A 72,089-nucleotide genomic window follows, 5' to 3' on the forward strand; every position below is an offset into this window, starting at 1 on the left:
ATTTTCTGTATAAAATTAATATGTAATACTATTATTAAAATGGAGTAGGCACCAGAGAGTGACACGTGTACAAAAAGATTTTCATTTATTAGTATAGGAAGATACGAATAAAATGAACAGTAACAAACTATAATATAATAAAATGAACAATAAACAAACTATAATATAATAAAATATTGTATATAGTTTTTTTATAGTAACTAGGATTTTCACCCGCCGCGCATTGCGGCGGCACGCGACGTAACGCAACACGCGGCATAGATACAATTTGGTTTATTATACAAAGTCTCTAACCCATACACTTATTGTAGGTTCGACTGGTTGTGAAACATCTAAGCATTGATGCTGGTAGATGCGGACTTAGTGAAAGGATTGCGCATTATATTGTAGGATGTTTGAAATTGAAAATAATACTTTTGGTTTCAAGAGTTTTCTTTAGAAAAACTCATAAATGTTGTATAATATCCATAAAAATTTAGAGTCCAACCCAGCTTTCATGCCTAACGGGTTATACAACACAAAAATCACTTTAATCCTCTTTCATAAGTCACTACAGTTGAATGAAAACAAATTCTACCTCCTGCTTAAACAGCCAAAAGTTGTCCTCGAAGCCCATTTGTCTGAGCAAAGAAATTGTTTCAATCCTTTAATCACCTAAAATCATATGACAATTAAATACCACTTTGATGAAATGGTTCGTTAAGTACATGGTGTTCCTGTATTATTCATGCTGCTATCAACCCACATAGCCACTATCAATCTCCATACCCACTATGAGGTATGAACCCCCAAAATTACTAATGAATAACACGGTTGGTTGGAATACATTACCTTTTGTCCTTTTGCTTTGAGTTCCAGATTTTGATAAGCTCTTGATGTAGGATTTCCATGCTTTTAGTTTCTGTTAAAACATATAATAAATCAATATCAAAGTGAACTGATTTCAAGATTCCAAAAAGTCAAAATAAGTGAATCAATGTATGAGGTTATTGTATATCTGCGTTAGAATGTCTTTTTCTTGCTGCATTTTATTGTATCCCTCCATTAGCTTTGCATACTCATCTCTTCACCATGTCTCTTCCTTTGTTGTAACTTAACATATTCTTCAATTATCTGCTTCACTATTGTGTCACGAATCAGCATATCTGCATATCTAGTGTAAGATGTGAACTAAAATCGTTAAGAAAGCAAATGTAATAATCAATGAGTAAATGTTGGGCGAATTAGATGCCTGAGTCCAGAACCTTCAAATCTTGGGCGAATTGGATGCCCGACTGAACCCAGAACCTTCAAAAGTCTCCCTTTCTGTGTGATATCATCTTTTTTTGAACGGCAAGTATTACCTAATCCCTAGTCCTAAATTACACAAATTTTACCCCATGCCAGGACTTGAACCCTGATCTCTCTCCAAGAGGCACAAAGCCTCTATCACCCCTCTAAAGTGGTGATGGCTGTGTGATATCCATCTATGTCTAACAAACACCAAATCTCCCTAAACAACTTTTATTAAATGTCTTCATCAACAACAAATAAACACCACAAATGTCTTCATCAACAACAAATAAACACCACATAAGACTGTGGGGTGTGAGGCGTGGGTTGGGACGGTGGTTAGTCTTTAACGCTGGCTAGATCACACCATGCTAGCGTTGGCCATGGTGTTGCCCTACTGGTGTGGGGATTCTGCCTGGCGTGGGGCGGGGATGACATGGCTGGCTTTGGTTGGGTGGTTCAATATAGCCGTTGGGGGGTAGCCGTTGCCAAACGGCTAGTTTAATTAATAAAAATTATAGGCTGGCCACGCCAAGCTAAGCCACGCCACACCACGCCCCTACTTTTTGAGTATTACCTTGTGGATCTCACCCTCGTCACTTGTCGAGCAATGCCCCCAACCCAAGCTCCTCCACACCCCATAGTCTAAACATCACTTTCTGCAAAAAAAAAAAAAAAAAAAAAAAAAAAAAAAAAAAAAAAAAACTTACTGTTCATAAATAAATGGCCACTTGTTTTAAAGACTACTAATAAGCATAATCACCCTCATCATATCTTTACCGTTTAATCCCTTCAAACAACAAACTAAAATAAAACCAAAACCAGGAATCAACATTACACCTATCAATAATCAACAAAATCTATACCTTCAATATCAATAATCAACAAAACTTATTCCTTGAAATGTGGTCTAATTCACACCAATTTATGAAGAATTGCACAATCAATTAATAGAATAAAAGAAAAGAGTGAATTTCAAGTTTTGTCCTTTATCTTTAGGCCACTTTGCAAGTTTTGTCCTTTATGTTTAAATTTGACGAGTTTTGTCCTTTATGTTTAAAAATCAAGCACGTTTTACCCTTTATGTTTAAAAATCAAACACGTTTTGTCCTTTATGTTTAAAAAATCAAGCATGTTTTGTCCTTAAAAATCAAGCATAAAGGACAAAACGTGCTTGATTTTTAAACATAAAGGACAAAACTCGTCAAATTTAAACATAAAGGACAAAACTTGCAAAGTGGCCTAAAGATAAAAGACAAAACTTGAAATTCACTCTAAAAGAAATAGATTAGTGAAAAATAAAGCAAACATATGTCTAGTTGAGATGATTTAAAATTCCGATTAAAAACTCTAGATACCTTCACTCATCGCTGTTAAGAATTAGGGCAACCTTTTGCATAGCTGTTGGCGTACCTCCTGGCAGTTCCGATTCACGGAGATTACAAACAATGGGTAATGCCGCCGTGACAGTGGGGATTTGCGGGGGGTCGTTGTTCTTCTTCCTCCGGGAGACGGTTGTGAGGTTGGGTGATCTGTGGGGGACTATGGGTATAAATCAAGTCTTTTTTTTTTGGGAAACTCCCAAAGCACAAGGTACAAGTGGTAGTGCACAAAAAAGTTGCTTATTTATAGGTTAATAATAATAATTGTTATCTCCTTTACTTTTTAAGTCTGATAAACTTGGTGTTAACCAGTACTTGTATCGAAAATACCGGTTCGTTATCGTAGATGAAGGTAAAAACCAGCACGAGCCTGTTACATAAAACGTCAAAAGTCGGTACCGGATTGAGTTTGATAATCTTTTAGTTCGAGAAATTTGGTACTGCTACCCAGTACCATTTGCTCATCCCTGATCACGGGTACCGTACGAACACCAATGGTATGTACAACTTTTTTTTAGTTTCAAGGGTAGAGATGAGCTCGGTGCCAAAGAATACCGAATCGGTATTGGTACCGAAAATACCGGTTACGGTATCGGTATATGAAGGTAAAAACCGGTAGTGAACCGGTACTAGGAACGTCAAACGTCAGGAAATTCAGTACCGGTACCCATTATTATTTGTTCATCTCTGACTACGTGCTTCTACCGAACAACATCATTACCATACAACTTTTTAAGTTGATTTTCTTTCGGTTATTTTTTAGTGTTTTTTTCTGTATTTTCTTTTTTTTTTCTTGTCAGCAATTCCATGTGCAACGCGCTCGTAGTGATTTCAAACATATAAACACAGACTAAATAACAAAAGAAGTTCGCCGCGTTGTGGCGACGGTTTTTATAACTAGTACAGTTAACTATTGCAGATGATCCAGTGTTGATGCATACCTCCTTTAAATTATAGCTATAAAAAACTTTGCTAAGAAGTCAAACTAAAAAGGAATAAATCCTATAAAATATTTCAACTGATACAAATAATAATAGCAATGTGCTTTGCAATGACTCAACGTGATATATTGTTAATTTTTATATTGAATCGGCTGGGTTAACACGAGGCCCGGGCCAAACCCGAGAAATGCAAAGGGGTATGTATTATTCAATTCGGTTTAGTTTTTTCTTCTGGTTCACTCGAAATTTGCTAAGCCGTATTGATCGATAAATAGATAGAAACGCCAGCTTTCCGTTCGGTTTTCAATACATTGCAAAATGAAACTAGTTACACAACAAAAGGTATATGGAAAATGAAACTTGTTACACCCATACAGTAGGGGGCGTGCACAAAACGAGACGATTCGGTTTGGTAGAGAACCCTCAACAAAACACAAATTTTCGGTTTCTGAAGAATGTTGACTGATTGGTTTCTGTTATTCAGTTTTGGTATAATGTGTTCCGATTGGTTAGCCACTTAGCCCTCACCAAAACAAAATTCTCGGTTTTTGACGAATGTTAGGGGAGGCGGGATGGGGAACAAAATTCCCGTGATCCTTTCTTCCACACGTGGAAAACAAACAAATGCCAACCGCCACCTTAAAGTTTCACGAGTGATAAAATGTGTGCGTGATAAACTTCACGCGTTATGGCACATTCCGTGATAAATGGATGTGAGGGGGTGGGAAGGTTTATTGTTGAGTGTTGTGAGTGATGACCATTGCCACTAAAAAAGGTTGTGAGTGATGGAAAAATAGTTGATGACATGTCGGAACTTGATTGGTTGTTGTGAGTGATGAGTGATGACCACCCCAACCAATTGTTTTTCAGATATTCGGTTTTGGCATAGGTTCAATTTGGTTACAGGTCGGGTCGGGTAACTGATGGAAAGTTTGCTGCTCCTGGTCTAAAAATACAAAACTAATGATCTACTGCTGCTGCAACTTATTATCTACACAGAATTGGATATCCATTTCACTGGAATGTAGCCCAGTAGAAGTCACGCGATCAGATACCAATTCAAAACATGCTGTGACAAACACTTACCTATACACTTTCATCACGTGACAAACATATAACCTATACTTGAACTTAAACTCGTACTAATGCAACCAAAACTTCATAGTCGCCTCAAATATAGATAGATTTACTACCACAGACCATCAGTTCTTAAAGCCCTTTCTTAATCTATGCATCTTCTTATAAAATGTCAACACAAATCACGCACCAAATTCAATCAATGCACATCGATCTCAACACAAACACAAACACATAAACATCAAACTTCAAACACAAACAATTGTAAACACATTCAAGTTCTCGACTAATCCATTTATAACCTAAACCGTCCATACAATCAAACCATAAAACTTAAAACACCAAAACATACCAAAACCCATCTTCATCAATTATTCTTCAACTTCTCGACCCTGCTGTTCAACTGATCAATCTTAACAACCAATTGAGTAACCGAAAACAACAGCCAATAGAACACCAACGCGGTTACAATCAACAGCATGTTCCGCTGGCTCTTCATGATCGACTTCTGGTGGCGCAGATGCTCTGTTGGGGTACACGACTCAGCCGTATCACACGTGGGCCGGGTCTCATACTTCCAGTAAATATCCATGAACAAAAACAAACAAAACGGAACAATAGATAAAAACGGTTTGAGGAGGTTACGGATAACGGCGACTAAACCTTTGCGGAGTGGGCCGAGGCCCGGGATGGTGAGGAGGAGGACCATAACGGCCTCTGCCGCTGCGGCGTAACCGAGAACGACCCATTCTAGTGCCATTTTTGGTAGTGTTGAGTGATTGGATTGAGAGAGAATGGAAGTGAAACCCTAGATCTGGAATGGGGATTGGGGTGGAAGGAAGAAATGGAAACCGAGTTTTTTTGACTATGGTGGTCGGTGATCGGACACGTGGGGACACGTGGAATCTTAGTAGAGAAGTAAGGAGAAGCAAGCGAAAATACTCGTAACTATATTTTTTTTATGGGGGTTGGGTTGGATCATAACAGTTGGGCCAAACCCATTGTGAATTATATGTATTTTGAGGCTGCATACCATAAATTCATAATAGTGACCAGCCCGGTTGGTTCATCCTTCATGTTTGAATGAATCAATTAGAGGTGCACATATAGACATATAGTGGTGTTGACATGAGTAAAGATCATGTAGATATAAAGTTATAGTGCAAAACGTACGAATGATATGAAAAAGTATAAAAAGGCGGTTGCATTTTCATAACTATTCTATTAGTAGAGTAATTATCAAAATTACTCAACATGTTCATCAAACAACGTACAATTCAAAACTATTCTACAAGTACATCATAATTACTCTACAATTCATCGTTAATAAACTACTACAATATATCATTCAAAATTACTCTACAAGTGTATCAAACAACATAAATTTCAAAATTACTCTACAAGTGCATTAAACAACTAAATAATAATAATTTTTATCATTGTGTATCTTTTAAATATAATTTTTATTTAAAATAAATTTCTAAGACCTCAATTCTATTTACAAAATTCATTATTTAAGTTGTTATTTTTCTCTTTATTTGTAAAAGGCCAATTTTTTTTGGTATGACATCAATTAGATTTTTTTTTTCTTACTAATAATTATTACGCGAATTTAATTAATAAATAGTATTTGTAAAGTTATGATATAAGTTAAATGTTTATATATGATGAATAAATCTTTTCATTATTAAAGGTTAATTGACTATGTCACAAATGGGTATAAAATGAAATTAATATATTTCTTAGCTCTATTAAATTGAAAACACATCATAAATCAATATAACTACAAATCTTAATATTATCTCATCTATAAAACTTCAAAATGTTAACTTCTCTCTATCTACTATTTTAAAACCGAGTTCAATAAAATTTTAGTCTTGTTACGAGATAGTCCTCTGGTTAGTTACTCTTTTTTTTTTAGCTTTTATTTATATGTTAGAAAAACTCATATATTCATTTTATAGATAATCTCATATATGGATAACAGTTTTTATTTTTTTTTCTTTTGTAATTTAAACTATTTTATTTTAAGTGGTACTAAAATAATAGTTTTAAATATTATAGATCACTTATGTATATTTTTTAATCATAAATTAGAAATAAATATTAATTATTATATATTATTAATGAATTATCATAAATTAGAATTAGATATTAATTATTATTATTATTATATATTATAAATGAATTAAAGATGACAATGCCATGTGGCATTAATTAGAAGAATGTTAGAGGAGAAAATGTCATGTGGCATTATAAGTATTCTTTTATTAGTATTAGATTAAGATTACTCTACAAGTGAATCATAATTACTCTACTTTTGATAATTACTCCACTAATAGAATAACAATTACGAAAATGCCACCACCATTTTTTACTTGTCCATGCCATTCGTATATTTTGTACGATAACCATATTTGTATTTGATTTTTTGTCTTTGACATAAACCAAGTTTGGGGTTGAAACTGGATCGGGTTAGGTCAAAGAAAGTCAAACCTGACTTTTGGTGAAACTGGTTTAGGCTCTAACCCGATAGTTTACAAGTGGGAAATGATTGGGTTTGACCGGTTATAACTGGTTTTTGATCGTGTTCAAACGAGTTTCAAGGTATAGGGTTAGAACTTAGAACCCTGTGGTTCCAGTCGGGCCCAACCCGACTTCATAATTGGGTTTCGTTTGAATTCTAAATTGGTTTTGTTAGCGACCCATAATTTTTGTGCAGCTCTAGTTTGAATCGCATGTAAAAATAAGTGAACCGGTTGATATTTTGACGTCTGCAAGGAATATCTTGATAGTAAGGTGTACAGGGTTTTATATCATGCAAGGTGTAGATATGAATACTTTGAGATTAGGAGCCATTTTAAGAAAAGTTGATATTCAATAATAAATATATGAAAGATGTTTTGTTTGAGGCGTATTAAGCTTTGAGTTTTGAAGTTTATAATATTAAGTTACTAATACAGGGAAGTTAGTTTCAAATGTTCAAAATAATATAATTTATAAGCAAATTATTATAAAAAAAAAAGTTCTTAAACTTTTATATCAGATCGTATATTTACACGATAAAAAAAGTTCTTAAACTTTTATATCAGGTCGTATATTTACACGATAGATCAAAGATTCAAAGTGTTAGGTCAAACAAAATTGACGCTTACACTTACAAATATAAGTTTTCGGCTTTTTATTTTACATATTATTTCAATCACTTGTTGGCAGATATATTTAGACTTATTTTTTGGAAATTATAAATCAGACATAAAAGATTTGCTTGAAACATAATAATAGTATTCTTATACATATATTCCATTTGCCTAACTATGCTACTTTTCGTTTTTAATTAATTTAATAATTGTCTATCTTTACGAGGACCATGGTGTAAGCTTTAATGATTTGTGAAATAATTTTTAGTACATATACACCATGCAACTTCCATTACTAATTGTCCCACGCCCCACCTTCCCTTCCACTTTATTCCATGCATATCCATAACTTGTTCATACAAAAAATAATAGATTCAAATACCACTTTGTGCGTCATGGTTTAATTATTCTACACCATGTTTAATTATTGAAATTGTTAGCCATTGTTGGTAGATAATTGTTTGTATTACAAATAGATCCATTATTGTTATTTATGGTGTTATATATTATCAAAGCAATCAAAAGTCAATCGATGATTCTTGAAATTGTCCAATAGATTTCTAAGTTTCTTTATTTATAGTCGTCTTAGGGCTCAAACATGAGGGAATATGGACTAGAGCGGCCGCACGGGCGTGTGACTTATTTGTACGTGACTGTTAATGCTTGATTGAGGTGTGTTACATGAACAAGGTCCTATTAAGACTTTAGGATAGGCATGTAACTCCTAAACAAAACTATATCACATTGAGCCCCAACATGTTTCACATGAACACAATTAGATTATATATAGTATATACAACCATTGAGCCAGGCAATGGCGGAGCAGCTGTAAAGTGGGGGTGCAACCCCCCCCCCCCCCCCCCCCCGAATGTTTCGATTAGAAGTGTAAAATTTCTTTTTTTTTTGTTCAAAAATTTTAAATTATATAAGATTCCCCCCCCCACAAAATATATATATATATATATATATATATATATATATATATATATATATATATATATAGGAGGGTTATCTCTAGAACGCTAAATATTGCGAGAACCGTGAGAACGAATGAAAAAAGCAATCAAAACCAATTTTTTTAATACAAACCTCATTGTAATTAAGATACATCATCAAAACAAGAATTTATAACATCAAATAATTCATTTCTCCTTTCAAAATCACTCTTTTTAGATTTTTTTACACATGTGTAAATATAACAGATTTACACATGTGTAAATGGCAAACTTACACATGTGTAAATTTTCTTTATTTACGAATTCACGTAAATTTAAACGTGTAAATTGAATTTTAACATTGTATTCGAATAATAATGATAAGTGTAGAAAAAAATTTTGAATTTGAATTGTTTTTGACCAAGTTCTCATGGTTTTTTTATTTGTTCTCACGGTTCTCACAATATTTAGCGTTCTCATTTAAACCCCTATATATATATATATATATATATATATATATATATATATATATATATATATATATATATATTTCCTAAGTATTTATACAATATATAAATTGGGTCCAATGACTTTCCGCCCCCTCGGAACTTTTGGTCAAGCTCTGTCACTGGAGCCGGGGTCCTAGCCTCTCTATTCCTACGGGGTAGAGCTAAGTCTGTCTGCATCTTATCCTCCTTATACCTTACCTTAGCTTTATAATCTTGGTGAGATTTACTGATGATGATGACCGTATATACAACCATCTGATTCACGTATCATTTTCAGGAGTTAGTATTTACAATAATTGCAATGAAATCTAAAAGAGTAAACTGCCATTTTGGTCCCTGTGGTTTGGCTAGTTTTGCCATTTTAGTCCAAATCTCAAACTTTTTACATCTGGGTCCCTGTGGTTTGCATTTTGTTGCCATTTTAATCCAAAATTTAAAAACCCTATTTTTTGACTGTTGCAACCTCCTATTTTGTCTTTTAGTTCAGGGGCATTTTGGTCATTTTGTTTTTCATTTAACATTTTCTTAATTCAAAAATTAATATATATATATATATATATATATATTAATATACACACATACATCTGCAGTTCATCTTCATCATCGATGAAGAAATCTGCAGCTCTCTCTCTCTTATCTGAACTACCACCACACCACCACCACCACCCCTACTACCGCATCATCCCCACCACCACCATCCCACTGCCGCCAACACCACCATATCTCTTCTCTCTCTCTCCTCTGCACACACACACTCTCTCTTTTTCTCTCCAAACACCCATCTCTCTCGACCCAGATGCAGCACAGATTCAAGTAACTTTGAATCCGATTCAAGTAACAAAAACCAGATTCAAGTAACAAAAACCAATCAAAAAACAGAAGATAAATTACCTAATGTAACTTGAATCCGATTCGATTTCTGAACAAAATCAACAAACGACATGTCATCACCATCTCGCCAAGCACCACCGCCTGCCACCACCACCCCCCACTTGCCGCCAAGCACCACCACCTGCCACCACCCTCTCGCACCCCCTGCAACCACCGCCCCTCTCTCTCAAATCTTTAACCTCAGACTCAAATTCATCTTTTTCTTTCAACAATGATGTTAGGGTTTTGATGTAATTGGGATAGGGGGTATTTTTATTATGTGGGTTTTGTAATAAATAAATTGCTTTAATAAAAATTAAATGACCAAATTACCCCTGCAGATAAAGACAAAAAAGGGGCCTTAAAACAGTAAAAAATGAGAGATTTTGAGTTTTGGACTAAAATGGCAACAAAATGCAAACCACAGGGACCCAGATTTAAAAAGTTTGAGATTTGAACTAAAATGGCAAAACTGGCCAAACCACAGGGACCAAAATGGCAGTTTACTCAATCTAAAAACATTTACTTTTTGTAAAATTACTAGAACCAACTCACCAAGATTATAAAATTCATTACAGAACTTGTTGGGAATATTTACAAGATGACAAACAAAATTGTATTTACTTTGGGTTGAGTCTCATGAAAAATGAGAAAAAGAGAAACATAGAATTGTTTCAGAAAAGTCTGGTTGGTTCATGAACGACATGGTAGATTGGTCAAGGACCGATATTTGAGATATAGGTTATCTGGATATCGGTAATTTTAAAAAAAAAAAAAAAGTTCATGAAGAGTTGTGGTTGTGAAAAGGTGAGCATCACCTTTCGAATGGTTGGTAATGAACCATTGTAAATTTTCATAAAGATACTTATTCAAAAGATCATGCAAAGTTGAGAACACCTGTACATAAGAACAACCAAACTTCATTTGGTAGTAGAGTTAGAAAAACTTTTTTGGTAACAGAAACCATATGGTTATTAATTAGTCACATGACAATCAGAATCTGTGATTAATGAACTGATTGTAGGTTAACCATTCTATTGATACAACAATCCATCAACGACATGGTAGATTGGTCAATTCTTGTGTCAGTATTTTGGTGTATGAATATAAAGTGTTGTAGTCATATGTGGTTGATGAAATACCGATTAACACAGGGTTTATCGATGGAGTTATTTCGTCTATGGGGTTCAACCTCTTTTCTTGCTCGTAACAATGGCTGGAAATCTGCAAAACAGTAAACACCGTTAGTCTCGTTAAGAGGGGGAGAAGGGGGTCTCTCTCTTAACCAGGCTCCGGCGTGAGAATAAGTACTGTTCTGAGAGAAATAAACAGTGTGTGTATAGAGTGAGTATGGAGAGTAAAAGATCCTGAACCTGAATGATGAAGGGTCCTATTTATAGCCGGAGGGTGAAGAAGGAAGGAGCAGCTGTACCAGCTGTGAGCGCGTGCCAGCTGTCCGACCAAGGGGAATATCCTCTTGGTCTGCTCTGTCACGGCATGTGTAGTGGTACACGTGGCGTCGTTACATTTGTCCACGCTGGATACCTCGTACTGGCGTCGTCAGCCCTGCTCCCTGATTTGTCGCAGGCCTATGTGGCGTTCTGCGTGTGGTGACACGTGTTGTCCTTTATGTCGGATAGAGCATCTTTGGTGACAGCTGCGAGTCTTCCAGAAGTTTCTAGAAGCTTCTGGATTGCTTCGCTGATGTGGACGCCTTGTATGCTCAAAAGTGGTGTGGTCCCTGCCATGTAGGCAGGAAATTGGGACCATACCTCTTCAAGTCCCCCCAGTCCAGTGTGCCTTCTAGTTGAGTTGATCGTCTAGGAGGGATTCTGAACTTATGAAAGTAGTGAGCTTTTGCGGCGCGTGGAGTTTTTTGGCCTTCTATATATATAAAAATGAGCCAAGTGGACGCACGGCGTATGGGTATTGGCACTTTGTAAAAAATGAGCCGGATGGACGCGTGGCGCATGGGTCGTGGCCCTTTGTAAAATGTGAGCCAAATGGACGCATGGCGCATGGGTTTTGGCCTTTTGTAAAAAGGTGAGCCAAATGGACGCATGGCGCATGGGTCTTGGCACTTTGTAAAAAATGAGCCAGATGGGCGTGTGGCGCATGGGTTTTGGCTTTTTGTGAAAAGTGAGCCAAATGGACGCATGGCGCATGGGTTTTGGCCTTTTGTGAAAAGTTAACCAAATGGACGCATGGCGCATGGGTTTTGGCTCCTTTGTTGTTTCCTTCTGATGGAAGCTTGATGGTCATGGGGGAGTGTTTGGTGTGACTGTCTGACATCCCTGTCTTATCGGAGGTGAACAGTTGCTTTTGCAGTTACTTTCTGTCACGTCAGTCGGTTCAGTCGCCCATGCTTCCCGAAAAAAGAGCTGACGTCTTCTCTCTCTTCTGACGTGTCACTCCTTTATTGGTTACTTTTTAAAAGCTCTGACGGTCCACTACCCATCGCATTAAATGCGATGGGTATAAATAGGAGGCGGTTACTCCTTTTCCTTTACATTTTCAAATTTCAAGTGTGTTTTCCATCTATCTTCTTCCCTTATTCCCCGTTCTTCAATAATTTTCTTGAGTTCTTATCTTCTATTTCTTAGTACTTACACCATGTCTGAGAAGAATCCTACCCAACGAAAAAGAAAGTACAAGGGGAGGGCCCCTCCTGGTCCGGATCAGGCTGTTATCGGGTGGAAGGAGGAGGAGTTTCTTAATCTTGTCAGGGGTATGAACTTCCGTTCTGAGTGGGGAGCTCAGTATCCTCCCGCCGGATCTACTGCTTTAGACGCCCCTCCAGGTTATATTACTTTGTATGCGGCGTTTTTCCGGGAGGGTAGTTTCAGGTTGCCGATAACAAAGTTTACTGCTGCTGTGTTAAGGGGTTATGGGCTTCATATTTCCCAAGTTAATGCGATTGGGCTTCCATGCATTACCCATTTTGAATACGTCTGTAGGGCTTACCGTATTGAGCCTACCTTTGAGATGTTTAACGTTTTTTATAGTGTTACCTATGCCAATGGCTTCTATTCGTTTCAAGCACGAACGGGGGTTGCTCCGGTTTGTTCTGTGCCGTTAAAGAGCCTTCATGACTAGAAACAGAAATTCTTTTACATCCGCCGTGGTGTAATTCCAATAGATATGCCGTATAGGCATGTGAGTCAAGGGATTCCGAAGGTGGAGGTTATGGAAAATTATGCTGCTCAGGATTGGTATAGGAGGATAACCTACAAGGCGACTGCCATTTCCCAACTGGATGAGATGGCTTTGGTTGGTGCAGGGATGAGTTTGCTGTGGGTGCCTAAGCATCCCTTGGGTCAACCTGTGTACAGCCATCAGGGCAAATGTATGTTTCTTTTATGGCTTATTGTTGATTTATTCTCCCTTATGTGTAATATGTTTTTTGTGTGTTCCCTTATCCTCTTGCTCCTTTGCAGTTGGTTACAGCTTGATAAATGTCTTGGACCCGAAGGCAGCGGGTGCCATGGTTGAGGCTATTCAGGCGGATGGGAACCCAACCTGGTTAGACCAGATTTGTGGTCGTTTTTTGCATCCCACTGATGAAAGCTTGGGGAGATATGCTAACGAAGTTTTAGGTGAAGATGTTTGGGATGACTCTGTCGACTCGGGTCGAGAGGAAGTTATTGTTCTTTCCAGTGGAAGTTCTGACCAGATTCTTGAGGGTCTAACTTCTCGTTGCGCGCGTGCAGGTACCGCGCGGGGTGAGGTTGCTGAACCTGTGCTTGGTGTTGATGATGATGATGATGATGATGAAGAAACGGCTGTTGATCCTTCCGCCCAATTGGAGGCAAGGAAGAGGGCTAGGACGAGTAAGTCTGGGAAGAAGGAGGGAAGAACTGAGGGTAAAGCTGCTGGTTCCTCTCGTAAGCAACCTTCTACTCTTCCTTGTCTAGATTATGTTGTGGTTTCTGACACGTTCTCTGGCCTAGGGGTTGGTGAGAGGAATCGAGAGTCAGATCCTGATGATGGTGCTACATTGTCCGAGCACATGAAGAAAAATGCCCTTGCGGATCACAAACGCCAACTTGATGAGCAAGCTGCTGCTCTTCTTGCTGCTAAGAAAGCGAAGCTTCAAAAGAAGGCCCCCCCAGCACCCTCGGAGTCTGAGGTTGATTTGGGTGTGTTCAGTGGGGGTCGTGGAAATCTTTTGGAGGAGATATATGCTGCATCTGCTCCTCCCCCTGGTAATTCACTTTTCTTTTTACGTTTGTCATATCTTTCATCAAGTTGTTTTTTAATTGTTGTCTTATGACAGTGGTCAAGACTGGCAAGAAACCTCGTGTGGTGGATATTTCTCAAATTATGCCACCTGCTTCTCCCCCATCGAGGACAGTTGGTTTGACCCCTCCTCGTGATGATGTTGATGTGGGCACAAGGGGTGGGGAAGGGTTTACTGAGGGTGTGGTTGAAGGAGGTGCTGATGCTGGAGGTGATGGCGGAGGTGATGGGGGGGTTGATAAAGGTAAGGGTGTTGAAATGGAGATGGAGTCTAGTGAACCTACTCCACAACAAACCATTTATACCAAACGTCCTCCTGGTGGAGGTGGGGCTACTTCTGGCGTGGTGCGCAGCCCGCATCTTGGACATGACCCTGCTGATTCTTGGGGTAATCCAGCTTGTGATGACTTGCCTCATGCCCCGCGCTGGAACCTTACCCAGGGCTCCAGGATGAATGATGTCAACAATTGCCATGAGTTTTTTGCTATGTCCCTTCCTCCTGCTGAGAGGATGTTTCAGAAGAACCGCAATCGGTTTTGCCTTGTTGGACGATCACGTTCGTGCCGGGGTTAATTTCTTTGCTACCTCTCAAGAAATTCTTCGCGAGTGGCGGTTGATGGGGGAGGAGACCCTCGAGTTTGAGGAGTCCAAGAAGTTGTTTGTTGAGGAGAAAGAAAAATTTAATGCAGAGAAGAAGGGTTTGCAATGGAGGGTATCAGATGTTGAGCAGAAGCTTGAAGAGCAAAAACAGCTGAATGCTCAGAAGCAGAAGGATTGGGAAGCTGCGTGCGAGCGCACAAATGCTGAGATGCAATCTCAGCGCGATGCGATCGTTCGCTTGTCTGGTGAGAAGACGAAACTTGCTGAGGAAGCAAATCAAGCGTGCCTTGCTGCTGAGATTAAAGAAAAAGAATATGTTGATCGAATCGACAAACTGGAGGTTCTTGCACAGCAAAAGGCGACTGAGTGTGAAACTGCCCAGCGTCTTCTTGCTGAGAAAACGGCTGAGTGTCAAGCTTCCGAAGTTCTTGCTGAGGAGGCCTCAGCTGACAGCAAGTGGTTGCTTTCTCGTGGTGTGCCTTTGGTAGTGCTCTTTGCTTGCCTTATTATCTCTTTTTCTTTTGCTTTTGCTTCGTTTTATATTTGAGTTCTCTTTCTTATTCGATCTTCCTTTTTATGTAGCTTGCTGATCGTATTTTGCATTCGACTGAGCTTGCAACATATATGTTTGAGTTGGGTAGGGCGGCTTACAACAGTGGTCGGAAGTTTGGATATGCTGAGGGCAAAACCGCGGTCATTAATAAGGAAAAAGATTATCATTTTGATCTGTATAAGGAAGACTGTGAAGGTGCTTTTACTGCCAAGCGCAAGGAATTTTCAACCCTTGAATTCGCTGTTGTTCGAGCTGCAGAGAAGTTGGCTCGCAAAGCGGATGGGGTTGCCTTGTTAAAGAAAGCTTTGGGAGAAGACGGTGATGCAGCAGGAGGTGCTGGCACCAGTCAAACTTGATTGATGAATTCCGGCCTGTGCGCCGTGTATGGCCATGAATAGGCCTGTAATGTTGGCTGTTTAAGACAATTTTAATTTTGTTTACATGTGGGTGTATGTACATGATCTTCTGGTGAATGTTTTTATCGCTTGCTTATGTTTATGCGAATTTTGTTATCGTCATAATATGTTCATGTTTAATTACTTTGATCAGGTGTCACGAATGAATGATGGCGCTGACAGGTGGTGTTGTGTTACTACAACGTTTTATTCTGTCGTTTGAACGTGTGCGCTTATAGGTGACATACGAAGTGATCGAGTTGCAGGCTATTGTGTGAGCTCAGCTGTGATCAGCCTTGGGAGCATTACAATGTTTTAGTTACCTTGCTATCGATATTTTCGTGTTTATGTGGGCACGAAGTTATATTTTGGCGTTTTGTAGGCTTTGGTTGTGTTTCTGACCCGGCTGTTCACTTGGTTGTCACGAGCCTTGGAGGTCTACAACGTTTCCTATGGTCGAGCCATTGATGTTTTCGTGTACGCCCAAAGTAATAAATGCAGTTGTGACAAGAAATTTGCATGAAATAAAAGTAGTCAAACACTTCTTGTATTAAAGTAATGTGTTGGCAATACGCCCTTTACGATTTCATAGCTGTTTTACATGTAACACTTTCGGAGTTGTTGGGCATTCCAGGTTCGTGGAACCTCTTTGTTGTTGATGGTGCGCAATTTGTAAGCTCCCTTGCCGAGTACTGCATCGATTACGTATGGGACTTCCCATTTGGGAGCCAGTTTTCCGGGCTTTTCTGCGTTGGAGGCTTCGTTGTCCCTTAGGACGTAGTCTCCCGGGTTAAAAGTGCAGACTCGGACTCTTGAGTTGTAATATTTTTCCAGCTTCGTTTTGTATTTGGCCTCGTTGATTGCTGCCATCTCTCTTCGTTCTTCTAGGAGGTCTAAGTCGATCCTCCTTTCTTCTTCATTGTTGATTAAATTCATGGAGAGCATCCTTGGAGATGGCAGCCCGATTTCTGTTGGGATAACAGCTTCAGACCCATAGACCAAACTGAACGGCGTTTCACCGTTGCTTGTTTTTGGCATTGTTCTATGGGCCCACAGTATGCTGGGTAGTTCGTCGACCCAGCCTCTTCGTTTCTCGCCAAGCCTTGCCTTTATGCCATCGACGATGCTTTTGTTGACTGCCTCTACTTGACCATTCCCTTGTGGGTGCGCAACCGAAGAGAAGGTATGTTCGATGTGTAACTCTTTGAACCATCGTTCGAGGTCGTCTGCTGCGAAGTTAGTTCCGTTATCGGTGATGACTCGGAGAGGTGGGCCAAAGCGGCATATGATTTGTTCCCATATGAATCTCTTGACGACTGCCGAGGTGGTTGATGCGAGTGCTTTTGCCTCTACCCATTTGGTGAAATAGTCGACTGCGACTATTATGAACTTGACTGCCCCTGGTGCTTCCGGGAAAGGACCTACCATGTCTATGCCCCATTGTTGAAAAGGCCATGCAGTTGTGACTGGTACGAGTTCATTTTTGGGGCGCATGGTTTTGGGTGCATGTCTCTGGCAGCCACTGCACTTCCTTAACTCTTTCACAGCATCGAGGTGCATTCCGGGCTAGTAATACCCGGCATTCATTACTTTTGCCACCACCATTCGAGGCCCGACATGAATACCACAAATTCCTTCATGCACTTCCCGGATTAGGTAACTTGCGTCGTCGGCGTCTACACATCTCAGCAGTGGGCCGAGATACGACTTTCGGTACAGTATCCCGTCTGCCATCTGATAATGTTCTGATTTGTATTGGATCTTTCGCGCCTCGGCTTTGTTTTCGGGAAGTATCCCTGACTGTAAGTACATGATTATCGGCGTCATCCAGGACGTTGTTCCTGTCTGGATGACACTTACTTCTCTGAGTGGAACGGATGGGTTGCTCAAAACCTTTATGCGCACATCTTTTGCTAGGTGCTGGAAGCTTGTTGATGCGAGCTTGCTTAGTGCATCTGCTGGCTTGTTTTCGCTTCGGTTTATGTGGTGCACCTTGTAGGAATAGAAGGTTTGCAGCAACGTTTTCGCTTGGTTGAGATAGAGTGCCATTATATCGCCCTTGGCTTCGTATTGGCCGTTGATTTGGCCTGTTACTAACATGGAGTCCACATGCGCTTCGATGTGTCGGACCCCCATTTTGATCGCCAATCGTAAGCCAGCCAGGAAAGCTTCGTACTCTGCTTCGTTGTTTGTGCTCTTGAAATCCAGGCGTATGGCGTATGTGAATTCGTGTTTGTCAGGGCTTACCAGCCTCAGCCCAGCGCCTGCTCCATCTTCGTTAGATGCACCATCTGTGTACAACAGCCATGGTTCTTCTGTTTGTTTTTTCTCAGCTTTCTCCATCGCTTTACATTCCCTTTCTTGGTCATCTGGAACTTCTGTCATAAAATCTGCCAAGACTTGGCCTTTGATCGATGGTCGTGGTCTGAAAACCACGTTGTGACCTCCCAGCTCTATTGCCCATTTGGCTAGTCTTCCTGATATCTCTGGCCTTGCAAGGATATTTCCAATGTTGTAGTTTGTTAGCACGTGGATGGTGTGATTGGCAAAATATCTGCGCAGCCGTCTTGAAGCGTGAATCAGTGCAAGGACTAGCTTCTCCATGGTTGTATATCGAGTTTCTGGATCGGTCAAGGTTCGCGACACATAGTAAACTGGTGTTTGGACACCTTGACGATCGACGAGCAGTACAGCCCCGACTGCCCTATCGGAAGCTGAGAGATAAAGTACCAAGGGTTCTCCTTTGTTTGGTGCGGTTAGAGTTGGCAGTTTGATGAGGCAATCTTTCATCTCGCGGAACGCGTTTTCTGCTTCCGGAGTCCATTGGAACTGGCTTTTTTTCATGCAATTGCGCAAGGTCTTGATGAATGGGAAGGATTTTGCAGCGTGATTAGCTAGGAAACGATTGAGTGCGGCTAATCGTCCTGCTAATTTTTGCATGTCTTTGATGTTTGACGGTGAAGGCATCCTTTCTATGGCTTGGACCTTTTCTGGATTTACCTTAAAACCATCTTTTGTGACGATGAAGCCTAAGAACTTTCCTTCTTCCATTCCGAACGAGCACTTTGCTGGGTTCAGCTTGATACTTACGCTGCGTAGCGTGTTGAAGGTCTTTTGGATGTTGAGCAGCATCGTGCCTTCTTCTTTGCTCATAATCACCAGGTCATCCATGTAAACTTCTATGTACTTGCCAATGGCGTCACTGAATGTTCGTTCATTAACCTTTGGTATGTTGCACCCGCATTCTTCAAGCCGAAAGGCATTTTGGTGTAGCAATATAGCCCTGTTGGCGTGCGGAATGCGGTTTTATCTTCATCTTGAACGGCCATTTGAACTTGGTGGTACCCTTTGTAGCAATCCAGAAAGCACTTCCACCGAAATGTTGCCAAAGAATCGATTTTCTCGTCTATGTCTGGTAAGGCGTAGCAGTCGCGGGGACATGCCTTGTTTAGATCTTTGTAGTCGACACACATTCTCCAGCTGCCATTTGGTTTCTTTACCATTACTGGACTTGCTACCCACGTTTGGTATCTGACTTCTCTGATGATTCCTGCGTTTAGCAACTCTAACACTTGTTCTTTCATGGCGTCGTGTTTGACATCGCCTAAGTGGCGTTTGGCAAGCACCACCGGCTTTGCGTCTTCTGAGACATTCAGACGGTGTTCTGCTATGTGCCGTGGAACACCAACCATATCGGCAGGTGTCCAGGCGAACACGTCCATGTTTTCGTGCAGCAATTTTTTGAGCACCGCGTGCGTTAAGTCGGACATGGCGGGCCCCAGGGTGACTGTTTGTTCTAGGTATGCGCTGTTCAATACCCATTTTTCTGTCTCTATGCGCGGTGCTGGCTTACTTGCTTTGGCTGGTCTGATTTCATCTGTTGCTATAACTTCTTTACTTGCATATATCAGCGCAATGCCTGTTTCAGTGGGGAATCCAACAGCGGAATGTGGTGCAGAGCAGATCATACTGAAGTCTCCTTGGGATTCTCTCCCTAGGAGGATGTCGTGTCTTGAGTGTGCCGGCAGGACCATGAATGTGACTTCTTCAGTTCTTGAATTTCTTCCGTCCGAAAGTAACACCGGGAATGATATTTGCCCTAGGGGAAAGACGGCTTCGTTACAGAAACCAATCAGTGGGTAATCGACTGGTTCTAAGCGCGCCTTGTCCTCTTGATCAAATTGATTGAAGCACTGTTCGTATATGATATCCGCAGTGCTCCCCGGATCGATGAAGATGTAGTCTGTTTGGTAGTGGCCAATCACTCCTGGGATGACTATTGGTCGCTTTTCTCTCGGACCCCCTCTAACAAATGGGAAAATAACTTGCTTCTCGCGCCATGAATCATCCTGCGCGCGCTTGTTGTAGTTTTTTCTCGGTCTTCGTGGACCTCCCTGCACCATGTGGGTTTCTAGCTTTCTGAGCTTCTTGTTATCTGGCCCTTCGTCTCTTCTTTGTATTTGGCGGTAATCGCGCTTTCCGCCCTTGACTAAGTGAGTGAGCTTTCCATCCCTTAAGGCTCTTTCAATTTCTTGCTTCAGGCTGAAACAGTCATCGGTGAGGTGACCCGTATCCTTATGGAATTCACAGTAGAGATTGGGATCTTGACCCCTTTTGTTGCGCATCTGTAGGGGTGGTTTGAATTGGTGGTTTTCAGTGGCCAAGACTTCCGACGGGGTCTTGGTTAATGGCGTCCACTGTTTCTCCCTGTTTTCTCTCTTTACTTCTTTTCTGTGTGCTATCTGGTTGATTGTGTGCCGCGCATCTTCTCTTGGTGGGCTTCTTTCTCTATGGCTGGAAGGCCTCCATGACTGGTTTCTTCCCTTTTTGCCATATCGGTCATTGGAGTTATGTGCGCGTTGACGGTGGTCATCACCGGTCAACTGCTTGTCTGTCTGTGCTATTGTTTTGGCGGCCTCAATGAAAGTTTCCCAATCTTTGGGTCCTCCGTCTCTTCCTTTCACGCGCTTGATCAAGTCGTCACACTTGACTGCCCTCATGAAGTGTGCGCGCATCATTTTTTCTCCAACATCCCCAATCTCTAAGCATTCTTTGTTATATCTTGTGATAAAATCTTCCACTCTTTCGTGGTCTCGGCGCCATATGTTTAGACAATCTGCTGGGTCTCTGGCGTGCCTCCGCTGTTGAGAGAAGTGTGCCAAGAACTTCTCTCTGAAGTCAAACCATGATTTAATTTTTCCTGCTGGTAAGCTGTCGAACCATATGCGCGCTGCGCCTACGAATGTTTGTGCAAACAAGTGGCACCAAGTTGGTAGGTTCCACCCACCTGTTGCTCCTGCGCCTTTGAAGACCTGGAGGTGATCGTCTGGATTTGTCAATCCATTGTATTTGCCAACGTTGTGCGGCAGCTTGGTTTTGTCTATGGCAGCTGTGGCAATCTCTCTGATGAATTTCGAATCTTCAGCCATGTCATTTGGACGATAGCTTAAGGTATAGTCGTGCTCTGCCTTTGGGTTGTACCCTGCGCGCTTTGCAGGCTTGTATGCTTCATGTTCCGGGTGAAGTCTGCTAAACACCGTGGTTTCCCCTTTGTACGTTGGGTCGTCTTCCTCTTCATCCCATTCTGCATTCATATTACGCGCGCCTAAACGAGCCTGGATCGGTTATCTTTGCACATTGGGGTTTTGCACAAAGTTGCTTTCTGTTTCACCATAGGTATCGCGCGTGTCGTGCGCGCTTGGTCTTCTCACATTTTGAACTGGCCCTTTCTCCGGACGTAGATTCCATGCGTTAGTCTGCTGAGTTGTATGTGTACTCAGAGACCTTGGTGGTGGAGTTACAAATGCTGACTGGTTAGCTTGTGCCTGGAGTAGAGCTTGCTGTGCGCTGAGTTGCGTATAAACGAGGTTTATGGACGCCATCTGTTCGGCGTACCAGGAGGCGCGAGTTTTTCCTTCGGGTAGCCCTAAAAGTGCGGAGTAATTGAGTTGTGCTTGTTCTGATGGAGCTGAGGGGCCAGCTCCATGGCTTGGTGTCAGCATTGATGGTGGTGTTTGTTGCAACACCCCGGTCGGAGCTTGGAACGCGGCTCCATTTGTGGTTTGACTGATGATCCTTGCTGGTGGTGTTTGGAAAGTGGGTCCAGTTGTGGTCTGGTTAACAACCCTGGACACACTCCCAAAGATAGAAGGAAAATCATTGTTCAGTTGTCCCTCTTGGATGGTTTCGTTCCTTTGACCCCTTTGGACGTGTGATGTGTCCGAAACGAGTTCAAAGGAAGAAACTTCTCCGTCGACTGGGTGTGAGGGAGTTTGTTCAGCCATTTTGACGAGTGTTTTTTCAGTAGAGAAAAGAGATGAGATTGGTTTTGCAAAAAGCGGATGGCACCAATGATGAAACACCGATTAACACAGGGTTTATCGATGGAGTTATTTCGTCTATGGGGTTCAACCTCTTTTCTTGCTCGTAACAATGGCTGGAAATCTACAAAACAGTAAACACCGTTAGTCTCGTTAAGAGGGGGAGAAGGGGGGTTTCCCTCTTAACCTGGCTCCGGTGTGAGAATAAGTACTGTTCTGAGAGAAATAAACAGTGTGTGTATAGAGTGAGTATGGAGAGTAAAAGATCCTGAACCTGAATGATGAAGGGTCCTATTTATAGCCGGAGGGTGAAGAAGGAAGGAGCAGCTGTGCCAGCTGTGAGCGCGTGCCAGCTGTCCGACCAAGGGGAATATCCTTTTGGTCTGCTCTGTCACGGCAGGTGTAGTGGTACACGTGGCGTCGTTACATTTGTCCACGCTGGATACCTCGTACTGGCGTCGTCAGCCCTGCTCCCTGATTTGTCGCAGGCCTATGTGGCGTTCTGCGTGTGGTGACACGTGTTGTCCTTTATGTCGGATAGAGCATCTTTGGTGCCAGCTGCGAGTCTTCCAGAAGTTTCTAGAAGCTTCTGGATTGCTTCGCTGATGTGGACGCCTTGTATGCTCAAAAGTGGTGTGGTCCCTGCCATGTAGGCAGGGAATTGGGACCATACCTCTTCAGTGGTGGTCCTTGATATGTCACAAGTAACCCATTTAGTTGGAAATTCTTTTTTCTAATATTCTATAGTATAACAGCTTGCTAAATAGTCGTGCTATGATCCAAACACGATTCTTTAGCTACTTAAAATCTTTGAGAACTCACTACATTTAAGCAGCTTATCATCACTCATGCAGTGTTGATAAAGCATACTACACGTTGCTTCGTTGTATCTTGGGAAGTGATTCATCACAAACCAAAAGCTAGTTGTTCTATTAAAAGGCGAGGCAAAATTGCTCTCAGGATAGAGATATCGCTCGTTTTAAAGCTATTAGTTGTAGTTTTGATAGTTGGGGGGGGGGTTGCCTAAATGATTCACTACGCCCTTGCGGTTTTCTTTAGCTATTATAAATTGTTTAGAACCCGATAACTAAAGAAACTAGAGAAATAAAAACCCATGAATGAAGATGCTAAGGAAGCCTCTTTTAGAATATCTACACGTGACAAGCAAATAGATTAAACATGTTTACAGGATTAAAAATCTTCGCATTTAAAAACTTGTGTTAAGTTACAAACACGGTTAGAACTTAGAGTCGTGGAAACTCTTATGGTGGAGCGGAGGAGTAGAGGCAGATTGAAACTAACTTGGGAGGAGCGGATTAGGCAGGATTTGTTTCACTTGCATCTTTCTGAGGACATGATCAAGGATAGGAGTTTGTAAAGACGCAAAATTATTGTTAAGGACTTCTAGGGTTCGGTTAATTATTTTAGTTTTACATTAAGAGGTTAGTTTCTTATTTATTTATTTATTTTTTTGATGGCTTTGCATGTTATATGTTTTAGCAAAGGTACAATATTTGACTAGATGTATACATCCTAATTTGATTTTTACGTGTGGTTATGACTTTGGAGTTGGGGTCTCACTCTAAGGCTGGAGGGTGTGGGATGTAGTCTTTAGGGGCTTTATCAGGACATACGTCAGCGTCATCTAGGATCCACGTCAGCCAAGGGGCTTTATAACGTCCTCCTTTAACTTGCATGGTATGGTATAAAGTCCCCTACTAAACAAAATAAAAAAAAGATTGTATTGGTTGAAATGCATGTGGGCCCCACCTGAACACTTCTTCCTCCTTGTTACCATGCTGGCGCCCCACCTTGAAATCGATGGGGTGGAGTGGCGCCACCACCCAAGCGCCATAGAGGCTGAGATGGCAAGGGTGGTGCCCCCATACCCTCCGGCCTAAGTAATCATTCTATCCCTATGATAGAGAGAAGACTTATTGCCTACATCTCACTTTTCTCACACCACACCTATAGCTCCGCTATTAGACCAGACGGTATGGGGGACGGCTTAGGCCCGTCCTGGCCCGTCGCCGGTCCCCCACACCGCCCCCACTCCTCTGGCGCGTCATATTCGGCTCCCACCAGCCGATCTTCACGGGCCTCAATTTCTCTCTCCTCACTCACACAGCTATACATACATACATACATATATATATATATATATATATATATATATATATATATATAGGAAAAGGATCATGTGAGAAGTGATATGCTAGTTGAGAAACTTGAGAAGCATTCTGGACCACACATTTTTCTAAACCTTTCGTAATATACACATATGTATAGTTTAAAATTGACAATATACATATGTGTATAACTCAATATACATATATGTATATAGTCAATTTTAAACTATACATATGTGTATATTACGAAAGGCTTAGAAAAATGTGTGGTCCAGAATGCTTCTCAAGTTTCTCATATAGGGTGGACTTCTCTTAATATATATAGGGAGCCGCTAAAATAGAAACCATCTCCAGTTGTAAGAACTGCGAGAACCACTTTCAACCAATCAGAATAAAGGGTAATTTAGTCATTTACCCCAAATGTCTAATCTTTTCTCTCTCTTCATCTACAATCTCTAGATTTATAAAAACATCTCTCCTCTCTCATCTCTCATACTCTCTTTCTCATTTCCCAGACCCTTTTCTCTCATCTTCCTTTTACCTCTACACCCAATGTCTTCCACATCCATCAGACACCATATTCAACCGTTGTCCCCATCCCTAAAATATCTTCCCCGCTAGCAGACATCCAACGAGTGGCTGGAAAGGTGGGTTTCTGTGACTTGCGACGACACCGGAGAAGGCTTTTTGAAGGTAGATCATTGATGGGCGGCTAGGGTTTCGAAGACCGATCTTTGACGTCACCAGAGAAGGATTTTTACATAGATCTTTGACGGGTGGCTTGGGTTTCGAAGACCAAAGTAGGTGACCGGCGGCTAGGGTTTCGAAGACCCAGATCTTTGTTGAAGTTCCTGCTGAGGTTGTAGTTTGTACACCCCGATCGTCGCTTGTGGTATAAGATTGTAGTATAACAGAGCTTTGTGGGCTATGGCGACGCCGGTGTGTGGTTTGGAGTTCCTTGTCCTTACCGATCATCCTTCTTTCATCCGGTGTGTGCTCTTTCATCGTGTAACAGGTCTTTCACTAATCGTCGTTGTTTCATCAGGTAACGGGTCATCCTCAGCTGGTGTGTGATCTTGAGATGGATATCTATTTTTATGAATATTCAAAGAAAATTAATTGATAGAAGTAGATTTGATTTTATGAATAAAAAAAATATCAAGCAAGTGCGAGATGAAAGAAATATACAAATTTCTTTTTTTATTGGCTTGATATAAAACTCTACAACTGATTTCTCTGTCTTGTCTTATTTTTACCTTAAATGTAAAATTGATTTAAAAAATTTAATGATATTTTCTAAGATGATAAGTTAATGATGATCAGTTTGTGTGTTATGATGTTTGTAGATTGTGGGTCAAAAGCAGTCAACGGTTTTGGTTTGGGCTCGGGTTTCGGCTCGACGCGGTGCAACTCGGGTCAATTTCGGGTTTTGTTTTGGGTCGAAAGCAATCAACGGACCCGGTTCGGGTCAGCAGCAGTCAAACAAGTCAAAGATGGTCAACTGAGGACCGGTAAAGTTTAATCGTAGTGAGTTATTATTACGTTAGTTTAGATTTTATTTAGTTAACGCGCACCGAGCTCGAACCGATACTTTAGTGACTTGTTACGTTTGACAATTTGATAGAAATTTTATATATTGTGTTTATATTGTTGAAAACTGTTGAGTTTTGAAAAGATAACGAAAACTTGAGTTATCGGCTTATTCCAAAACTAGAGGAAACTTTGTCCGTTTTTCGTAAAAACGAAAAACGTAAATAGTTTAACATAAAACGTAAAACGTAAAAAATGGGGAAACGTGACGTAATTTTTTTTTTGTTTTTTTAAAAAGGTTTAAACCCGTAAAAAAGTAGGTTTTTAGTAAAAAAAAATCTAAAAAAAAATTGTTTTACGTAAAACGTAAAAAATTTAACGTAAAACGTAAAAAGTTTAAATTTTTAACGCAAAACGTAAAAAGTTTATATTTTTTTAGGCGTCGATGATGATAGCAATCTATCTGAGACACCTACCGAGTAGCGATTTTCTAGGTGCGTTCGTTTTTACGTAGAACGTTAAACGTTTTACGTAGAACGTAAAACGTAAAAAGTTTAATGTGAAACGTAAAAAGTTAAACGTAAAACGTAAAAAGTTTTACGTGAAACGTAAAACGTAAAAAGTTTACGTAAAACGTAAACCGTAAACTTTTTTATCGTAAAACGTAAACTTTTTTTGACGTAAAACGTAAAAAAACGGCGCGTTAAAACGTAAAAATTTTAACGTAAAACGTAAAAAAATGGCGCGTTAAAACGTAAAACGTAAAAAGTTTAAACTTTTACGTAAAACGTAAAAAGTTTATATTTTTTTTGAGGCGTCGATGATGATAGCAATCTATCTGAGACACCTACCAAGTAGCGATTTTCTGGGTGCGTTCGTTTTTACGTAGAACGTTAAACGTTTTACGTAGAACGAAAAACGTAAAAAGTTTACGTAAAACGTGAACCGTAAACTTTTTTATCGTAAAACTTAAACTTTTTTGACGTAAAACGTAAAAAAACGGCGCGCTAAAACGTAAAAATTTTAACGTAAAACGTAAAAAAAGGCACGTTAAAACGTAAAAAATTTAACGTAAAAAAACGGCGATTTTCTGTTTCGTTCGGTTTTGCGTAAAAACGTTTTTGTAAAAAAAAAAAATTAAACCGTAAACTTGTTAACGTAAACCGTAAACTTTTTATCGTTAAACGTAAAAACGTGAAGCGTAAAAAGTGTTACGTAAATTTTTTCGTAAGTTTTACGTAAAACGTAAAAAGTTTTTCGTAAAACGTAAAAAAACGGCGCGTTAAAACGTAAAAAAAATAACGTAAAAAAACGGCGATTTTCTGTTGCGTTCGGTTTTGCGTAAAAACGTTTTTATAAAAAAAAAAATTAAACCGTAAACTTGTTAACGTAAACCGTGAACTTTTTATCGTAAAACGTAAAAATGTGAAGCGTAAAAAGTGTTACGTAAATTTTTTCGTAAGTTTTACGTAAAACGTAAAACGTAAAAAGTTTTTCGTAAGTTTTATGTAAACTTTTTCGAAAGTTATTCGTAAATTTTTTTCGTAAGTTTTACGTAAACTTTTTCGTAAGTTTTTCGTAAAACGTAAAAAGTTAACGTAAAACGTGGAAATTTTAACGTAAAACGTAAAAACCTTTATGTAAAACGTAAAAAGTTTAAATTTTTAACGTAAAATGTAAAAAGTTTTTCGTAAAACGTAAAAAGTTTTACGTAAAACGTAAAAAGTTTTACGTAAAACGTAAAAACTTTTACGTAAAACGTAAAAAATTTAAATTTTTAACGCAAAACGTAAAAAGTGTACAACAAGGGGCGCGTTAAAAAAAGTGAAAAAAACGGCGCGTAAAAAAACGACGCATTAAAAAACGTGGAGAGACGGCGCGTTTTAAAAAAAACGACGCTTGAAAAAACGGCGCGTAAAAACGCGTAAAAAAACGGCGCGTTAAAAAACTTCGGAAAAACGGCGCGTTAAAAAACTTCAAAAAAACGGCGCATTAAAAAACTTCGGAAAAACGGCGCGTTAAAACGGCGTGTAAAAAGCGTGTAAAAAATTTGGCGCGTTAAAAAAAACGGCGCGATAAAAAAACGGCGCGTTAAAAACGGTGCGTTAAAAAACGTCGTTAAAAAACGGCGCATTAAAAAACGGCGCGTTAAAAACGGCGCGTTTGAAACGGCGTGTTAAAAAAACGCCGATTGAGAAAAACGACGCCTTAAAAAAACGGCGCGTAACAAAACGGCGCGTTAAAAAACGACGTTAAAAAACAGCGTTAAAACGGCGCGTTACGCTTGAAAAACGGCGCGTAAACAAACGGCGCGTTAAAAAACGGCGTTAAAAACGGCGCGTCAAAAAAACGTAAAAAGTTTAACATAAAACTTAAATTGTAAAAAGTATAAAAATCTTTTAAAAAATCTGAATTTAAAAATGTTTTTAATAAAGAAATTATGTTTAAAAAATAAAAGTAATAAAAGTAATTAATGAATAGGACAAAAAAGGTAATTTAAAATTAATATATATAAAAAGACAAAATAGAGTTATTTTACTTAAATACCCTTTTGTATTATAATATTAAAGACATAATAAGACAAAAAACTTTTAATATTAATATTAACTACTTTTAATCACATCTATCCATTTAGTTGATCTAAGGGCCATAAAGTGGTTCTCATGGTTTTTACAACTAGAAGTGGTTTTCATTTTAGCGATCCCCTATATATATATATATATATATATATATATATATATATATATATAAATATAAAGGGATTCATCCCCCACCCCTAGGTTCATCCCCTTCAAGCCCTTCCTACATGGCGGTGACATGACGGCCCATCCCCTTGGAATGAGCCTCTCCATACCCACTAGTCTTATGGGTCCCACCGGTTATGTAATGTTGTTGTAAAACCTTTTTCAGAAATTACGTTGGTTAAACATTATTTACATTTCTATGCAATCCAAGTGTTGGTTTTATATTTAAATAAGACTTTATTAGTTAACTAGAACCGATGCATATACACACCCTAAATAAATAAAGGTTTTGTTTTTTGATTTATTTTATTTATTTGGTAAATATATGTTTCCAAAAATAAAGTGTTAATTTACTTCACAAATAAATAATCTTCGAGATTGATTTCATAATTCTTTGTAGGGTTTACCCAATATGGTTTAGAAGAAATCCCAAAACAACGTATTATTTGGACCTATTATTGAAAACAATAAAAAAAGGTCATGCTCTTATATATAAACTTCAAAAGAGGAAGGATTGCTACTATATAATTTTATTCACCAATGGGGTGGTGGTCTATTGGTAAAGGCTAAGCCTTTAAAACGTTAAGGTTGGGAAGGGAGAGGTCTTGGGTTCAAGTTCCACAAACGACAGAGATTAAAGAAATTAGCCGTTCAAAAAATATAATTTTATTCATTTATTTATGGATTGGTCAAGCGATGAGAAATATATAATTTATTTATGGATTGGTCAAGCGATGATAATAATAAATCAATGATAATATATAGACACACTCGTCAAAGATTTTAAGGCCAAATGGTAAAATAAAATCATGATTATAAAAAAAAAGAATGTTTTGCTTTGAATTAATATTAAAAACGGACGAGGGAGTAAAGTTGATTGAGACCATAACATTGTTTATAGCAAAGGTGTGTATAGTGGGTGACGAAGAAGATTCTCCACCCTCTTAATTAATTATATTCTTTATTTTCTACTTTTTATCAATATTTTGTTAATTACGTCTTAACCATCTTTAACGAGGCGTCTGTCGCGGCCCCCGACCCACCCTGGACGGAGTCGGGGCCCGCAAGGCAGATTTCAGTGGTACCCGTGGTATTTAATTTATGCGACAGCGGAAGTCTTTTTACAACATGATCTTTTCACCGTTAAATGCTCGTTTAATATATTACACAAAGTTTAAGGGATAAATCCCATAATTTACAATAAGTTGATTTCACACAGAAATCTTTATTTTCCAAAACACGTTTTATTGGTTTATTTACACTGAGCCACTTTTCTGAGCTTGATAGTGCTTTACTGCACTTTTCCTGGATCACACAGATCACCTGAAACATGTTTGAAAAAGGTTTTGTTAGCGGGGAAATACTGAGTGAATCATTCTGTTTTCTAAAACGACCCATTAGTTATAATTTACAGTATTAAGAGCGATTACAATGTTTCTATCAACCAATTATCAAGAATGGGTATTTGTCACTCGATTCATTTCTGTGACTGTGGTCATACCACTATTGGATCCCGTTGCCCTAATAGTGACGGTGTACTCACACAGAGTAATAATAACTCACATAGAGTAATATTCACTCACATAGAGTGATAGTAATAGTAATGTGCACAATACCCCACATACCAGCTGTAATTTGGTGATTACAAAGACTTAATCCCTGTAATTATAACCTTGAAAATAATTTGAGGTATTGTAATACTTACTCACAAACTGTGAGAAAACAATTTAAAAAGAAGAATGACTCACATTGCAGATTAACGAGCAATAGATATAAGCCTACTGATTAGCCTTGATTACACCTAGTTTAACACAATGCACACACAGACAGGTTAGTAACTAATACAGCAATTACGCCAATTCACGAGATTAAACCTTCACAACGATTAATCAGTGCAATACTCGATAATTCAATCGGATTCACAACGAATAACAGAGCATAGTCCGAATTCGAACAACACTCAAATATTCAAGTCGAAATCACGACGAATAATCAAAGTACAAGCTCAAATGAGCAGCACCTGGACTATCGTTGGATAGTTATAATCGATCGGACGTTGAATCGTAATAGCGATCGAGTTATTACCCTGGTTGCGGCAGCACCTCGTGATTAGTGTGTGTTTGATAGTGATTTACGTCTAACTCAGTGTGTATTATGAGTTTTAACGTCGAATGAACATCTGAATTCAAGTCCCAACCCCCTCTATATATACTGAAAATTGGACTCCCCCGCGTGTCGCGACAGGAAGACCTGGTCCTGTCGCGTGTCGCGACGGGTAAAAATTTAGGGTAGGGTAGGTTCGTGTCCCAGTAGCTTGGATGAGTTGTTAATCAACGAAATTTTACTTCTCCAGCAAGTTTTTAGAAGATAAATGTCACTAGGGTTTAACCCCCCCTGAGTTTTAGGGGTCCTGATCCTAATTCCGATTGTTATGAAAATTTTAGGGTTTATGCGGAATTACTTGGGTTTCTCAATTAGGGTTTCCTTATTACCTAATTACCATCCTAATTATGGATTTTAGTGACAGTTGTTACAGCGTCCATAGTTGAAAGTGTTGCGTTTGAGGGCGCCCGTAAAGAGAAATTTTTTTGTAAGGACCGGTTACATGAGAGAGGAGGAGAGAGTAATACTAGTAAAGAACAAGAGTGAGGGAGCTAGTCAGCTGATGTGGGGTGGTCAGAACGTCCATACCCTTGCTGCTAATTATAATAGAAATGTTTATATGCTAATTATATACATGTTACTTGTTAGTCATGTGGTTGCATGAGACGAAAATGATTGCCATTCATCATCAAGTATGGTCTACCTGCTTTCAGTTGTTTGCGGAGAAAAAGAAATGGCACAGAATATATCAATTGAACCAATAAAAGTATAGGTAATAAAGGTTAATTTATTCTACTATGGTTTGAGGGGCAAATACTTGATGATTGAAAGTTGTGTAAGTGGATATTCTTTTTTATATATGTTAAAAATTATTATAACCCAACATTTAACATTTAACACAAAACATTTTCCTTAGCAATCAAAAAACTATATATTTCCATTGACAAAAACTTTAAATCAATCCTGATCTCTCATGTAAGTTCAAGAACTAAAATGCCTATATCAAATGGTTAAACAAAAATAATTCAAACTCTTTGAAATTATATGAATATATAGCATGAATATAACTTAAAATCTTAACAACAAAGAAGACAACGTTATTTTGGTTACACATCTTTATGAACATACTGTTAATCTAGTTTGTTCATATCGAGTACCTTTTTATGAAGATATAAGCAATGACATGATTAACCATGTGTGGAACTAGAGAGTGGCAATTTATATACTAATAGGGGTATTTAATATAGTCTTTTTTCTCGTAGTTTTACTTTCAAATGATTGTTAATAGAAACCAAAAATCTATTATAGCCATTCAGCTGAGTTTTGATTCGTCACAAGATAAACCTTTTTTTTACGGCCAACAAAACTTTCATTCAAAAAAACTCCAACCAGCTAGTAGCTGGCACCAATACAAGGAACAAACCCGCAAAGCCAACGACCCGAATGAAACAATCAAACAGAAAACAAACAACAACAGACTAAACTGAAAAAACTTTTCCATAAAAAAGACAAGGCTCTAACTTCTTCAACCACTTTTGAGATCACAGGCAAAACCGACTTGAAAACCGCAGCATTTCTAGATTGCCAGATGCTCCAAAAGACCGTATAGACAACGGCTTGAAGACATTTTTTTCCAGCTTTGGAAAGCCCCGAGTGCACGTGTAAATCCAAAAGATCTTTGACATGAAAAGCGTAAATACACGGAAGATGGCACCATTGAGCGACTACTTGCCAAACAGTTTTTATGAAATGGCAGGCAGTAAATAAATGGGTGACCGATTCCTCGACCAAACCACAAAGACTACACGACGAGTTCTGGACCGGAATATTTCTATGCCGAAGAGCATCCACAGTCGGAAGGCGCTCGTGAACCGCTCTCAAAGCCACAAAGTTTACTTTTTTAGGAATCCAATTATTCCAAGTGAACAAAAAAGTCAGCTGCGAATCTGAGCTTGTACCCAATAACAGCTTCGGGCTTTTAACTGAAAAACAGCCTGACCCTTCGAAAATCCACTTCCACCTATCCCCCGTCTAATGCAAAGAAACGAAGCCAAGAGAGGACACAAGACTCTGCAGGTCTGATCCCTCCTCACTCGATGGCGACCTTCTTGACCAGTCCCAAGTAAAAACTATCCCTACTTGACCGTAGTTCAACCAATCAGCGACGGCACAATTTTTGACCCGCTCAAGAGCGAATAAGTTAGGGCATAGTTTACACAGCGGATCTATTCTAGCCCACGTGTCAAGCCAAAATAAATTATTTAAGCCATTTCTAAGCACCCTGTTTATGAGCTTTTCGAGATGCACACTCCTACTACTCAAGTATTCTTGAATGTGCACAATTTGTTTCCAAGGACCCGGATTCGAGAGGAGTCTAGGCACAAACGACCAAGACCTCGACCAGCTATGAATCGCCCAAATAACTTTTCTCCAAAGGGCTCATTGTTCCGTCTTAAATCTCCACCACCATTTTGATAGCAAAGCGATATTCGTGTCTCTAAGCGACCCAAACCCCATCCTACCTTTATCTACTGGAATCGAAATGTTAGACCAAGTCATCCAACTCATTTTATCGACATCCTCACTTCCACCCGAAAAGAAAGACCGTCTAAGCCGTTCTAGCGTTTTTATAACTCGAACGGGAGTCCGGAATAAAGAAAAATAATCCGTCGGAAGTGCGTTGAGAATCGATTTTAAAAGGGTAATCCTATCACCGACCGACAGTTGTCTCGCTTTCCAAATAGACAACCGGTTTCGAATCTTTTCTACTACCGGTTCCCAACTCCTTATCAAATTCGTATTACCCCCAACCGGTAAACCGAGATGAATGAAGGGTAGTTTCCCCGCTTTGCAACCAAAAGCCCCCGCCATAGCCTCCACCTCGGAAAATCTAACCCTAATGCCAAACATGCTACTTTTTTAACGTTAATTTTAAGTCCCGAAGCATAGTAAAAACACCAAAGAATGCGTTTGAGCATAAGCACATTCCTAGATGTCCATTCCCCCAAAAACAAAGCATCATCCGCAAAAAGAAAATGAGATAACAACGGCCCATTTTATGACACTTTAAGCCCTTCGAAAATACCATTTCCACATGCCTTCCTCATAATACAAGATAAGGCTTCCATAGCGATAATAAAATGATAAGGCGAAATGGGATCCCCTTGTTTCAAACCTCGGGTGCCCACACTCGCTAGTCAGAGAGCCATTAAGGAGAACCAATGAGCGAGCCATTGAGATAATAGCAAAATTCCACTTTCTCCACTTTAAAGGAAACCCCATTTGCTCTAAGATTGACAAAAGAAAATCCAAACTCAACGAGTCGTAGGCCTTCTCAATGTCGACCTTTAAAAGCATACCCTTGCGCTTAGTTCTCTTCATCCAAGCAATAACCTCGTTAATCATTAGAGGCCCGTCAACAATATTTCGGTTCAAGAGAAAAGCCATTTGCTCCTCCGAAATTAACGCACCAATCACAATCTTCAACCGATTAGCTAAAACCTTGGAGATGACCTTATTGATGCACCCCACAAGGCTTATAGGCCTAAAATCAGAGATCTGAATCGGGTCCTTGACCTTAGGGATAAGGGTAATGAAAGTCGAAAAAGCTCATTCCGAAATGCATTCCCTCGTATGGAACTCATTAAGCACATTAAAGAAATCCATCTTCAAAATTGAAATTAAAGCCATCGGGCCCGGTCCCCCGCACACTCCCACACCGCCCGCTCAATTTCTATTCGAGTTGCAATTCTAGAAATAGCATAACACTTATGTGGAACAAACATGAGTGTACATAATATGTGGAATAAATGAATATGAATGATGTTTATTTTATGCCTTAAGATCTTCGATTCAATAAAATTTTATCCAAAAACTCTAATAAAAGCGAACATGGAAGTAACGAAAACCGGTGTTATTTGATATCTATTTGAAAACTTGGACTGTTATATTTGTATTTGCCAGTCACCTCATCAGACTAAAACACTATAAGGTCCTCTGTAGTGGGGCGCGATCTGGGCATTTTTTTGAACGATAACGCCCCATAGCTTCCCGAACACCACGACGGGCGGCGCTATGGGGCTTGGTTTGGTGGGTGGCGCTATCTCTTTCGCGGCGCTATAGGGATTTTGTTTTCAAAATTTGACCAATCATATAAAGTTAAGGGTTTTTATAATTACTTAATAAAATTGAAAATTAATAATTAGGTAATGATGGGTAGGGCTTTATGACTACGGACTCTAGTGATATAATACCCCATAAAGCCCCTGTATGACGTGGCACGACACATATCGTATAACGCCCACAAAGGGACTTTATGACTATGGATGGCCTAACACTGTATATTTCACATGATAACGATAACATGGAAAGCTAAAAAGATAGAGAACGTTGGGGTTGTGAAATTGGCTGTATAAGCATTTTACTATGAGTTGTATTTGAGATATTACTTATGTAATAAATTATGTGTATTTTCTCGCCCTAAGTTGTATATTATTATTAATTTATTATTGGAAATTGGTGATCCAGATCAACCTGGTAAAATTTTCTTGGGGGCTCGGACATCTAAAGATCAAATGAGATGGATTAAGTTCGTTTAATACGATGAAAAAATATATTAAAAATGAGAGAAAAAGAAGGATAAAAAGGGTATGGACCTAGAAAGATTCATTTGGAATATTAGAGAAAAAGCATAAACATCTTTTTTAAAGTACCCTTCTTATTACACTTTAACTCAAACCAGAAAACCAAATTATTCATGTTGAAGTAGCACCATCATATACATATTATTCGGCCAATGAGCTAGTGGTGGAGTGGTAAGGGAGAGACATTGTGTTCCAAGTGACTCAAGTTCAATTACTGCCCCTAGTATTTAGTTTCTGCGGCACCTGGTGATGATGGGAGACTAGGCGAGTAGGCGGTGATCGCTAGTTCGATCCTTGAACTGAGCGGGGTTTACCTCACCGCACTGTCGTGCCTTCGGGCGAGTGTTCACGGGCTTCGGCCCTAGGTGGGGGTTTTCCCCGGTTCGGAAGGCGAGTGTATCCCGATGTGGTGAATTTCGCCAGTAGCCCATTTGGAGGATTCGTTGGCCGTTCAAAAAAAAAACATATTATTCGAATTAATTATTTATATTACGATGATATTTGAATAATTTATATAATATAAATCAAACTAGTATTAAGTCCCCCTACGTTGCGGTGGGGGCGTAAAACCGTGACAAATAGCACCAATGTCATAGTACTGTCAGCAACCACCAACACTTAAGTTGCGGTGTGTTAATACGGATAAATTAGACCGAAACGTAAAACATAGAAAATAATAACTAAGTCGACTTAGGACCTGCGTTTTACGACGAACCTATCAAACAGGAAAAAAAATAGACAACATAAAAACGTTGGACCACACACGCACATTACGTTAGTTGACTTGCAAATATTAGAACAAAGCGTAAAACAAAACATAAAAACGATGAACCACACACAAACATTACGCCGCGTTAACTCGCAAAATTTAGAACAAAACGTAAAACGAAAATTTTGCGAGATATGAAACGTATAGGGGTCAAAGTTGAAAGTGAAAAAGTTGTAAAGTTAAATGAAAAAAATAAAAAACTTTTGACTTAAAAGTAAAAAATCAAAGTAGTGTTGGGTTAAAAGTGTAACATCCATTTTTTTTTTTTTTTTTGAAAACCTCCCTAAACATATTGTACAACTTCTTTATGCATGTACAACTTCTTTATGCAACAAAGTGTTGATAATTTATAATAGGTAAATTTGGATTAAAAATTTATAAAAAAACTATTGCATATATTGATTGTCATGAAAAACATATTTCAGGACAAACTATGTGTATTTCGTTTGAAAGAAAGGAAAAGAAAATAAACAACTATATATTTTTTTGTTGGATTTTCTGAATTAAATTTCTTTGTGTTGCCAGAAAAATGAATAGCTTAATTAACGTTGTAACAAAATTTATTTGTTAAAGAAGAGTGGTAAACTTGTTTCTTTTTTTTTACTTCATCAATATATAAAAGTTTTACTCGATATTATTTGCTTTATAATTATGCATAAGAAATCATCAATTTGTATATTAGTGTGGAAACTTCCAAATCTTTTATGTACAACTTATACATTTAGAACGCGTTGGTGGTAATAAAAATTTGGCAATTCCTTGTGAGTTATAAATCCAACACATGTCCACTTCACGACCAATTTAAGATTTGGCCAAGTTGTTACGATGTCAATCAAGACAGTCAGATTCCTTGTAAGGAAGTGTTGTTGGCAAATAACTAAAAACTTCCAAATATGATATAGTTACAACAAAAACTAGTCATGTTACCATCAATGTTGTTAACACATTCACATCTTCATGCATCATGTTGTTTTCTTGTGGTGGTCCATGATTAATTCCAGGTTATAACCTTTAAACCATATTAAATAAATCCTTTCAATCGTGTGAATAAATACAATTGATAACCATCAGAAAATCCTCTTGTACAAAGCAACTGCTTTTTAAAAATATTAGAAAATGATGGGACTAAAAGCAAACCGACCATTAGGGCATCTTTGCAGTTTCTACATATACATGGGTCTTTTCATTTTGTTCTTATTTCAAATTCAAATCTCCTTTCACTTGCTCCAATGTGTATCTTTATATCACCATGAAAGAACCACATAAAATAAAGATGAAAAAAAAAAAAAAAAAGCAAAGCAACTTGATCTTGTTGGCCATAGCTACCTTCAACAATGTTCTTCATAAAGGAAACATGTAACACTTCATGGATGTACCCTTTTAATTACTTACCATCTGCATACATATATACAAAAGAAGGTATTTTCTTTTTGTCAAAAAACAAAACCAGACTTACACTTTTTGATCATACATATTCATGTATGTTATATATTAATAATTTGACTTTGGTTTAAACAAGTTAATTATGGAAGATTCAAAGTAGTCAAGTACCTTTTCTGTCACAAAGTCTGGTTAAGCAGGAAAGGAAAACAATCATCACTGCAACTCCAGCTATAATTCCAATAATTATTGCTAATGTTTTGTCCACGTCATCATTCTCATCATCTGCATAGATTCACTTAATTTGAATCAATACATAAAAGTTCATTTGATTCCACTAATCTAGACCTTCAATCTTTGTTAACTATTGTATTCTGTAACTATTAAATCTATAACATTGTTAGAAAATCAGGCCCTTTGATCGAACAAACAAACACGATATTGAACATACACTTTTCGACTCTTTTGTATTACAATGAAAACAAAACCACGTACACCAAAAACGGGCTACAAACTTCGCTATTTAACATTAACCGAATACTAATCGTATACTAACTCAAAAATAAATAAAACTAACCCATAAACATATTAAAAACTAATCCTATCTTTTAACCTCTTTAAGAATCACCCCTCAACTTTCACATACGAAGTAATTAGGACTAACTCCATATGTATCCTTAACTAATGATATAATTTAGGGGTAATTTAGTAGATGTATCATTACATTAGTAATTAACAAGAGTAACAACCCTTTGGTGACAAAAGTATTCAGGCTCCCATGCATGCACCAAGAGATATACGCTCAGGCAAGTAAAAATATCACAACCACCACAAACCACCAGCGACCGCGGTGGAAGTGGTGGAGCAATCGCTTACCACTTCTCGAGTGAAACCCACGTTCCGAATATCTCATATAACATTTCCCCAAGTACATATCGCCCCAAGCGGACGTCCCACACTCTGATTTCAACCGTCCACTCGCCTCTTCAAGACAATCTTGACACTCACTCAAACTCAAATCTTGTACACACTGCCCCACACCCTGCACACTCCCAGACCCACCCACCCGAAAATACTGCCCGTTCGCCGCCATATACGCCAACACGGCATCTCTGCGCCCCAAACTATCTGAATTGTACCCAACTGAGGGCCCACACTTCTTAAACACCTCAGTCTTGTCCTCCACTCCTAAAAAAGCTGAACTGTCAAATTTCACAAAACATCCGTCTAGCTGCATGGCCCCACCACTCGACCCGGGGCAAATGACCCCGAGTCGACTGACAGCATGGGCCACGCAGTCTCTGCAGACGGATGTCGTGAGGTCACCACGGCATTGGAACAGGCCGTAGACAATGTCGGATTGGGTGGAGCCTGGGACAGAGATTTTGAAGTTGTTGAAAGAGGCGAAAGCAGCTGAGTTGACTAGGGAAGTGAGTACTGAGTTTACGTTGGACTCATAGGGCGAACCGAGTGTGAAGTGGGACTGTGAGCATCCACCATAGATGAATGTGTCTGTTGCAGGTGTTGAAAGGGGGAAGAAGAGGGGGAAGATGAGGAATGAAAGTAGGAGAGTTTGTGGAGACATTTGTGGTAACTTTTGTTTGTGGGAGAGAGAATTGTGACATATATTTTTGTTGTGGAATTGTAGGTGATAGGCAATAATTGAGTGAATGTTGGCAGGGGTGATTTTGTCATAATGTTTTATTGTTTAATTATAAAATTATAAAAAAGAAAAGAAACTTATGATTTAATCTGTATTATATATCCATCAATACTTGCACTCAAAATAAAATGGGTGAGACTAAACAGTAAGCATACCCCATGTATGTTTAGGGCAACTCATAGGAGAAAAAGTGGAGTGATGATTAGATACATTCGGTATAAACCGTAGTCTCGTAGGAAAGTGGGTGCATTTAGCGCAACCCAATACAATTGAAGCAGTAAGAAATTTTTTAGTCTCTCAAACGTCTTCAAAATTTTTTGCGACTATAATTAGAAGGAAAGAAATATATTAGAACTACTATCAAGTGTTCATACACTTTTAAAATAGATATAGATTTGCATGATTCAGTTCAAAATCTATGGTTTGAAAAACTAGGTTTAACGCTTTGGTTCATGGGTTGAAACTTGGAACTTGGAACCGGATGTTTAAACCAAATCAAGCGTTTTGATTTATTATATGTTTAAACCCAACCGGATTGGTTTGTCATTTTTGCCGCCTCGAGCAACCCAACCGAATTGGTTTGTCATTTTTCGAAACTTAAGTTAACGTTCCACACTAGAATTTTTGTCAAAACTACAGAATATTACATGGCAGGTTACCAAGTTCTGTAATTCATCTGAACTCCTGTTTCATTTATGCTCCCACTATTGGTGTTGCGTTTATCGATAAACAATGACATATAAATCGGTTATATAATTAGAATTCCAAACTAAACTTGAGGAATATTGGTCTGTTATTATCGATCAAGTACTGTAACAAGACCACGGAAGGAAAATCATTAGCATCGGGCATCTGAATTAAACACACCACATCAAAATATAAATTAATTAGTAGGCAATGCATTCTTTAGACATTGATCATGTTCAAGATTACATTTAATGTTCAGTCTGTTTAGCAGCCAGGGTTCGGTTAATTTAGGTAACTATATACGTAATAATCGCACCTAAGATGCTTTACTTACATTACATAATACAACACCTCAACACTAGTCCCTTCGGGTCCACCCTCCCCTCATCATTTCCTGCAAACAGAGGAACAAAAACACATAAATGCCATGCATTTTAAGGTTTTACCGATAACATAACAGTTGACATATATAAAATAAATAGAAATAATAAAAGCACCTTCAGGAGGCTGAGTGAGTTTTCGGTTTTGCGGGGAAGTCATTTCCTTTTTGAGTTGGGTCAATATGGTTTCCATCGTGTACTCTCGTTGCCAATCAGCAAGCATGGGGAAAAGGGACGGTTCAACCTGCCAAATTTACACCCCCATGAGATTATTATCATCTAAATCCTAGATATTCGAAATTTCCTGAAGAAAATAGTACGCACCACACCCGTCTCCTGGTTGACACAGCTCATGTTTATGCGTGACTGAAATTTCACAGTCGGTGGTTTTTCTGGATACTCATGGCCGCAGAATAGTTTCAGCTGATAGATGCGCCCTTCATGAACGGTCTGACATGTAACGTCCATGAGATTGATAAAAATAAATATGTGTTTAACGAGTATTTGAAACTTGACATGTGACGAAAACAATTACTGAGATGGTGGAAAATATTTTGAGGAAACTAACATTAGGAGGACCGATGATGGTTCCTGTCCATGATTGCATGTATACATCATCGGCGTCATCCATTCCATAGCTCACAGTTCCATCACCGATTCCTTTTTCTCCTCTTTCCAGCTCTTCTAGTAATCTAAAGCTTCTGGGAACTATATTGAATAGAATTTATGTTAAATATCCTGACCAGTTGAAGTGATACATAACACTTCACATAAAGTCATTACCTCTAAAGCTTTAACAAATAAGGAAGAAGATGGGTAGTATAAGCACAACTCAAAGCAATCAAGTGCAGGTATAGAATAAATGGATACCATTGAAGGTAGGTAAACTGTCTTATGTGGTGAGCGTTAACTAACCAGTTACCAACTATGAAAGCACTTTCAAAAAGAGAAGTGAATGCCAGGTTGGAGTTATGCAAGAGCCGTGGAGTAGTGTCGGAAAACGACGATCACCTCATGGTATTATGTGAATTGGGAGTCAAATCTGGACGCAGATCTTTGGATGGTGTAAACTCCCCACATCAAAGATATGCTACTCGATTAAACAAGTGTTGGAACCCCCCGACGAACTAAACTTATCACCCCAAACATATGAAGATGTTGCAGGCAATTTTTCCCACCAACTTGAACCTTCAATTATTGTAAGTTTACGATTTTACTTGCATTTCTAGCTTCTTGCTAGTCTCGCATTTTTATTGAAAATCCCCGCCGTACAAAAAAAAATAAAAGCCTACTATTAAGGTTTAAAACAAATGCGGAATCTATCAGTTCTGATGGCAAAAAAGGTAACTACTTTATCCTTCATAAAATCGATGCTACTGTTAAACATCTATCATCAACAATTAAAGGTAACCCTTTGCCTAGAACCAAGGCTTTACCATCCACTTACTAAAGTCACAGTTGTTAAAAGCGAGCGCTTCAAGCGCCTAGGCTCAATTATAAGGTGCAGCACATTAAATGCACTTCTATCTCCTAGGTAATTAACGCGCAACAGAATTTTTTTTATTAGATCCGAAATTCTTTATTAATTGCAACCCATGCGCAATTAATGTTAATTAATTTAGTTCTTTTATTTAATTCGAAATTATTTATTAGTTCATTAATTGCAACCAATGCGCAATTAATGTTAATTAATGAACCTATTCAGTAACTAATAACATTTTCTGTACACAAAAAAAATATTTAATAATTAAGTGTCCAGTAACTAATAATAGCCTTACTTAAATGGTTTTAATAAAAAAAGGCATATGCCTCTTGGAGGTGAAGTTAGAGGTTCAAACCTGGGCAAGGGCCACTAGTTTAGGATTATTGGAGTAGTAGAGCAGAGCAAGCGTTGCCATTAAAAAAAGGGGTATTTTGGTACTTTACTTTGAATATTATATTAAGTTTTGGAAATACATACAAGTTTTGCTTAACTTATTAGAAGAAAATATTATTTTTCAACACATGAGGTAGAGGATCCTGTAAAAAGTGCTCAAAGTGTGAGAAGTGTAAGAAGTGTATTATAACACTATATATAATACTATATAACACCATATAAACACCGTATAACAATATGTAACAACATATAATACTATATAACACTATGTAACACTATATATCATTATATAACAAATATAACACTATACATCTATCATAGACATGTTATCAGACACCCTATAGTGTTATATTTGTTATATAATGATATATAGTGTTACATAGTGTTATATGGTATTATATGGTGTTACATATTGTTATACGGTGTTTATATGGTGTTATATAGTATTATATATAGTGTTATAATACACTTCTTACACTTCTCACACTTTAGGCCCTTTTTACACTATCCTTACCCCAACACATGATATATTTTGTTTTTTTATTTAGGTGCGCTTTTTTTTTCTCAAGTCCCTCGCTTTTTTTGCGCTTTGCGCCTAGACCCTAGGCGAAGCATGTGCGCCTAGCGCCTTTGATAACTATTATTAAAGGTGCTAAAATGTATATGTATACACAAACACTCAAAAACTTGTACATGTTTCCATTTCATAACTAATATCCACTTTGCAAAAAGAAAAGAGTTTGCTCAAAACAAGAGTCACATCTTCCTTACAATAACCAAACATCCACTAACAAACCACTCACAAAAGCATTCTTAAACTTTATGAATCTCAAAGTCACCTGTTGAGTGTTGAGTTTTCCAAATATGGTCCTTACCTTTCCATTGCAGGCAAACCACAATACACTTTACAAAATTGTGCTTTCATACAAAAAAAAAAAGCACCACCTACTATATAGTCTTTGTGCATTAACCCTTTCACAATTTGTCCAAAACATTTATTCCTCAACTAAACCACAATGTTTTTAGCATTTTCACACCAACAATAAACAGTTCACATCAAAATAACCAATAACAATAGTCTTAAATTCCATTCAATCAGCCTATAACCTAGCAAATAACAACATGAACAAAAAAGAAACCATACATATAATCATAACCATAACACTCGAGGATTAGGTTCAAGAGTGAACACTAGTGTATTTGCGAACTGAGCGAACTAATCCTGGCCATACACGTGTGTAAATCAATGGCCAGGATTTGATGATGAAATACACTAGTGTATTTTACGATTTGATGATGAAATCCTAGCCATACACATGTGTAAAAATCAATGGCCAGGATTTGTTCGCAAATACACTAGTGTTCACTATAGAACCCCACACTAACACTCGAATCGTCTTGTCTATATCTATACTACCTTATAATAAAACTCTTTAGGACAAAATTGTCATTTCACTTATTTTAAGTCACCTACTAGGGGCATTTTAGGTCTTTAAAAGACATTATTATTCATGTTATTACTAATTCTTTTAATTAATTCAGAACCTAACAAAAACTGAAACAATTGATAAACAAACCGAAAACAAGTACAAACGCTATAAGTTGTCGACTCCATGGCAACGCACACTAATAAACCCCAATACTTCAATAATAATCATATAATCCCCAAACCTAACACATCTAAACAAATTCTAAAACCTAAAATCTAAAATACAGCAGATTAAACAAGTTTAAAGCACACAAATCCGATAGATCTCAAACAAACTATATATAATCAGATCCAGAAGTAACAAATTACGGAATCGCATGATCATAACGAGTGATTAGAAGTTTACCGATAACCGTTGATCCATCGGATCCCATTTCTTGCTGCGATTGAGTGCACGCGCCTAGGGTTTCAGTGTCCGAACTAAACCTGCAAGTTTATTATTTATTATTTTTAAGGAACGGTCACAGAAGGTCTCTGACAAATGTCTTCTTCGCTACAGTTTCATTGAGTGAGAGGTTTGTGAGTTTCTGATCGTGTAAAAGTACATGTGTTTATGCATGGTGTATAATACTGTCAAGCGTATGTGGTTTGCAAGGAGTTGCAAGTGGAGTGGTAATAGTGGTTATTAAAGTGTAGTCCCTAGGTTTTGGGGTGTTCTTCAAGTTGAACCTTAAAGTTTTTGAGATTGATGGTTTCGGTCCTTAAAGTTTGTTTTCGTAGCGATTGTAGAATATTGAACAGGTATGTTTGAGGCCGTTTTTCGCAGAGTTTTGTGTTGTTAACCAAGATAAGATGTTTTCTAAAAAGCACTGTATTTTTGGAGCGATTGTAGAATATTGAATAGGTATCTTTTAGGCCATTTTTCTCAGAGTTTTGCATTGTTAACCAAGATAAGATGTTTTCTTTAGCACTGTAAGCTTTAATAAGGTGATTATTATCTGTTTATAATGGGTATTGATTATATAATAAAAACTAAAGTCGCATCGGTGGTGTGTGACATCGTTGGGTCATGTGAAAAAACAAAACAAAAAATTATAAACTCTTGAATTGTGAATCATTATTTGGATACGTTATGTTATTAAGATTAAGATTTTTACTCGGTTTCCGTTATCATGGAGCCTCTAATTAAATGTTTTTTACTTTTTGAGGAAGATATCCTTCCTATATAAAATATCTGGTTAGGAGATTAGAAGAACAAATCACTCTTATTTAAGAGTCATCTATCAATGCATAATCATCAGCTGCTCTCCCTTCTTTATACGAGATAGAGATATATGATGAGGATGTTAACCGTCAAGACGAGATGAAATGTGAAAATATGTTGTTTTGGTGACTTATGGTTGAAGCAAGTGAAAGTACCATAGAGCGGCCATATGGTGTGGTCTAGTTTAATAAAGCGGATAAAATTCATTATCAATGTATTAAGTTATTGTAATCATGTTAATTGATACCTCCAAAATTGTTGGAACTGCAAGTTAACTATTTTTAATTATGCACTATTAATAAATATACAAAGTGAAAAGAAATACAAATAATGATAATCTAACTATTAACATGTGATCATCTCATGAATATTTAACAAGAATCAGGAGTTGAAAACTAGAAAACTATTCAATTAAGAAATGATTTTACTATAATAAAATTATTTAATTAACCATTATTGACCTCCACGTGTCTCTAACCTGACCTGACCAAAGAGCGTGCTGGTCACATTACAAGGGGTGTAAACAAGCCCAGAAGCTCGAGAGCTACTCGTTATCGGCTCGGTTAAAAGCTCAAACGAGTTGAGCTTTAACGAGCCCGGGCCCGAGCTCGAGCCTGAAACAAAGCTCATTTAGTTATCGAGCCCGAAATACAAAGCTCATTTAGGCTCGCGAGCCTGAATGAGCCCAAACAAAATTTTATTTTTTTATATATATAATACATGATAACATGGCGAACCGAGCTCGGGCCGAGCTTTGGCTCGTTTAAGCGATATTGAAGCGGGCTCAAGCCGAGCTTTTAGCTCGTTTTAGGAGGTTCTCAAAATAGCTCGAGCTTTGGGTTTTACTCGCGAGTCGAGCTCAAGCTCAAATAAGTAGGCTCGAACCGAGCCGAGCTCGAACTCGAGCTTCATAAAAACATGACGAGCCTAGTCGGGCTCGGGCTCAGCCCGGCTCGTTTACAACCTTATTCATCAAAGCTGATCCCTGTCCAAGCCAGCAATCATTTTCCGGCACTCTGCAATCGTGCAGTTCTCCAACCGCCCCAAAACCTTATGCAACTCCTCTGCCATATCAATCCGTTTTATCATCAATATCAAAAACAGAAAACGTGTCTTTCAGATTCTACAGCAGACCCGACGAATCAATATTCTTGGTTTTCAGCTCAATGAACTGTGAATTTATATATCAGCCTCTCCATTGACGTAGACCTTGAAAACTTGCTCAAACTCCTCCTGGATCTGCAAGCGAGAGTTGCAAGAGCTCGTATGCGTTACCACAGGTGACTTGTTTGTCTAATCATTCATCAGGATGGTGCCGTTGTGGCTCTTGTCCGCTCATCTTTTCCAGTGAAGCAGCATACGTTTTAGACCCATGAATGCCACATCGGCATGGCTGATTTAATTTCAACTAATGTGAAAGATCAAAAGAACTCAAAGCAATGGAGGTGAAACTTGTAACACCACACTTTTTAAACCCATGAATGCCACGTCGACACATCAACATGTTTGTACACACTTGACGACAGAGCATGTAAACAAGTAAACCAAGAATACTGTTCAAGTTTTCAAATGTGTTTTTGGTGATATTATGCAAAAACCATTGGAAACATAACGGCTAGATTGTTTATTACAGTAATTGCAATGCCTTTAAGCCCTGTGGTTTTCAATAAAAATAACACAACCACAGAGACCAAACATCTGGAGAAACAAATACCTCCAACGTCCCACCATGGAAATGGGGAAAGATTTAAAAGAAAAAAAAAACCCAATACCTACCACCCATATTCATAGGTTGAAGAGAAAGAGTAACATCTACGATATACAATTTACACTTTATACCACTCCAACAAATACACATTTCATGCTTATTCTTCATAGATGTAGTTGTCCTGGACCCTTTCGAGATGATCTTGAAGGAGGCCTGTTAATCTCTGGCACACCCCTCGCTTCTTCGGCCTTTTGGGCCTCCTGCACATACATCACATAAGAAGCAACGTAAACACGCGAGATTGACTCGTTAAAAGCTCGAATCCGTTAAACAAGCAGAAGATTATACTGAAGCTAATTTAATAAACGGGAATATTATTTATATAATTTTTATCTAATATATATACAATAATTGTTATGGGATGGGCTCAATGGGGAACACTAAAAAAGTGGGAAGCCAAGGGACTCATTCCAGCGGCGTTGGAACCGGCTAGTCGAACCCTAACTAGAAACTCTAAACCCTAAAGCTAAACCCTAAAATCTAAAGTATAAACCCTAAAGGCTAAACCCTAAATCTAAAGATAACCCCTAAAACTAAACCGTATAGCACAACCCTAAATACTAAAAGCTAAACCCCAACCCTAAAAGCTAAACCCAATATATAGATATATATAGGGGGATTAGGATCAATTACAAAGGATCCTAATTGTAAGAAGGGTACAAAGACTCCTAAAAAAACCCACTACACCAAAAAAATAAAAAAATAAACTTAAACATCCACCACCACCCAAAAACCTAAACCCCCACACCCCCCCCCCCAAAAAAAAAAAAATTGCCGAGGGGGTGGGGGTTTAGGTTTTTGGGTGGGGGTGGGTGTTTAGTTTTTTTTTTAGATTTTTGGGTGGGGGTGGGTGTTTAGGTTTTGGGTGGTGATGTAGTGGGTTTAATTTTAGGTTATTGGACACTTGTCACTCTATAAATCCTTCTTACACTTCTTACAATTAGGAGCCTTTGTAGAATAACTTGACTCTAATATAGGGTGGGGTTCTAGAGTGAACACTAGTGTATTTGCGAACTGAGTGAACAAATCCTAGCCATTGATTTACACACGTGTATGGCTAGGATTTCATCATCAAATCGTAAAATACACTACTGTATTTCACCATCAAATCCTGGCCATTGATTTACACATGTGTATGGCCAGGATTAGTTCGCTCAGTTTGCAAATACACTAGTGTTCACTCTTGAACCTAATCCTATGTGTGTGTGTGTGTGTGCAATCATAAAATCACATATAAAAATGATAAAAAAGTATTTTTTTTTAAACATGTATGCAATCATAAAAATAGGAACGAGTCCAATCAGAGTTCGTTTGAGTCGGTTCCCCACCTTTTTAGTGTTCCCCAATGAACCTCCCACTAATTATAGCAAGGCTATCATATAAAATGGTGAAGAAAGAAAACCTTTGCGGAAATGGGAATGTTGCCAGACAGTGCTTGTGATTTTGAATGTAAGTGATGCTGCTGTTGCGTGTGTTGAAACCGTTTTAGCCAATATTCAAAATCTATTCCATTCTCCTCATTCATGCTACCATCTTCTGAGATATGATTCGGTTGCTCCTTGTTGAAGGAATAAGAAGGTACTGTCTTTAAACGAGTCCTTAAAATCTTAAACGCAGCACTTTGCTAAACATCATGAGCACCACGAGTAGAGGTCAGATGATGTGAACTTAATCACTAATAGATCCAGTTTTGAGTTGAATTCATTGATTAAAATTTAAACTAACCTGAGGAAGTAGCATAAGAAGACCATAAAGAGCTTTTAACAACAGTATGTATCTTCCAGGTTCAAGAAGCTACATGTAAAAAAAAAAAAAAAAAAAAAAAAAAAAAAAAAAAAACCTAAATTAGTCTAAAGAACACCCAAATAAAGCTCATGAATGTTTCTAATTAAATAAACAGAGTAAATCGCATTTTACGCCCTTTACCTTTGAGCCAAATTGCAGGCGTTGTCCTTTAACAAACGAAATTACACTGGATGTCCTTTATGTTAGCGTTTCTCATTAGACAGTGTCCTTTTTCCCTAACTCAGTTAATTTTTTCTGTTAACTCTTATCACATGCCACTCACATGAGGGCATAATGGTCATTTTCACTTGATAACTAAAACAAATTTAAATAAAAATAATATATATTAACAACAAAATAAGTTAAAATGACGAGTATGCCTTCATGTGAGTGACACGTGTTAAGAGTTAACAGAAAAAATTAACTGCATTAGGGTAAAAGGACACCGCCTGATGAGAAACAGTAACATAAAGGACATCTAGTGTAATGTCGTTAGTTAAAGGACAGTTCCTGCAATTTGGCTCAAACTTAAAGAACGTAAAATGCAATTTACTCTAAATAAACAGCAAACAAATCACCTGTAACCTAAGATAAGCAAAAGTCGGAGTCTCCAAGAGGTGAATCAGTTTGTCCAGCTGGACTAAAAATCTGACATTGATATCTTCCTCGGTTAGAGATTGAATGACTGCACTTGCATGTTGGTAAGCCTGTAAAAAACCAAAAAAAAAAAGTGAGAAGAGAATTCTATTTAACATGAATAATATTCATACAGATTATCATACAACAAAAAAATAATTAAAGGGCTTGCCTGTGCTAATAAGCAGAGACTTATTATAGCCATTGATGAATGGCTCCATGAAGGATATAGTGAAAGAAAGAAGTCTTTCCCAGCAGCATTAACAAGAGACAGTTTTAAAAGATTCCGTAGGTCAGATAGCTCAGAAGACGTAAGCAGAATCAAATTTAATGCCTGAAATACAGAACACGGCATGGATAAGTTTAAGAAAATAGAAGCTGCAGATGATTAATTGTTCGTTGTCAAGTTGATATGATACATGTGTGTGTATGTATGTATATACAAGAATATAACAGAGATGATAAAACCTGAACCATAGTGGATGCAAAATCCAGGTCTGCTTCCCCCTCAAGAATCTTAGAGAGCTCCCGATAAACTCTTTCAGAATTTAAAAGCACACAAAGGCGACGAATAATTAAAGCACCACGCCTGAAGAAATAAAAAGAAAAATCAGAAAAAGTAGATACATGTATTTAAATAAACAAAAGAATATAGATCACCTTTCCAGGAGAGTGTGATCCGTCTGGAACTTATGAACTAAGAAAACGAGAAGCTGTCCGAAGTTATACTGGTCTTTTGCTATGGCGGCATGCACCTCAAGCACCAGGAGCACTACCTATAAAAGCGCACCATAAAACATTAAAAAAAGCGTGTGTGTATATATATGTGATGCACATGTAACAATAAACTGATAAAGAAGCCAGAAAAAAGAATACCTGATCAGAGGGATCTGATAGTGACTTCAGAAGTGTGTCAAAAATATCATTCAGAAAAGTGAGGACCTGTTTAACATATGGGATTACATATGAACTTGTTTCCTTATTTATTAAGATCTCTAAAGTCGATGTGTGTTAAGAGTTAAGACCAAAGTGGGCACACGTTAACCTAATGTAAAACGGTCCATTTATCGAGTCCAGAACACCAAGAGCCTAAAATATAAGAGGGTATATAAGATTTACCTTTTGTTGTTGGAAATCAGACCCCAAAACAACACTTGAACGAACGGTTTTGTGATCAAACCAAGATCACGACTCTACCTTTTTTATTGAATAAACTTGCAAACTCGATACATCAAATAAATAACCCTAGCCATCTATTTATACGAAAATAATAACTTACTCACCAACACACCTGATTAGACTCAAATTAGGAAACCAAATAAACCTTGATAAACATACCAAAATAAACTACTCCTATCTTTTGACTCTGTTATGGTTTTGACTCTTATGATGGACAAACTAAATGAATATAAAATCATAAAATCTAAACCAAAATAGCAACACGCATGACGCATCCATATAATGATATTTAATGTTACCTCTGAACGATGTCTATTTAAAAGGGTTGAAATCCAGTGCAATGATTCGATTCGAGTAGCCTCGTGCTCACTTGATAACTGCCTGATAGATTGAAATAATAAAACAATAGTCAAGACAATACATCCATCACAAACAAGTCTAGTAAGACTAGTATGTCTTTTAAATACATAACACCATACTGCAAGCTAACCACATCACTAGTACAGTAACACTTTACTATGATATTTGTTATTACGTTAACTAGTTTTTTACCCCCGCGCTTCACGGTGGGAATGTGATCGTTTTTCTCCACGCAAGCGGCTGGAGTTTGGTCATTATCGGTTTGGCTTGTCGAAAAACGTAAAGGCGAACACCAATACCTTTTCCATTATGGCAAAAGACCGGTAACGATGTTCGCTCATAAGCAGCCCAACGGTAACGTCGCCCGCTATAGCCCTCAATGCCAAAAAAATACTTGATTTTGAATACAACTCAATTTAAAAAAAAATCTACATTGAAACGTTCACCCAAAAAAACTAAAAACAACCGTGCATTCTTTTTTTTAGTTAACAAAGGAATAGTAACAGAAAACTAACTACCCTTAATTGAAGATCCAATCCTATAATCCTGCAAAATTTTTATCAATATTATTTTATATAAGCATTTTTTAATTTTGTACTCACCATTGTTTCAAAGAAAATATGAAACAAATGGTATTATGTGGCAAATGGCAAAACTGAAAATCAAAGGAAGTTGAAATGTAATAAATTGGTTACAGTTTGTAGTTAACGAAACGATTTATGCATCACCGAAAGAACAAAATAAGACGTGGGCCACTATGTAAGTTACATGTGGCCCAATAGTAGCCCAGTACTGTAGCCAAGAGGATACCTAAATTGTTATATATAATATATATAGTAATATGTTCTCAATAACAAATTATTGTAACTTTAGTGCTAAAGCCGACCTCCTTGCAATGGAGAGAATTGCTCCAACATCAAATCCTTCAGCAGGATCTGCCTGATTTGCACGAAGCTCTTCGTTTGTTTCACGCGCTACCTGATAGTCGTAACTCAGTATATTAAACAAATATATACCAAATATATAGAAACCAATAAAACGTTAGGTTTCATAACAAATACTTACTAGACTGAAACAAAATATACAAACTTACAACTCGTATTTTCTCTTCTCTGTCAGCTATGCAGGGTAAGATAGCTCCCAATATATCAGCATAATAAGGTACAAGCTGGTCTCCACCAAGTTTTACAAACTCATTTATCTGCACGAGTCGTTTTCTAATCAAGCCTCAACAAACATACAAAACAAATAACTCCAAAAATCCCATAATAAATTTCAACTATAAGGTCAAAAACGAATATAAATTGAGATGATATCTTTATACTAACCCATGTTATTGCTGTCCAACGAGTAAATTCATCAGGAGCAGCTGCTCTCTGTACAAGTATTTCAGCCATGCGACCATAGTCTACAGACTTCAAGAATAGGATTGCCAGAGTCAGAACTATATATATAATTTACAAAAGATGAAAACTGCAAGTGTAAAATATATATGAGAGATAAACATCAATATGGTTTACCGGAGAGTTCTTTATCTCTTGAAGGAACTCTGAAAGTGCTGAATCAGCTTGCTGCCTGATTTCAAGGCTGGAATCACTTAACATGTTAAACAAACCTGAGATAACATCATGCCAGTGAAATTCATAAAGGTCCGTGACAAAGAACAAGTGAAGTGAGAATTAGCACCACATTAACTTTAAACTAAATCCGTTTACCATCAAGAAAATCTGGAAGAAAGCCCAGCATATCTATGTCTGGAACACTGTCCAATACCGTAATCCATCCCACCAAAAACTGGCGGACGTAAGGGTTCAAAACATTCATCCGCTCTCTCAACAACGGTATAAATTCCTCGATGCTGAACTGATCACTCTCCGTAACAATGTCCTGTATCCCAAAAAGTAAAACAGTTCAGTAGTTACTGTTAGAGCCACATAAGACATGATCAGCAGTTATAACGTATGAAGAGAACACTTGCCTTCACAAGTCTGTCTAAAAGATGGGCAGCACTTTGTACATTGGGATCTGAGTCGGCTGAAAGCTTACACAACGCATCAAATATCTTGTTAAAGTGAAAAATGAACTCGCCTCTAACAACCTGCAAAAGGCATGAGATTAGCTGAAATGTCTTATATCTGGAAAGCTTGAGTGATGAAGTTTAAATTCATTCTCACCTTAGCAATATTGTATAAAGCTTCACAGGCATAGTAACGAACTCTGCTATCTTGATCAGAAAAAGAGTTTATCACTGGTGGTAGAATTTGCTGGTAGGTTTTTTTTTTTTAAATAACAGAGAAAAAGGAGAATAAAAATTATTAAACTAGCCAGTAAAATTATGCAAAGTTCACATCAACTAGTTACTTTTATGTAAGCAAACGGATATAAAATGAGAATGAATTATAGCATCAAGTTACGTGAAATATGTTTTTCATAAGATGACAGTATATTCTTTTGGTGTTACTTGAAATATATATAAAATAAAGATACAGTAAAATAAGCCACCCATCATGAAGAAAAATAATCCCCTCAACATATTCGTCCTTTTCCATAAAATAATGATCTGAAATAGCATGACCTCTTAAATTAAAGAAAGCCTGATTACTAAAAAGGTAGTCTATAAATTAGTATTATACATACATAGTAACGCAAATAGTACATAAACTTGTGATCAAGAAAAAAAATAACTACAATGTACCAACCACAGCCGTTTATGCTTCACACAAGTTAATGAATCTGTAATAAGATTAGAACCTACATAGAACTTAATATCTAGGACAAGCATATCACCACTATGTTAGTATGTTATGCTTTCTTCAAGATATTGACCAATATTCTATCATGCACAAAAAAGGCAAAGAGATCAACAAATCCTACCCTAAAATTATATATCAATATGGGGTAATATGAAACTAAAAGAAAATTTCAAGAGAATTCGAGACAACTGAAAAATCTTGCACGTTCACATCTAAAAGAGGTGTTGGAACAGTTCAGAATTCAGCAACACACTTTCAAGTAGACTAACGTCTACTGAACTGATAAAAATCACATTTTTATAATGAACGTCCCAATAAAAAATGCACATATCCATGAGTAAAAAATAAAAAAGTTTTAGCATTTTAGGAACCAATTAGTAAAGTAGGTCATTTCCCATCATATTGCTAAAGTTTTTTTATTAGAGTAAGCAAGTCCTACACGAGTGAAGAGACAATAGACATTCAAGAACAACAAGGACATAAACCTCAAGAAAATGCACGAGAAGCTCGCTTAATCAGATACCATTTCAATTAAGTAAAACATTCTGCTTATAAATTTGGTATATAAGATCGATCACATCCAAATAAAGTTTACATGTTTCATAATCATACACAAATGATCTTCAACGTAGATTTTGGAATGCAAAGTTACTTGACCCTGGAACCATAAGTGATTCACCTCTGTAATTACAAGAACGACTACGCAACTAATTCCAAATAAACGACTTCTTGTTATTTTGGTAATACCTAGACCCTAGTAAATTAATAAATTAGCAAATAGACACAGATATACAAACAAACAAAAAGTAAGTTGACTGATTATCAATCTAAGTTATCTTATTTTAGATTGTACCAAGTTTTAGAACTACAAAGCTATACTTCCATATAATTCCGTATTAATTTGTAAATATCCAGTAGCTATTGTTTAGTTGTAAATCCTCCTAGAATGCTGTTAGTTTCCTAATTCCTAGATTAGCTGCTAGTTAGTTGCTTTCCTTTTATATATTCCCTTGTATCTGTACGGTTCTGATCAATGAGAACAGGCAAGCATTCCATAATATTTCACATTCTTTGGAGGGAATAACTAGAGAGACGTTATTCAGTAGCCCACATGCATTTTCTTGCAACATGTTTCTCATTGTCATAATCCGGCAAGTTCACTTTTGTGATACATTGATCTTGCTAAGCCAAAAAGATCCTAGATTCTAGTTAAAGTGTAAGTAGTTAATGCTTAGGAGGGCATTCTAAAACTGAGTACTTATAACCACCTCTATAATGTGCCTATATTATTCTTATTCATCAGAAAACACACACCTCACAACACAGACCATAAACGATCCTAAAGATATGAGCATGCTGCATGACTGTTTGGGTGAAACACAAATCAATCATGACTGCCAAATAACATCTCTACCATCTAACATTAGGTCGCCAATGTGATTAATGTGATGACGCGGTGCAAAATACGTAAAGATAAGCAGTAACTAATATAGCATAAGTTTTATACTGACCGCACAAATCCATCTAGCATATCCTTGAAGTTCAAACCCTATGTTTGTGTCTGTATAACTGCGAACATACCAAAAAACAATGCAAAAAAATTAATCCAAACCTCGAGATGTTGAGCAGCTTCAGAACTCAATCCAACAGTAGCCGCAGCCAAGCCAATCAACCCTCCCTACAAACAAAAAACATCCAATCAATCACAAACAATGCAACTCAAACCTCACAACAATTATAGCTATACCTTGCGGTGATTCGCCTGAGGCGAGTACGTATACTCATGAGTCAACAAATTAATCACAGCAGTAATCTTATCATGATCTCCGGCGGCGGTCAAATTCTTCACAATTCCTTCAACCTAACCAAACACCACCACAATCAAAAACCCTAACAAACACACCACATTGCAAATTCAATCAAAACAACCCTAACCTCAAGCGCAGCATTCTTCCTCTTCTCATACAACTTATCCGATAAATTCCGCAACACCGCTGCCGGAATGGCAGATAAAGCATCGGCCATATCACACAACAACAATAACAATAATAACAATACACAACAAACAAACAAACAATTAATCAAATACGTATGCAAAACGAACGATAATCAGAGTCGTTTTCTGATCTTCTCTTGCTGGAATCGGAACATCTCCGTCATGAATTAGAAGTAACGATAACAAATTAAACAGTGGATTTTTGAGATTTGAAAACGGAATTGGATGAGTGAGTGTGTGGCGGATCTGAATGGAGGTTTGATTGGGTGAATTGGATTGGATTGGATTGAAGGGAGAGGGTGGTGGTAGATGCCGGAGATCTGTCGGAAGGGTGTTTGGTTGGGGGTTTGTTTGTTTGTAATGAATAAGTTTGGGGAGTAAGGAACGCGTGATAAGTTTGGGAGTTGATCACAGAACTTTGCCAGCTTTCGAGCGAGCGAGCGAGCTAGCCCCAGCCAACCAGGGTAGTTGTGTAAATTTCTTTAACTTATATTATTTTGTTGATTTGTAATAGCAAAATTTGACTACCAACTCTATGTTATAATTATTACTAGGTTAGATCCCGGTGTATTACACGGATTTAATAAATGTAATTTTATATAATAAATAAAAAATAATATATTTTTAAAAACCTCTTTTATTACACGTGTTGAGTAAATATAATTTTATATATTAAATAATAAAAAATATATTTTATATATTAAATAATAAAAAATGTATTGTGCGATTTAAATAAATGTAATTTTATATACCAAATAATAAAAGAGTTATATTTAAAAAAAACTTGTGTATTCACGGGTGGAAGAAATGTAATTTTATATACTAAATAATAAAAGAGTTATATTTTAAAGAAACCCTATGTATTGTACGGATTGAATAAATCTAATTTTCTATAGCAAATAATAATAAAAAAAAGTTATATCTTTAAAAACCATGTGTAATAAACGGGTTTATTTATTGTTAAAAAATCTTTCTAAATCAAAATGGATTTTTTAATTATTTTTATCCAGTAGTTTTTTTTAAATATAATTTTCTTATTATTTGGTATATAAAATTATATTTATTCAAGCCGTGTAATACACGAGGGTTTTTAAAGATATAACTTTTTTTATTATTTGGTAAACAATATTACATTTGTTTAACCCATGTAATACACATGGTTTTAAAGATATAACTTTTTTTTATTATTTGGTATATAAGGTTACATTTATTCAACCCGTACAATATGGTTCCTAGGGTAGGGTTCCAGCGTGAACCTAATCCCATGCGTGAACTGCGTGAACTAATCTGGACCATTGATTTCCTTTTTAGTTGTTAAGGGCATGATTGTAATGATATAAAAATTAGATTTAAATCATTATTTTAATAATTGAATTAAGTTACATCTTTCCTATTTTAAATTCATTATCCACATTATCTTTTATTTCATTTTTATTTTTTAGATTTCACCACCAGAATTCGGATTATGATTTTTAAGATTCACGTAACCTTCATATTTTCAACGGTATACACATGTGTACTTGGATATGAATTGAACAGTACACATGTGTACTCAGCATGGTAAATATGTGTAATTAGCTACATAATACATACATATAAACAAACAAAAACCTGTAAAACTATTTTATATTAAGCAAATAACAAGTTACATAATGTTTGCCAAACAAAAAAAAACATACAATTACAAGTTCCAGATTCGTGAAAACAATAAACGCAACATAATCGGAAAAATAAAAAAGACATAGTCTTTTACAACTATTCGCCACGTTGTATGCTGAATCATCCTTATCGACCAAGCAAACAAACATACGTGAATCATCCTTATCGACCTCATACGTGAATCATCCTTATCGACCTTCCATCTCCACTTTTCTCGTTTACGACATCTCCTATAATAACACAAAAAACTCAGCAATTAGTGCTTTGCATAATTCACAAGTGTACATCAACTACTTTACATATTCAATACACAAAAAAATATGAGATATCACAAAAACATACGCTATACACATGTGTACATCGCGTTAAAATCAGAGCAAAAATCAGAATACACATGTGTACATCGCATTAAAACAGAGAAAAATCAGAATACACATGTGTACAGCGCGTTAAAACAGAGCAAAATAAAAAAAATTGAACAAAAAAACTGGGACATCACAAAAACAGACGCTATACACATGTGTACATTGCATAAAAAACAGAACAAAATCAGAATACACAAGTGTACATCGCATTACAAACAGAGCAAAAACAAAAAAAAGAACTCCAAAAAAAGCTAAATAACTTTCTGATATCATTTTCAAACTAATACAAATAAAACACATTCCTATCGATTCGAATGTCAACATGTCACACCCCGACCTGTCACACCCCCAAAATCCCACACGCGGAGTACCACCGCTTGGGAGCGTGACTGACCAGGATCAAGCCACCAATTATATCAAACATAGCATTTAATAATAATCAAAGACATAATTGGTGTTCAAAACCAAACACTGTTTAAGTAGCGGAAGCATTAAATGTAAAACCCAAAGCATAAGTATCAAGGTGTGAATGTAAAAGTGTTTAATAAGCATTCACGAGTTCTTGTCCACAACGACCCGCCTCTCCTCTGGTGCAAGCTCCAAGTATACCTAAGGTCCTGCAAGGCATGCAGCAAATAGTCAACAAACTAGTTGAGCGAGTTCACAGAAAGTAAGTTCATAACATAATGCATAGGTATAGCTAGTGGGGGCTTCCCATACTAGTGTGTACTAAAGGTGGGGGCTTCCCATGTTCATCCTGGCTAATGAGGGCTTCTCATTAACGGTACTTACTAGACTAACTTCCGACCATGTGTTCTTCTTTACCGAGAACAGGAATACGTACAGGGTCACGTAGGCTTTACGTGACGTGCCCTTCCCCGAGGACAGTGGTACGCGTGGGGGCTACGTAGGCTTTACGCAGCGTGGCCTTCCGACCTGGAAGCCAGAGAATGGTATTGGGTTACGTAGGCTTTACGTAACGTGTCCTCCCGACCCGGGAGACATATGGCAAATATACTGGGTTACGTAGGCTTTACGTAACGTGTCCTGACTAACCTGAGGACGATGGTCTATAGTCTGGTATATGCGTAAGTACGAGTATCTCCTTTTACAATAACATATCCAACCCAATTCCCAACCCGGGAATCCCATGCCTTGGCTGTGTGAACTCACCTTGGTTTGCTCGGCAGATACACAAAGAGTATAGATAAGCTAGTAATTTGTCAATCACGTCCTAGCATGGTTGTAATACAAGTCAGGTTTGGTGTTCAAGTAGTGCACGTAAACAATCAAAGCAAGCACGTATGCACGTAAACAATCAAGAGCATACACTTGTGCGATTCATTATATGTTTCCCAAACATTACCCGGCCCAAACAATAAGCCCATTCAGTAAACGGCCCAAAGATAACAATTTAGACATGAAGGTGTCGGCCCAATTAATCAACATGCAATGTCTTGTGCGATTGGCCTAGGCCCAACTATAAACGGCCCATTGTGTTGTGTGATTCAGCTAGCATAAGCAGCCCAAACATATGGTACGTAGTGGACTTGTGCGGTCCGATTCAGGTTGTGCGACTGGATGTTTTGTGCGACTATATTGCTTGTACGACCGGGCTGGGTTGTGCGAGTGAACATGTGCGATCCGTTACATAAACGGCCCAAAAATAACACCTAGTGAAATTGTGCGGTCCATTAGTGTGATCGGCCCACACAATGACTTGTGCGGCCCGGATCCAGTTGTGCGTCTAAGTGGACTGGGCTGCCCGGCCCACAATCAAACAACTTGTGCGACCAGGCAGTTTGGGCTTGTGCGAGAGGGGCTTCCTTGTGCGAGCTGACTTCTTGTACAATCAAGAAGTCTTGTGCGGTCAGCCCATGATGTGCGATCAGTTTAAGTTACCCGAATTATATGCTTGTTCGGTTACACATTAATTAGTTTCCAAACACACCATTATCAATTAACACAATCTCAGTACATCACTTAGCATAATATCGATCAATCAAGATAATCTATCAAGAATCCTCATGAACCCTAACAATCGTATGAACAATCTCTAACAATTTATATGAACATATGGCCTAGAACATCAACCAATCCGATTACATGAGCATACACATATGACCGATATCAAAACACCATTAAACATCAAACGATTAACAGAACTATTAGCATGAATCCGTTTTATACATCACCTCATCACAACCGATTACCCTATACCCTTACTTCCGATTTTTGTGTTAAGATCATGAGGTATATTCACATATAAAGACTAGCCTAGATCGATCAACAACCATCATGTAACATCATATGAGTGCATATCACATACAATCAATTAGTAAACAAGCAACATACACTAACCGGTTGTAAATCAAGAGAGAGGCGATGATCCTCTTGTGCCTTGTGTCGTCGGGTTCTAAGCAGCCGAGAGAGAGAGAGATAGCAACTAGGGTTGTGTGTGATAATGTGTTGTAACAAGATGAGAGAAGGGCCAAGTCCCCTAAGTGTTTTCACGGTTAAGAGAGGGGCCGGTTCTACCTTGGGCCGTCCTTGAGCCCAATCAAATGATATGGCCCAATGGCCTTGTGTGAATGATGTGAGCTTGTACGGTTCGATCGTTAAATACATACATACATATAACCCAACACATGATTCACAAAGCTCACACAAAATAACAAACATTTATTAAATCCAACCATATAATTTAGTTCACATACGTACATAGCGTTACACAAAACTAGTCTAAAGTTCGAGTTGTCACATTATCCCCAACTAATTGGAAATTTCGTCCCGAAATTTGGTATGCACTCACTGAGGAAGCTAGGTAAACTGTACTGTTCACTGGTTTTCCTGGGGTGTCACATCCTCCCCCCGTTGATCTGGAATTTCGTCCCGAAATTCCGAAGTAGTAGCTTCAGCCTCAGTAGTGGTTGCCTGGTTCCTGAATAAATGGGGGTACTTTTCTGTCATCCTGTCTTCGCGTTCCCAGGTGTACTCTGGGCCACGTTTGGAGTTCCAACGAACTCGTACAAGAGGGATTCTCTTGTGTTTGAGGACCTTCACATCCCGGTCCGTGATTTCAACTGGTTCCTCGACGAACTGCAACCGCTCGTCGATAGTGAGTTCCTTGTAAGGAATGATGAGGTTTTCATCTGATAGGCACTTCTTTAGGTTCGATACGTGAGAGACATTGTGAACTGCCCCGAGTTCAGCTGGTAGTTTCAACTTGTAGGCTACTTTGCCAATCTTTTCTATAATTTCGAATGGTCCGACGTATCGCGGATTCAGTTTGCCCCGTTTGCCAAAACGTACCACACCCTTCCAGGGTGAAACTTTCAATAAAACCCGGTCCCCGACCTCGAATTCCAATGGCTTTCTACGCTTGTCCGCGTAGGCTTTCTGACGGTCGCGTGCTGCCGCCATGCGTTGTCTTATTTGTGCAATCTTTTCTGTGGCGTCCACTACAATTTCTGGACCCGTGATCTGACTATCCCCCACCTCTGCCCAGCAGAGTGGTGACCGGCATTTACGCCCGTACAATGCCTCGAATGGAGCGGCTTGAATGCTGGTGTGATAACTGTTATTATACGAGAACTCCACCAAAGGGAGGTGCTTTTCCCAGCCGTTGCCGAAATCGATGACGCATGCCCGAAGCATGTCTTCTAGCGTTTGGATCGTTCGCTCAGACTGCCCATCCGTCTGAGGGTGATAAGCCGTGCTCATGTCTAGTCGTGAGCCAAAAGATTTATGCATCGCTTGCCAAAGTTCTGACGTGAATCGTGCGTCGCGATCCGAAATGATAGATGTGGGCACCCCGTGCCTCGAGACTACTTCTTTAAGATAGACGTCTGCGAGAGTGGAGAACTTGTCCGTTTCCTTAATCGGTAGGAAGTGTGCAGACTTGGTGAGTCGATCAACTATGACCCATATCGTATCGTTCCCACGCTGGGATCTAGGTAAACCCGTAACAAAATCCATGGAAATTTCTTCCCATTTCCACTGTGGTATCTTAGGCTGTTGAAGTAGGCCAGCTGGTTTCTGATATTCGACCTTGACTCTCGCACAGGTCAAGCATTTTCCAACGTACGTAGCGATGTGGGCCTTCATACTAGGCCACCAATAAGTAGTGCTAATGTCGTGGTACATTTTATCCGACCCTGGATGTACCGAATAGCGAGACTTGTGAGCTTCATCCATTACAAGTTCGCGTAGACCGCCATAAAGTGGGACCCAAATACGCCCCGTCACATAGTAGGCGCCGTCTGCCTTCTGTTCCATCTGTTGTCGTGAGCCGCGTAAGGCTTCAGCCTTGACATTTTCGGGCTTCAATGCCTCTATCTGGGCATCTCGTATCTGTGCTGGAAGGCTAGACTGAATCGTAAGCTGTAGCGCTCGCACGCGCCGTGGTAGAGTGTCTTTCCGACTGAGGGCGTCAGCCACAACATTGGCTTTGCCTGGATGGTACTTGATAGCACATTCGTAATCGTTAAGTAACTCGACCCATCGTCGTTGACGCATATTCAAATCCTTCTGCTTAAGGATATGCTCGAGACTCCTGTGATCGGTGTAAATCGTGCACCTGGTACCGTACAGGTAGTGTCGCCATATCTTAAGCGCAAAAACAACAGCTCCCAGCTCTAAATCGTGCGTCGTGTAGTTGCGTTCATGAACCTTGAGTTGACGTGAAGCGTAAGCAATAACCTTGTCGCGCTGCATTAACACACATCCAAGTCCCCGAATGGATGCATCACAATAAACCACGAAGTCATCTGTGCCCTCTGGCAAAGAGAGGATAGGTGCACTGCAAAGTCTATCCTTTAGGTGCTGAAAAGCAGTCTCCTGGGGTTCTCCCCAGCGATAGGTAACACCCTTTTGTGTCAGTAGCGTAAGCGGCTGAGCAATCTTCGAGAAGTCTCTAATAAGCCGTCTGTAGTAACCTGCCAGACCCAAGAATTGGCGTATTTCCGTTGGCGTACGCGGTGCAGGCCAGTTTCTGATCGAATCTACCTTTGATGGATCGACATGGATCCCATCCTTGATCGCTACGTGGCCTAAGAAGTGGACTTCACGAATACTTATGACGAACTTGTCTAGGTAGGGTTTGCACACCCTGTTCATAAGATCCATAAATACAGCAGGCGCGTTTGTCAACCCAAATGGCATGACGAGAAACTCGTAGTGACCGTAACGAGTTCTGAAGGCTGTCTTGGAGACGTCCTCATCCCGGACTCTCAGCTGATGATACCCTGACCTTAAGTCTATCTTCGAGTAGTAACACGACCCTTGCAACTGGTCGAATAAGTCGTCAATGCGCGGAAGAGGATAACGGTTCTTCACCGTCACCTTGTTGAGTTCACGGTAGTCGTTGCACATCCTGAACGTACCGTCTTTCTTTTTCACGAACAGTACTGAAGCTCCCCAAGGCGAAGAGCTTGGACGAATGAAACCCTTTTCCAGGAGTTCTTGTAGCTGTTTTGACAATTCTTCCAATTCAGTTGAAGCTAAGCGGTACGGTGCGTGAGCTATTGGTGCTGCTCCAGGAGCTAACTCAATCTGAAACTCGACTTGACGATGAGGAGGTAAACCAGGTAAATCTTCGGAAAACACCTGAGGAAAGTCGCGTACAGCTGGATGGTCTTCCAACTTCTTTTCTTTGCATGGGATTTCTGCTGGCTGTTGCTGCCGGCGATTCCGATTTGCAGGTCGTGGACTCCTGAATCCTTAGCTTCTGCTGTGCTCTGGTGATCACTATTCTTGCGCTGCTGCTATGCTTGAGACTGAACGGTAGCCGAACCCTTGCTGGAAGTGGTAGCAGAAGTGGTAGCGATAGTAATAGAGATGATACAACTAGGCAGTCTGTTCTGTTCCACTGCCTGGTCCGTGAGGCGATGAGCAAGACGCTGAATGTCTTGGATATTGTCGAGGTTAGCCGATGTATCATGGCTCTGAATCTCTGAGGCTAGACCCTTGAGGTACAATTCGATACACTTGCTTGGAGGGTCCACCATGGTTGGACACAAGATGGCTAGTTCGTTCGACCGGTTCGTATAAGCTTCAATTTCTGACCCCGTCATTTTCAAATGGTAAGGCTCCACTTCTAACTTATGGATGTCATCACGCGTGCAGTGTTCCTTTTTAGTGCATTCTTTGAATTCGTTCCAGGGGGTGGCGTTAGCAGTTGCCAACCCTAGTATCCGTACTTGCGCGTTCCACCAGGTTAACGCGATTTCTTCCAAAGTACCAGTGACGTACTCGACTCTGCGAGCCTTAGGACATTCACACATCTCGAATGCAGACTCGAGCTTCCCAACCCAAATGGAGTAGTCCCACTGCTCCTTCTGTGCCACTGAATGTGCTTGGACGACAGTCCATGAAGTTCCTGAATGTGCAGACAGGTTGCTGTGCGTTCTGACCCGTTGCGCGAGGAAGATAGGTCAAGGTTAAGCGCGAGAGTTGGGTCACGAGAGTAGGATCTAACATCCTAGAATAGGTCTGGGATAGCAGGTTATACCTCCTGCTTGTGCGGCTGCAAGCGTCGCAGCAACTTGTTCGTTAATGAGAGCCGTCAACCGGGCTTGAGTCATGCTAAAACGTCCAAACATGATTGAGTAGTAAAGGTAGCATAGGTATGAATGGTTCGCGAGTAGTGCGGTGACAGAAAAGCGTAGGCATATAGGTGTTCTCATGAAATCAAAGCATGTGTATCTAAGCGTAATGCGAGCAAAGTTCTAAGCAGTTCTAGCAAACAGGCAATAAACATAACCTTATTACCTAGGATGTCGAGTCTTGCACGTGGAGCGAAGCGTCGTTGTGGATCGTTGAGAGCACTGTTCTGGTTATAGTCCGGTTTTAATAAAACGTTTTCCCATATTAAAACCAAGTTCTCTATAACCAATGGCTCTGATACCAATCTGTCACACCCCCAAAATCCCACACGCGGAGTACCACCGCTTGGGAGCGTGACTGACCAGGATCAAGCCACCAATTATATCAAACATAGCATTTAATAATAATCAAAGACATAATTGGTGTTCAAAACCAAACACTGTTTAAGTAGCGGAAGCATTAAATGTAAAACCCAAAGCATAAGTATCAAGGTGTGAATGTAAAAGTGTTTAATAAGCATTCACGAGTTCTTGTCCACAACGACCCGCCTCTCCTCTGGTGCAAGCTCCAAGTATACCTAAGGTCCTGCAAGGCATGCAGCAAATAGTCAACAAACTAGTTGAGCGAGTTCACAGAAAGTAAGTTCATAACATAATGCATAGGTATAGCTAGTGGGGGCTTCCCATACTAGTGTGTACTAAAGGTGGGGGCTTCCCATGTTCATCCTGGCTAATGAGGGCTTCTCATTAACGGTACTTACTAGACTAACTTCCGACCATGTGTTCTTCTTTACCGAGAACAGGAATACGTACAGGGTCACGTAGGCTTTACGTGACGTGCCCTTCCCCGAGGACAGTGGTACGCGTGGGGGCTACGTAGGCTTTACGCAGCGTGGCCTTCCGACCTGGAAGCCAGAGAATGGTATTGGGTTACGTAGGCTTTACGTAACGTGTCCTCCCGACCCGGGAGACATATGGCAAATATACTGGGTTACGTAGGCTTTACGTAACGTGTCCTGACTAACCTGAGGACGATGGTCTATAGTCTGGTATATGCGTAAGTACGAGTATCTCCTTTTACAATAACATATCCAACCCAATTCCCAACCCGGGAATCCCATGCCTTGGCTGTGTGAACTCACCTTGGTTTGCTCGGCAGATACACAAAGAGTATAGATAAGCTAGTAATTTGTCAATCACGTCCTAGCATGGTTGTAATACAAGTCAGGTTTGGTGTTCAAGTAGTGCACGTAAACAATCAAAGCAAGCACGTATGCACGTAAACAATCAAGAGCATACACTTGTGCGATTCATTATATGTTTCCCAAACATTACCCGGCCCAAACAATAAGCCCATTCAGTAAACGGCCCAAAGATAACAATTTAGACATGAAGGTGTCGGCCCAATTAATCAACATGCAATGTCTTGTGCGATTGGCCTAGGCCCAACTATAAACGGCCCATTGTGTTGTGTGATTCAGCTAGCATAAGCAGCCCAAACATATGGTACGTAGTGGACTTGTGCGGTCCGATTCAGGTTGTGCGACTGGATGTTTTGTGCGACTATATTGCTTGTACGACCGGGCTGGGTTGTGCGAGTGAACATGTGCGATCCGTTACATAAACGGCCCAAAAATAACACCTAGTGAAATTGTGCGGTCCATTAGTGTGATCGGCCCACACAATGACTTGTGCGGCCCGGATCCAGTTGTGCGTCTAAGTGGACTGGGCTGCCCGGCCCACAATCAAACAACTTGTGCGACCAGGCAGTTTGGGCTTGTGCGAGAGGGGCTTCCTTGTGCGAGCTGACTTCTTGTACAATCAAGAAGTCTTGTGCGGTCAGCCCATGATGTGCGATCAGTTTAAGTTACCCGAATTATATGCTTGTTCGGTTACACATTAATTAGTTTCCAAACACACCATTATCAATTAACACAATCTCAGTACATCACTTAGCATAATATCGATCAATCAAGATAATCTATCAAGAATCCTCATGAACCCTAACAATCGTATGAACAATCTCTAACAATTTATATGAACATATGGCCTAGAACATCAACCAATCCGATTACATGAGCATACACATATGACCGATATCAAAACACCATTAAACATCAAACGATTAACAGAACTATTAGCATGAATCCGTTTTATACATCACCTCATCACAACCGATTACCCTATACCCTTACTTCCGATTTTTGTGTTAAGATCATGAGGTATATTCACATATAAAGACTAGCCTAGATCGATCAACAACCATCATGTAACATCATATGAGTGCATATCACATACAATCAATTAGTAAACAAGCAACATACACTAACCGGTTGTAAATCAAGAGAGAGGCGATGATCCTCTTGTGCCTTGTGTCGTCGGGTTCTAAGCAGCCGAGAGAGAGAGAGATAGCAACTAGGGTTGTGTGTGATAATGTGTTGTAACAAGATGAGAGAAGGGCCAAGTCCCCTAAGTGTTTTCACGGTTAAGAGAGGGGCCGGTTCTACCTTGGGCCGTCCTTGAGCCCAATCAAATGATATGGCCCAATGGCCTTGTGTGAATGATGTGAGCTTGTACGGTTCGATCGTTAAATACATACATACATATAACCCAACACATGATTCACAAAGCTCACACAAAATAACAAACATTTATTAAATCCAACCATATAATTTAGTTCACATACGTACATAGCGTTACACAAAACTAGTCTAAAGTTCGAGTTGTCACACGACCGATGGCGGAATCATCGGGGCGCGGCACTGAGCGAAACAGATTGTTCAGAAGTTTCCACAACAACTATCATACAATTCAGTTATATAACACGTCCCATACCGTGTCCCAAACAATAACAAGTTATCATAGAAATCAACTAAACAATATGGGAACTGTTCCGACAACTCAAATTCTTAATTATTACAGACCGAATTTAAATATTGTTTTAAGACTTCTAGACGGCTATCCGTAAATCTTACTGACTACAGGTGCCAGTACAAGATCTACAGATAATTATGGCCCTGGAGCAGGTACGTGGACACTGTCCTAAAGTCACAGGCTCCTAGAAGCTTATTATTGCCTCGCTTCCCTAGCAAGCTAGTAGCTTAAACACCTGTCACATACGTTAAAATAAAAGTCAATACATATAATGTAAAGGTGAGTACACAAGTTTGATATAGCATATAGAGTCCGAATAGTTTACGCATAACCAAGCACGTACACAAGGGAAAACGATGCATGTAAATTATCGACATGGGACCATCGATACCAACGACTGCGGGTTGACTGTCCGAGACAGTTCGCAATACATGATTACCACCGTAATCCATGCAAGAAATTGTCCTTAGCAACCCCCGTGTGAACGGGTGCTGAGTCCAAACTATAGTACTACGTTGCTAAAGCAGGTAGATAGCACTCCACGTGTAAACATAATAAACAGCAATCATTTAGACAAGTAATACATGCAAATAGGTTAGCGTTCAAATAGTTTGTGTTGTTTGTGAATTTGATAGATTACGTATGTAACACCCAAAAGTGCTGAAAGCAAAAAGGGATCGAGTATACTCACAGTGGTTGATCGTGGATTGAAGGGAGCACTGAGAATAGGTTAGCCTGAATAGTTCGATAACACAGCGATGAGTAACGCGGAAAAGTGAACAGTGGAAACTGGATCGGATAGACCAATCGATCGGACAGCTGTTCGATCGAGTGGGCTGTTCGATTGGTTTGAAAGTCCGTTCGAACATCCATTCGATCGGCCGGCTGGCTCGATCGGCTGGTTCCTTCAAGTGGATTGTTTCTTCCTTTGATGTGAAGGATGTGTTTGTGTATGATGGTTGTACTACCTTTCAAGTTGGCCGATCGAACAGCTGTTCGATCGGTTAGCCCAACCGATCGGCTAGCACTTCATTGTTTCAAATATGTCACTCGATCGGCTGGCATGTTCGATCGGGTGACATTCCAATGTTTCGAAAAGTCTAAGTGTTTTGAAGTATAGTATCTCATGATTCGAGTAGTAATGATTACAATCGAGTGGCGTAGTCGATCGAACAGTACCTCGTCAATACTACACTTCATGAGTTTGTGGGACTAAGTGCTAGTCGATCGGTTAGCCTAGTCGATCGGCTGGCATAGTCGTTCGGTTGGGCTGTTCGATCGAACAGCCTAGCCGTTCGGCCAGCTTCTCGATTCGGTTAACCTATCACTTAACACTTGATTATTCCCGTTGTTTGTTGATGTTTTAGAGATATTTTGACTACGAGTTGAACCACGAAACTGAAGTCCCCACTTAGCCTACTGTCTCGAGCAGGAATCACCCAAACTCGGTCAGAGACGGTTTGGAACCCAAGTTTAACGTTTAACCCGGAATCGGTATATCTCTCGGTAGAACCCGAATCTTGAACCATGTGTTTGTTTAGATTGATTTGTAAATCGGTTCAAGTCTCGTTTTCACCTTTTTGAGTGTAAAAGAGTTGAAAGATAGATGAAAACCCATCTTCCAATCCTTTTCCACCGTGAAATGTTAAGATCTTTGAAAGATTTTAGGTTATTTATGTGGAAATCGGTTAGATCTAAGCTATTCATGGTGGAATGATGTCAAAACTTAGTGTTCTTGAAGAACACTTGATGACATCACTCAAGAACACCTAGATCTTGGTGATTTCATGGATGAAATCCAAGTTTTGAAAGATAGAAAGATGTAGAATCGATTAATGAACAAAAACGTACAAGGATTAGAGCGAAATACTTACCGGTTTGAGAGAAATCTGAGATTTAGTGAGAAGAAGAGGCTGTTCGGTCAGAGCTTTTCCAAAAGTGGAAAGTTTGACAAGGACAGCCCTATTTATAGGCTTCCAAAAGAGGAAAGGGTTCAGCTGATCGAACAGCATCCCTGATCGAGCAGCTGTCCGATCGAACAGCCTGTTCGATCGGCTAGCCTGTTCGATCAGGTTGCCCTGTTCGATCGGCTTGCCTGGTTTTGAGCGTTTTGCGACGATTTTTGATATTTCGACTTCGATGAATGATGATTTGAGAATGATCAAATTACTTTTAGTCTCAACTACTATATCTAACATACAAGCATCCTTACAACCATTTCGGGTTCGATTTCCATTGAGTTTGATTCACCTTTGAGTCTTGATTGATTTGATTTATTCACCACACATTTTAACATAAAAATAAACATGCACAAGTAACACATAAGGCACACACACACGTATAAAAAGTACTAAAATCCCCACACTTGAGTTTGATGATTGATTTGGTTAGCTTGATTATTGATTGACTAGCTTTATTGCATTGTTACTTCCTATCATTCACAGTCGGTCGTTGATTCACAGTTCGATCATCGGTCGATTAGTTTGATTATACAACACTTACTCCAAATAATACGAAAATCAAAATGAAACTAAAATGAAATTACTCTTTATTTCCAATAACAGTCAACACTTGACTTTGACTTTGACTTTTGGAAAACACGGGGTGTTACAGTCTCCCCTCCTTTAGGGAATTTCGTCCCGAAATTAGGCCGAGAACCGTACATCGCCGTGTGATTTTACCAATTTGATGCTTCAGATCTATCTGAACAACTGCGGGTACTTGGCCTTCATGTCACTTTCGAGTTCCCAAGTGAACTCCGCGCCTCGTTTGCCTTCCCATCGTACCTTTACAATAGGAATGCGAGAGCGTCTGAGTTGCTTGGTCTGTCGGTCCATGATTTCGACAGGCTTTTCCACGAAGTGTAGTGTCTCATTGACCTGAAGATCGTTGAGTGGTATTATCGCGTCGTGATCGGCTACGCATTTTCGAAGGTTTGAAATATGGAAAGTCGGGTGGACATTGCTGAGTTCCTCCGGTAATTCGAGTTTGTAGGCAACCTTACCGATTCTTTCCAGAATCTTAAAGGGTCCAACAAATCGAGGCGCAAGTTTCCCTCTTTTGCCGAATCGGACTACTCCCTTCCAAGGTGATACCTTTAGGAGCACGTAGTCGCCAACTGCAAATTCGCGGGGCCTGCGTCGTTTATCGGCGTACATCTTTTGTCTGTCCCGGGCCTTTACCAAATTTTCCCTTATCTGGTGGATCTTGTCAGTCGTTTCTTGCAAAATCTCGGGCCCAGTCAATTGTGAATGACCGACCTCGTGCCATACAATAGGCGAGCGACATCTCCTACCATACAAGGCTTCGAAAGGTGCCATTTCGATGCTGGAGTGATAGCTATTATTGTACGAAAATTCGACCAACGGTAGGTGTTTGCTCCAACTACCACCAAAATCGATAACACACGCACGGAGCATGTCTTCAATAGTACGAATCGTTCTTTCAGTCTGCCCGTCGGTTTGCGGGTGGAATGCGGTACTCAAATTCAGCGTCGTACCAAGAGCTGCTTGAAAAGTTTCCCACAATCTCGATGTAAACCGAGCATCGCGATCCGAAATGATGTCTCGAGGCGTACCATGATTCTTAATGATCTCGTCGGTGTAGATTTGGGCGAGCTTGGCCACCTTGTAGTCTTCTCGTATTGGCAAAAAGTGGGCTGATTTGGTTAGACGGTCGACTATAACCCAAATACTGTCGTGACCTGATGGCGTGGTCGGAAGCTTAGTTATGAAATCCATAGCTATGCTTTCCCACTTCCATACGGGTATCGGCGGTTGTTCGAGTAAGCCTGAAGGTCTTTGGTGTTCAGCCTTGACTCTTGCACAAGTTAAACAGCTACCAACATATAGAGCAATATCCCTTTTCATCCCAGGCCACCAGTACTTGTAGCGAAGGTCCTGGTACATTTTGTCCGCACCGGGATGAATGGAATATCGGGATTTGTGGGCTTCGTTCATGATAATCTTTCGCAAATCTGTCCTCCTCGGAACCCAGATTCGGTCCAGATAATAGAATATCCCGTTGGCTTTGCTCACGAGCTGAGTTCCATCGTGATAGATTCGTTCTTTCTTCAACGTACGCTCGTTAAAGCAAGCGTGTTGTGCTTCGCGGATGAGAGCTTCGAGGTTATACTGAGCCTGGATGTTTCGAACACCTATCACGTAATTCTTTCTGCTGAGGGCGTCTGCAACTACATTCGCCTTGCCTGGGTGATAACGGATCTCACAGTCGTAATCGTTGAGAAGTTCTACCCATCGGCGTTGACGCATATTGAGTTCCCTCTGGTTAAAGATATGTTGTAGGCTCTTGTGATCGGTGAAGATCGTACACTTTGTACCATACAGGTAGTGTCGCCAAATCTATAAGGCAAAGACAACTGCGCCTAGCTCGAGGTCATGGGTTGTATAGTTCTTCTCGTGGATTTTGAGCTGTCGAGATGCGTAAGCTATAACCTTGTCTCGTTGCATGAGAACACAGCCAAGTCCAAGGTTTGAAGCATCACAATAGACAACGAAGTCATCGCTTCCGTCTGGCAGTGTAAGAACTGGTGCATGGCACAGCATGTGTTTGAGGGTTTGGAAAGCAGTCTCCTGCGCGGTTCCCCACACAAAAGGCTTGTCTTTATGAGTAAGGGAGGTAAGCGGCACAGCAATCTTTGAGAATCCTTCGATGAATCGCCGGTAGTAACCGGCTAATCCGAGAAAAGAGCGAACTTCTGACGGATTCTTTGGCGTAACCCATCCCTTGACTGCCTCAATCTTTGCAGGATCAACGTGTATACCCCGACTATTCACAATGTGACCCAGAAATTGAACCTCCTCCAACCAGAATTCACACTTGGAGAATTTGGCGTAGAGTTGGTTTCCCTGAAGCAACTCGAGAACCAATCGCAAATGTTGCGCATGTTCGGCCCTCGATCTGGAGTAAATCAGGACATCGTCGATAAATACAATGACGAAACGGTCTAAGAACGGTTTACACACGCGATTCATCAGATCCATAAAGACCGCGGGTGCGTTGGTCAAACCAAAAGGCATGACAACAAATTCGTAGTGGCCGTATCGGGTTCGAAAAGCGGTTTTGGGTATGTCTTCCTCTTGAATCCGCAACTGATGGTAGCCTGAACGTAGATCAATCTTGGAGAAACACTGAGCACCTTGTAGTTGGTCAAACAGATCATCGATTCTTGGTAAGGGGTATCGGTTCTTGATGGTCAGCTTGTTCAATTCCCGGTAATCGATGCACATTCGGAACGACCCGTCCTTCTTTTTGACGAA

The 72,089-nt window shown here is 39.2% G+C and overlaps 5 protein-coding genes and 1 long non-coding RNA gene across 6 annotated transcripts; 1 reads left to right on the top strand and 5 right to left on the bottom strand.

The window, feature by feature from the left end:
* Positions 1 to 4,887: 4,887 nt before the first annotated feature.
* On the bottom strand, positions 4,888 to 5,577 carry LOC110921478. Its single transcript, XM_022165805.2, has one exon. It carries the CDS (start codon positions 5,430 to 5,432, stop codon positions 5,040 to 5,042), a length of 393 nt encoding a protein of 130 aa, XP_022021497.1. The 5' UTR covers positions 5,433 to 5,577; the 3' UTR covers positions 4,888 to 5,039.
* A 19,261-nt stretch (positions 5,578 to 24,838) lies between these two features.
* On the top strand, positions 24,839 to 26,038 carry LOC110922673. The gene is made up of 2 exons (XR_002583363.2): positions 24,839 to 25,407; positions 25,709 to 26,038. It is a non-coding gene; the product is annotated as an uncharacterized LOC110922673 (long non-coding RNA).
* A 7,140-nt stretch (positions 26,039 to 33,178) lies between these two features.
* On the bottom strand, positions 33,179 to 34,186 carry LOC110925327. Its single transcript, XM_022169282.1, has 2 exons — positions 33,915 to 34,186; positions 33,179 to 33,635 (listed from the first exon to the last, which is right to left on the bottom strand). The coding sequence occupies exons 1-2, from the start codon at positions 34,184 to 34,186 to the stop codon at positions 33,179 to 33,181; spliced, it is 729 nt and encodes a 242-aa protein (XP_022024974.1).
* A 2,984-nt stretch (positions 34,187 to 37,170) lies between these two features.
* On the bottom strand, positions 37,171 to 39,147 carry LOC110926330 (plasmodesmata-located protein 6). Its single transcript, XM_022170076.2, has 3 exons — positions 38,408 to 39,147; positions 37,703 to 37,816; positions 37,171 to 37,546 (listed from the first exon to the last, which is right to left on the bottom strand). Exons 1-3 carry the CDS (start codon positions 39,114 to 39,116, stop codon positions 37,536 to 37,538), a joined length of 834 nt encoding a protein of 277 aa, XP_022025768.1. The 5' UTR covers positions 39,117 to 39,147; the 3' UTR covers positions 37,171 to 37,535.
* Positions 39,148 to 40,051: 904 nt separating this feature from the next.
* On the bottom strand, positions 40,052 to 44,129 carry LOC110926331 (ubiquitin-conjugating enzyme E2 variant 1A). The gene is made up of 5 exons (XM_022170077.2): positions 43,973 to 44,129; positions 40,830 to 40,969; positions 40,586 to 40,711; positions 40,379 to 40,505; positions 40,052 to 40,275 (listed from the first exon to the last, which is right to left on the bottom strand). Exons 1-5 carry the CDS (start codon positions 43,998 to 44,000, stop codon positions 40,217 to 40,219), a joined length of 480 nt encoding a protein of 159 aa, XP_022025769.1. The 5' UTR covers positions 44,001 to 44,129; the 3' UTR covers positions 40,052 to 40,216.
* A 2,257-nt stretch (positions 44,130 to 46,386) lies between these two features.
* LOC110924224 (protein VAC14 homolog) lies at positions 46,387 to 55,725 on the bottom strand. Its single transcript, XM_022168256.2, has 19 exons — positions 55,247 to 55,725; positions 55,059 to 55,172; positions 54,924 to 54,989; positions 52,733 to 52,822; positions 52,537 to 52,656; positions 52,274 to 52,445; positions 52,079 to 52,173; positions 51,887 to 51,973; positions 51,652 to 51,759; positions 51,445 to 51,536; positions 50,498 to 50,579; positions 49,896 to 49,961; positions 49,680 to 49,795; positions 49,488 to 49,608; positions 49,192 to 49,353; positions 48,962 to 49,090; positions 48,324 to 48,392; positions 48,001 to 48,222; positions 46,387 to 46,798 (listed from the first exon to the last, which is right to left on the bottom strand). The coding sequence occupies exons 1-19, from the start codon at positions 55,334 to 55,336 to the stop codon at positions 46,703 to 46,705; spliced, it is 2,097 nt and encodes a 698-aa protein (XP_022023948.1). The 5' UTR covers positions 55,337 to 55,725; the 3' UTR covers positions 46,387 to 46,702.
* Positions 55,726 to 72,089: the final 16,364 nt, after the last annotated feature.

Source organism: Helianthus annuus, chromosome 12, assembly GCF_002127325.2.
Source record: "Helianthus annuus cultivar XRQ/B chromosome 12, HanXRQr2.0-SUNRISE, whole genome shotgun sequence".
Taxonomy (NCBI): Eukaryota; Viridiplantae; Streptophyta; class Magnoliopsida; order Asterales; family Asteraceae; genus Helianthus; species Helianthus annuus.

Bases quoted from the DNA above. Each gene is read 5' to 3' on its own strand.
- LOC110921478 (XM_022165805.2), bottom strand. From the start codon at position 5,432: ATGGCACTAGAATGGGTCGTTCTCGGTTACGCCGCAGCGGCAGAGGCC.
- LOC110925327 (XM_022169282.1), bottom strand. From the start codon at position 34,186: ATGGCTTTTCTCTTGAACCGAAATATTGTTGACGGGCCTCTAATGATT. The intron at 33,636-33,914 runs GTTTGAAACAAG...GTTTGGCATTAG, and splicing joins AGCGAGTGTGGGCACCCGAG to GGTTAGATTTTCCGAGGTGG.
- LOC110926330 (XM_022170076.2), bottom strand. From the start codon at position 39,116: ATGTCTCCACAAACTCTCCTACTTTCATTCCTCATCTTCCCCCTCTTC. The intron at 37,817-38,407 runs GTAAGCGATTGC...GAATCTATGCAG, and splicing joins TGGGTTTCACTCGAGAAGTG to ATGATGAGAATGATGACGTG.
- LOC110926331 (XM_022170077.2), bottom strand. From the start codon at position 44,000: ATGGGATCCGATGGATCAACGGTTATCG. The intron at 40,712-40,829 runs GTTAGTTTCCTC...GTTACATGTCAG, and splicing joins CCATCATCGGTCCTCCTAAT to ACCGTTCATGAAGGGCGCAT. The intron at 40,276-40,378 runs GTGCTTTTATTA...CTCTGTTTGCAG, and splicing joins ACTCACTCAGCCTCCTGAAG to GAAATGATGAGGGGAGGGTG.
- LOC110924224 (XM_022168256.2), bottom strand. From the start codon at position 55,336: ATGGCCGATGCTTTATCTGCCATTCCGGCAGCGGTGTTGCGGAATTTA. The intron at 55,173-55,246 runs GTTAGGGTTGTT...GTGTTTGGTTAG, and splicing joins GGAAGAATGCTGCGCTTGAG to GTTGAAGGAATTGTGAAGAA. The intron at 48,223-48,323 runs GTTAGTTTAAAT...CATGATGTTTAG, and splicing joins TTCTTATGCTACTTCCTCAG to CAAAGTGCTGCGTTTAAGAT.